The 72,089-nt window shown below is 35.6% G+C and overlaps 1 pseudogene across 1 annotated transcript; it reads left to right on the plus strand.

The window, feature by feature from the left end:
- The first annotated feature begins 25,572 nt into the window (after positions 1-25,572).
- Positions 25,573-48,079, plus strand: LOC149226703 (nucleotide pyrophosphatase/phosphodiesterase-like; annotated as a pseudogene). The gene is made up of 13 exons (XR_016248301.1): positions 25,573-25,796; positions 26,014-26,101; positions 27,846-28,121; positions 28,212-28,320; positions 28,424-28,541; positions 28,669-28,801; positions 39,645-39,859; positions 39,936-40,125; positions 40,229-40,296; positions 40,439-40,547; positions 47,090-47,278; positions 47,819-47,899; positions 47,987-48,079. The product of XR_016248301.1 is annotated as a nucleotide pyrophosphatase/phosphodiesterase-like (transcript).
- Positions 48,080-72,089: the final 24,010 nt, after the last annotated feature.

A 72,089-nucleotide genomic window follows, 5' to 3' on the forward strand; every position in this document is an offset into this window, starting at 1 on the left:
TGGGGATGATGGTCTTCCACTGCAAATACAGATCTAGACTAAAGAAATGCATCAACAAATTGAATTTGGAGTTGTTGCACATTGGAGGTAGAAGGAGGGTGAAGAAACACACTCTTACTTCATTGTTCATATCATTGAGTGGGCATGATAGGTGTTAATGTGGAACAATGATATTATCAACACTAAACTATGGTTATCTCCCCAGGGTGCAGACATGAGACCACCTTGCCCTTTCCCTTCCCATAAATATGGTTGCCCAAATATGGATAAATTTTACAGCCTACCATGTGGCACAAATGATAGTCTCCTTCTAATTATGTTGGAAGATGATAAAGTGAGTATGGTATTCTTAAAAACACCATATTATGATGTAGTTTCTTTGCAGTCTGTTTATTTTGAAATTCATTTTCTAATGTTTTACACATTTTTTTATGTATGTTGTTTGAAATTTCTATCATCATATCAATTTCATTAATTAAGGATTCCTTATTGTTGTTAAATAGACGTATGTGCAAGAACTACATCCAAATTCTATTGTGAAGGATTTGCTAAACAAAATAACTTATCACAATTCACTTTTTACATCTTATGGTTTTCCAATACAAGAGCAGTTGAGGCCAAGATTCAATCACAAAATCGTTAGTGATCCTTGTCAGAAGCTTAAAATGGGTGATTTAGTTTATTTGACTCTGTTAATACCACATATGTTTTTTTATTGAATATAGGACAGAAAGAAGTCCAATTTTTTGGTAAGGTAGATGAATTTCAGGGTGAAACAAGTCATGTGCTAGGAAACAATTCACAAGTGTAGTTATAACATCACTTATGTGGAAAATGGCCAATTGTTTTTGGAGTGAATTAAAAATAATGGTGACCAAAAGACTTACCTTGTTGAATCAAAGTCAACAACAAGGTTCATTGTCATTACACCAATATGCTTCTTATGAGCTCAACACGTCACTTATGGAAATTGAAATTGGGTGGTAAGGATAGCAATCATTTCTCACAACCACCAGAGATAAACCCAATTGACAACTTTCTTTGTGGAGCTTATAATTAATATCATGATGACCGCAATTTTTTTGTAACAAATTCATTCTACTCTTTCAATAATTTCAAGCACATTTTTTTAACAAGGCTAAGAGATAGGTATGGCTAACTAGGAAAGGAAGGTTTGGGATTGTCTAGGCTATTTTGATTCTCATCTTTCTATTTCACTTATTTAGAGAAAATTATATATTCAAATATGAACTCAATTCAAATCAAAATAAAATAGAGAAGCCTAATTATGAAGATGTTTCTCTCTCCACTATCTTGCAATGAATTTTTTTTTAATTATACTTGAATTTAACTGATAATAACCTAGATTTATATATTGCTTTTAACACCAATTTGGAATCAAGATAAACATACAAATATCCCATTAAGTATGAACTAAAGATGGTTCAAATAATCTCATATTTATCCCATGCATGTGGCAGAGTAATTTTTGAGGTGTGAAGTTTTATTAGAGGCACTATTTGTTTGTTTGTTTTGGTTAGAAAAAAGAGTTTGTTCTCAGTTTTATGTGACTTTCAATTTATCATTTGTAACATGTTGAGAAATGGAAAATAATAATGTGTGACATCTCTCTTGCATAAATTGATGTTGAATGAAATGATATAGAGTTTAACCAAGCTACAGTCTACTTTGGTAAATGTAGAAGAACATCTTGAAAAACTGCCTACGATTACACCATATACAGAGTTTGAACACAAGTAACATATGGATTTTTATTTTACAGATATGTTATTTTTTCTACCTAAGATATCACAACAAGAAAAATATTGATATTATAGAAATTCTTTGAGGACCTCATTAAGGTCGATTTTTTTGATGTCCTATTTGATTGATACATTCTCATTACATGAAGGATTTAAATATGAATTGATATGTTATTGAAACAAATCAGATTCAAATTTTATAGATATAAAAGATTAAAAAAAAGTGCCAATGCCTTCGTTTGATTGTTATTTGACTTTGGTGTGGGTAGGTTACAAGAAATGGGATTGGAAAAAGGATGGGGAGAGAATGTAGAGAATGTCTTCAATATGATTCATTTGTTGTTGGAGATCCTTCAGCCACCTGAGCCATTGACTTTGGAAATGTTTCTAGTAGGGATTCCTATGGTTTTTAATGTTGTGATTCTTTCACCTCATGGTTATTTTGGGCAAGAAAATATTTCAGGAACGTTAGACAAGACACTAGTGGACAGGTAAACAAACTTCTTATAATTGCAATGTTCATTCCATGATATCCTCTCTTCATTGTTTGATTGTATTTTGAATGTTTCTTTTGATTTTGTTTTGTCTTTTAACTATAAAATTGAAAATACTTGGTATCATGTCCATTTAAAAAACATCCAAAGCTTGAAGATGACTTTAGTAATACATGACATTAATTGAAATTCTTTTAGTTGTTTTGTGTTAAAATATTTTCATGATTATTAAAAATTTTACTTTCATGTTGTCATTTGAGCATAGGTTATATATATACTTGACCAAGTTCACACATTAGAGAATGAATTGTTGTTGCGAATAAAACAACAAGGGTTAAATGTCACAACTCAGATTATTTGTTTTAACAATTTATCTACAATCTGAGCTTTTTAACATGTAACTTAGTTGGCATGATTGTGCCTAAGCTTTCTCTAAACATTTAATATAACTAAGTTACTAAGGTATTATTTTCTATTGTGATGTTTTATTTACTTTGTTTATACAATTCATATGGCCACATAATTGCCACTATCCCCAACTGAAGAAAACTTGTTCGAGTTTCTTTCTTTTATGGGGGGAAATGACATTGACATTACTGATGTTAAGGTATAATTCGTATAAATATTTTATAGTCTACTTTAGTTTATATTCAAGTATTCGTCGTCTTTCATGTATTATACTCTGAATTGTATCTTTTTTCATTTTCATGAGAGGAATGCAATATTGATGGTAAGAAGTAGGAATTGAAGAAAGAGGAGAACAATAACACTAGAGCGACAAATGCAAAATAAGAGAGAAAAGAACTAGTCTAATGATACCCTTAGAGCCAATATCTTGCATAAGACACACACATAGAAACTCGTGGTCAAGTCTTCAAAGTTGGTGAATTCACTTGCAATGCCTTGGCAACACAGCGATAATTTTTTGAAATGATGAAACAATATTTCATGTGTAAATTGTAGTCCAACCAATATTAAGTTGGAAATTCATATTGTAATACTTGACATTTTATATAATAAAATTTATGTAGTTGAAATTATTTTTATTTGCACTTGATATTATTTAGTCTTGTAATTTACATATGCAACTTTACGTTATCATATTAGATGAACATGCATATTGTATGACATTTTTTTTTATTTAGTCGCAAAATCATACTAATTAATTTATGTTGATTAATAATGAACACATAAAATCAATCTAAAACTACTAAATTAGTAGTTTATATTGATTAATGATGAACACAAATAAAATGAATATATGACTACATTAGTCATTTATAATGATTATGAATGAAATTAAATGAAATGAATAAAAACTATTAAATCATTCATTTATATAATGAATATGAAACTACCAAAAAAATATAAATGACTACTACAAATGATAAATTTGTGATTACAAATGATGACTAAATTTTGCATATATATGACTATTAGTAGCTAATTTACAGTATCTTATAACACGACTAAAATTTAGTCATATTTCTTTAGTCATTAATTGGTTTCAAAGGATGACTAAAATTTGCATATATATGACTATTAGTAGCTAATTTACAATATCTTATAACACAACCAATCTTTTGGTCATATTTCTTTGGTCATTAATTGGTTTTCTCAGGTAATCATATAATAATATATTTTGTTGTATATTTGGTCATTAATTACAACAACTAATGACCAAATTTATGACTAAATATACTACTATATGATAAAATTGAGACAACCAATTAATGACTAAGCTAAAAACGACTAAAAGTTGGTCGTGTTATAAGATACTGTAAATTAGTTACTATTGGTCACCCATTAGAAAATGGTCGTTTATATGCAAATTTTAGTCATTTTTTTAGTAATTAATTAGCCATTTTGTACTAGTGTATAGATCATGAACTATTTTACGACAATCAATCACAGAGATTGCACAAAAGTTCGAAAGGAATTATCTATATTAAACTCAACAAGGATAGAACCTTTCAAGCAAGATTGAAACCAAACGAAATAAAAGAAAAACTCAGTTCAAATGTAACTGTGAATTAAATAACCATATTAATAACAGGAGTCGGCGCTACATCTCTATGGCATTATAAATAATGGATACAACACTAAAAAACTCTTATAAGAACAATAACGATAGTTTATACAGTTGAAATCATTGTCACATCATGCCAGGAGAAGCATACTCTAGGGTGATATTAATTTAAAAAGTAACATAAAGCGAAACTCCTAAATTTCAAACAAGACAATACTTCCATAAATATTCAGAATTTAGTTGCATCAACCAATAGTAATAGTATGATGAAAATTTAAAGCTAGTTCATAGCAATAACTAGTTCGCCATAGCACGACCATTAATAAGTCAATAGAAAACTACAGACGCATTATTTAGAAAATCCCAAGTTGGAGGACCACAACAACAAGTCGATTTAATAAAATTTGATACACAAAGTTTTGAATCAACCCAGTTCTTTACGGGTCATAAGAAAGCAATCTGATACTGAATAATTACAAGCATAATATACCATATTTTAATTAACAATGTCGGCGACCATTTAAGTTGAAAAGGGGTGAAACCCTTAACAAAGACATCTCAAAAGAGAAACATTATGCAGACCCTAGGAAGCCTAAGTCTAGAAGTCAATGACACCTAGAAGAAGAAGGGATGAGTAATGTTAAAATTTTGGAATAGAGAAGTGAAAACTAGAGCATTGTCAATCGAAATGGAGCCAAGGTCCTCACTTATAGAAAAAAAAAAAAAAAAGCCCATGAGGAATTTTGATAAGTATAAACAAAAAATAGATGTATTTGGTGCATAAAAGAAAAAGGAGGTAAGGTTTTACTTGAAACCGTACTCAATCGCCATAGTCGTCCCCAACTTTGTCCTGCACAACTATACAGTTAGAAAATCCACTAAGAACATTATATAAATAAAGAATCTAGAAATAACTAAAGACGGAAGCGGCCTATACCTTTTCACTGAGTCTATCCATGGAAAACCTAAACTTGAAATGCAGCTCGAACCATGCAAATTTCCAAAAGGAGTGCATAAGGGAGGTCGACGCATGGGCTACGTAAATTAACCATATCTCCTCTCTTTCAAACGAAAAATAAAATGGAATTAGAGTTTGATCATTTGAAAACATAACCCTCTATCTACCAAAACTAGTTTTGTAAAGAATAATGGAGTAACAAATTCACTTGGAAAGATTGATGTCAATCGAAGCTGGAAGAAATAGCTTTCAGGCATCGTTATCCACATAAAATCACAATGGTAATTGCAAATCGGAATTCCGACGAAAGGTGAGAGTGCAAGTGAGTGAGAACAACACCAAGAGGGCAGGTGGTTACTCTCTAACCACCTTTTCCCCTCACAATCGTAGATGCAAACCGTAACAAGCCTGCACTGTTGATCCAAAACCACACTTCACATCCCAAGGTGATCAAATCCCTAGGAGGGTTACATCTAGCAACATCGTGAAGGTTCGATGTAACCGGCCAAGGAAAACAAATGATATAACCCATGGTGTAATGTGACATGCGACGATATGAAATAACCATAGGATAAACATATCACCTTACTAATATCTCAGCAGTATGACATGTTGTAAACCACATACAATCACATTACGATGTCTAAGGCGTTACAATGTCAAACCATGCAAAGATTATTAATATAAAGTTACACAATGCAAAGACTAACACTAAAGGAAACCACCTACTATGAGCATAATAGTTATGGCGCTGAACCATAATAACAATAAATAAATTAAAGAATGATGTTAAATATAAAAATAAAAATAAACCGTGATATAGAAATCTGATCATTTTAAATAAAAGTAAGATATAGTAGAAAAAATATATTGAAATATATTACAAGAGGTCTCCATCATTAATTTTATTTTATTTATTTATTTATATATTTTTAATTTAATATATCAAAAATAAAAATTATTATTATTATTATTTAATACTTTTATCATTATTATATATATTTATTATATGCATCTTGGTTTACAAAATTAAGACTTCTGACTTCGTCACAAATGCATTTAATATCTGGATAAAGGAAAGGAAAAGCGACAGATTATTTTTTAAGTGTGAAGAAGGCTCCTCAATTCATTTACCTAATTTGAATTGATCTAATTTTACATTTAAATGTAATGGTAAAATGTGTATATTTTTAATTTTTTAATTATTTATATAAGTGTTTTAAAATTTTTAAATGATAATAAATTTTTTATATATTTAAAAATAGATTTTAAATCATTAAAAATAAAATTCACAATTTCATTTAATAACATTATATAGCTCAATTTGAAATCCAAAAGCAAAAACATCTCATAAATATTATAACAAGGGAAGCTGCGAGGCAGCAAGTCCCTGCATCAAGTTAAAACTAGTTACTTGTGCTGAAGCGAAAGCATCTAAGCTTTAATACAGTCATAGGAAACTTCAGTAGCAGAGCAGAGAATCTGTTGAAAACAAGTGAGTCTCCTGTGCGTAAAGGAAACTAAGTTGTGCGTAAAGGAGAATTGCTTGAAATGCAGTTTTGATTGAACGTTTTAGCAAGAAATCGGCACAATATCTGGTCTTCTACAGCATCTTCATAAGCAAAGCTTTACAGATGAATTCGAGGGCGTCCATTCTTCGAAACAGAGGGGTTTCTTGGTGAATATCTTTACAAGAAACGTGCTTCAGCAAGAAAGCTTTGCCGAAAACAGGCCAGCAAGACATCGAAGGTGCACAAATACACTCTCTCCTTTCGCTTTAGTTATTTGACCTCTGGATGTGCATATTTTAATTTACTTGATAATGAATATTTGTTTTTTTCGCCCATTCCATTTGAGAAAATGCAGACTTTAATTTATTACGCCAGAATACCTGCAATCTTTTTCGAAAAGGAAATTTACGGAACTTTTTATTGAGGCCGAAATATTAAATGTTGGAAATTTCTTTGCTTTTAGCTTTATTGTTTTGCAATAAAGATTAATGGCTATTCATAGTTTCCTTGGCAATTTTTTCGTACTTTTCACTTCGGAAAATAACAGTGAAATGGTTTCAGGAGGATCTTGCTTTACTTTATACTATTTTGCAGATAAGCTCTGACAATGTGGCCTTTATTAGCATTAATTTGTTGCAAGCATCAGAAAAATAATTCAGAAAAAGAAAGTAAATATAGTATGGAAAAATATTTATTTAACTTTTGGAAGGATGGAAAAAGAGTTGGAGTTTGATATTCAGTGGACGCGTCAAATTTGAAAAAACAAATTAATTTGTGAAACGTGTTCCATCTTTCAACGGACATTGAACTAATCAGTTGTGCAATTAGTGGATATTCGAAGCATTGGGTTCAGAAAAATGTTTGAGAAAAAGAAATTCAGATTTTATAAAAAAACTGGAAAAAAAATCAATGAGTGCAGGAGAAATTTATTTTACTTTAACAGACTTGTGTAGTCTATGAGAATTTGGTATTAACCAACAGTATTTTAAAGAAATTAGTAGTCATTTGCGGCATCGGCTTAAGAAAAATGTCTCATAAAAAGAAATTGAGAATTTTATGGAAGAGAAATATAAATTGAGAATTTTATGGAAGAATTGATTAAGATTTGAAATAAAGAAAGACAATATAGCGAAGAATTTTATTTACATTATTTTACTTTCTAGGCCCAAAAATTTATTTAATTGTTTTGTAATAGCGAGCATGGAACACCAAGACGCATGTATTACATGTGGAGATCATGGCGCATGTATTACACGTGTTACAACAACAATATTTGCATATGTACAGAGGCAAGGATCTTCGAGCGGGTTTCGTTGACGACGATCTTCGAGCACCTTCGCACCTTTTCTCAAACCCTCGAATATTGGTGCCACCAGTGTAGAGCAGGTGCTCGACGACACGGTTAGCCGCACGCTGTCCGTTTGGACTCATGCGCTTCAAGGGTAAAACTCGTTTGGCAGTGGAAAATGAGCTGCATGACATTCCATCAATGTTAAACAAAATAAGTAGATCAGTGAGGTCAAGAAATATTTCTGCCATAAATATGATTATTGATTAATGATGGACCAAGTTTTACTAGGATATTGTACTATTTTTTCATGCCTGGCTTGAGTATTGAGTAACCACTTTTTGTCCTTTTGTCAAAAAACTTAATTGCAACAGGATTATCATTATTTTCCATTGAGCTGAGATTAAGACTGGCATTGGGACAGAGCCATCTCCCTCATCTGTCTTGGAATTTGTACAGGATACTCAAAATGTTCATCATCGTATGGTCTCAGAAGGGGATGTGGAAGGTGTTAGGTGATTTTCTTTACTCTCCAAAATTTTTGTTGTTTGCATGAATTTTTGTTCAAATAGATTTCTCAGTTATATGGTTGTAGTTTTATCTTTGACAGGTAATGAATTGCAGAGATTTACTTGTGAGAGCTTCATCTAGATAGACTGGAAACTCAGTTGGTACTCTCCTAGATGGTCACAATGCTGAAGGACAAACTGCGTTACATTTGGCGTGCATGAGGGGTTATGCTGAGCTTGTCAAAACTATTTTGGAGTATCCTGAAGCAGATGTGGAGGTTCTGGACAAGGATGGAGAACCCCCAATTGTATTTGCACTAGCTGCTGGAACACCTGACTATTTAAAAACCCTGATAAAGAAAGGAGAAAATGTGAATGCAAAGCTAAAAGAGGGCTTGGGCCCTTCTCTTGCTCATGTTTTTGCATTTCATGGCCAACCTGACTGCATGCGAGTAAGGCTTTCAAGTTTTGTTCAATAATATAGTTATAGAAGGATATAAGAATTTTTAAGCTGATTGTTTTTGAACATTATGTTTTGCTGGGCTGAATGACGTCAATTCATATGACCAGTAATCTCTTTGCGACGCTGTTAGATTTGGTTATGTATACAAGGTAACATAGGCTAATTAGAACACTTAACTGGTTTATATAAGAATTTAAATTGTAGGACTAGGAGATTCATTTTGGAATAAAGGTGGTTATTTTTATTTAGATTGTAGATTTTCTAATCTTCAAGTCTGGTTATAAACGAAAGTAAACTTAACTTTTATTTGAATTAGATTCTTTTTATCCGATTTTAGAAATATTTTAGAATTTACAAATAAGTATATTTCAAAATCTATAACCATGAGATGCAGATTACAGGCTTGAAAACAAAGAAAAGGCCATTAAGATTTATTTCACAGAATGTTTCATACCGATCATTTGTCTGAATCTCCTAGGGAACTACTCAAGACGGAAAAGAAATAGCTGTGAAGAAGCTGTCTGAAATTACTGGGCAACGAAAGAAACGATTTTGGAATGAAGTTCATAGTTTGGCCCAAAGTCGGCATCGAAATATTGTGACACTACTAGGTTATTGCACAGAGGAATCGGAAGGGTTTCTTGTTTATGAGTACATGCCGAATAAAAGCCTTGATGAATTCCTATCCCGTGAGTCACTTACACTTAACTAAGTTATATGCAGAGAAAAAAGCACTAATGTATCAATCTATTTAGTTCGGTTTTGATTTGGTGTGTTGAATGCATGGATACAGATCCAAACAAATGCAATGCCCTTGATTGGCACAAGCGTTACAACATCATCCTGGGAATAGCTAATGGGCTTCTCTATCTTCACCGGGATTCTCCACAGCTGATTGTTCATGGAGATATTAAACCAAAAAATATTGTATTGGATGAGAAACTGAATCCTAAGATAGCAGATTTCGACATTTCAAAACTTCTCGGTTAAGTTTTTATCTTCTAGGATCTAGCACTACAGTTTCCTCTGCAAATGAGATATTCTGACATTGTTCTGATTGTATTGAGATATCTTCGTTCTAGACCATGTTATTTAGTTCATCTGTAAATCATTTAGCCAAGTAGACGAATAGGGTTTTCTTTTAATATGAATTCCTCATCTGTTGACTTTTGTACTAATTTAACAAGAAACTAAATTACAGTCATCCTTATGGATGCCATACTTTATGAAAATGCAGGTATGGAATTTGTTCGAAAGAGGGGAAAGTGCACAGACTGTTGATCCAACAGTATTTCTATCATGCGATATGGAGGAAGCCACTAGATGCATTCATGTTCACTGCCTTAAAAACCAGGTACTGTGATGGGTTTAAGACCTTACCATGAAGAAGCTATTACCATAAGCAGACGATAGGGTGGTCCAGGAGATCAGCTTGCTCGTCAGCGCTGCGAGATCCGGCAATTACTAATGTCCTCCGATTGCTAATGGGCCGATCCATTACGATGTTGAAGCGGGAGACTCGGTACAGGCCTAGCCAGAGCTGCTATCTCTCTCGGACGGGTCAGACAGTTTTAGGAAGAGGCGCAGATCTTCCATCCACCTGTAACACATGCTCACATACACCTGTAATCTCTCACATACACTTGTAACTACCTGCCAGCGACTCCGAGCAACTACCTGCAAGCAAGCTACTCAAACTAATGTCTCAAACTTTTGATGTCTCAAACTAATGTTAACATTAGTTATGTAGGCTAAAACATTTTGAAAAAATGAACAGTGTAAAACCAAAATAACATATAGTCTAGCCTCTTCCGCCTCGGGAAGAGGCCAAATAAGAAGGTAAAAAAATCTATATCGAAAAACTTTGGAGGGCGCATCGGGGTGAATCGGTCTTCGTCGAGAAACTTTGGTTATAGCGTGATTAGTCGAATTAACAAACCACCGAACTAATGCTAAGAGGGGCATTATCGATTACTATAGTCCCTGGCCATTGCCAAATGGCAGGGATTAATAATGAGAATGCTCCAAAATCTTGTTATCCTAATGTGACTGGATGACATTTGTACATTATGCTACTGTGACTAGATGACATTCGTACAAAATTATTTTAATTCTCATTTTTTTTTCAAAGAGAGTGGTGAGACTCCTCGGAAGAAACGCATATATATCAATATTTTTTTTTTCCAAAGAGCGTGGTGAGACTCTTCGGAAAAAGCTCATATATATCAATATCATTATATCATGGTTAGATGATAATTGCCTCAACAAACAATGTATCGTGTATCAACAGCGATTTGAACCTGAATAAGGAGATTATTAATGAACCCCAACCACCCAAGATAAACTTATGTGCATACGTTAGGTTATTTTTAATGAACATAAACTACCGGCTGAAGCACAACCAATCTGCACATAAATTTCGATCACTACATGACACTCAAAGTTCTATATATAGAATGTTCCTATTTATATAAGTAAATAATTTAATTGAATCGATAAAACAAACAAACAAAAGATATTTATAATTTTTATATTTTTATAAAATAAAATTATTTATAATTTTCATATTTTTATTTTTATATATTAAAAAAGTAATGTAAAAATAAAAAATAAAATATAATGGTGATTTATTTTAATATTTTTATTTTTTATATATATTAAAAAATAATAATAATATAAAAATAAATAATAAAATACAATGGCAGTTTATTTTAGGATTAAAGGAAAGTTTTCGAATCTAAAAAAGCAGTTTATTTTAGGATTAAGGGGAAGCTTTTAAATCAAAAAAGAAGATGTATGTTGTTTGAAGTAAGAATTAGTTTCAAGAATGTGATTTAATGGTTGGTTAGGTTGAGAGATTTAGTCTTAATAAATTTTATGGGTCAATTCTGAACAAAATTATTTTCTCAATTGAAAAAAGAAAACACATATTTGATTTCATTAAAATTAAGGTAATTATTAGAATTAAAAAAATTTAAATTATTTTGAAATTCTAAATCAGCTTTTAATTAAATTTAAATTTAATGGCAGTAATCTAGTTTTGGCTGGTAAGACTCCATCGATAATATACGGCTATACCAACCCGAGGGGAGCAATAATAAGGTATATACATATAGGTCTCTATCCCCAGGGTATATACATGTAGTTCTCTATCCCAATAATAGGGTATATACATGTATCCCAATAGTAGGGTATATACATGTAGGTCTCTAGCCCCGTGTATATATCTCGTGCGGGGTATCCCCACTCTGTATCTCTTAGGTTAGTGAGCAAGCTTTACAAAGGGTGTCTCCCTAAGGGAGGATTGGTTGGCAAGAACTAAAAGCTCCACCTAAATGATAGGACCCCTGCCGTTAAGGCAAGACCAGACTTGGACTCTGGACTCTGGACGTTCAATACCTAGGGCTGTTCAATGGCTCGAAAAAAAATGATAAACATAATGAAAAACTTTTTCCATGAAATAATTCTTAAATATAATAAAATATACAAACTCGAAGAAAAAAAATCATAAAACATGCTTTACCCTTCAAGTATGATTCTTAGTATAATTGTAATGGTTTGAATATAGATCTATTTTAAAATTATATAAATTTGTATTAACATATTTATATTAAATCATGTTATATTGATGTTTATTGTGAGTATTATGTTTTAATTTAAAAATGGAATAATTTTTTAGTGTGATTTTTTGGAATTTCAAGGATTTCTAGTTAGAATCTAACAAAAAAAATTGTGGTCAAATCTTTATTTAACCCTGGGGCACTTCGATTGTGAAGAGTTCACATGTCAATCCGTTATGGGTTATAAAAAAAAAAATATATATATATATATATATATATATTATTTTCAAATGAGTTATGGTTTTTGGGTATGTGTATTGATAAACCATGATATTGGCTCATTGTATTGTAAGAAATGATATTAAGAAGTTAATAATATTCATGGTAAAATGGGGTGAATATTAAGAATCTTGTTATATTGTAAATATTAAATTTCATGTAACCCACGGTGTCACGACGTCGGACATGACGGTAGTCTTTCAACCACTCTTGGCGAGGTGCACCACCACCGAACACTTTCTTTTCACCAATACTTATGTTCATGGACTACGCCTAACCACTTATCCTACTTAGTTTGTGTTTCACAACCAAGTATTATTAATGTTTCCTTTATACCAATGAACACCCATACACATTCATTATCAACAGCAATTATACATGAAGAACACAATTGCACAGTATAAAGGGAGGGGCAACTCCCTGAACAATGAGTCTGCCCGAATAATATATTATATAGTCTTTCAATATTGCAATGCTTTACAAGTATACTTGGAAACACCAAGTTTCATACTTAGCCAAATTTACAACCTTGTCACACCTCTGTGCGACAACCAAGATTTCCTTGCACAAGGCGGGCGAGTGTGCCCTCACACGAGCTGTCTTCTACACTTCACAACCGAACCTTATCTTTGTGCACGACGGGCGGGTGACTCCACCAAGTCACCAAGACACCCTCTTCGCACAACCGACTTCACCAAATGTCTCACCGTGCACACTTGCATGATGGGCGGGCGCTCACCCGAGTCACCCAAGAACCCGTGCCAAGTCGTCGCACAAACCGGGCACCCACGCCTTCGTTCAACCATCGGGCGCTCCTTCGCACAACCCGAGCGCCACACTCGTGCACGCCCTTCTCCAACCGGCGAGCGACCTCTACTCGTGCCCTCACCCAACACCAAGATACGCTACCTCCGTGCGGCCTTACCCAAGAGCGGGCACATCACCTAAGTTCTGCGCCTTCCTACTTGTTGCGTCCACCCACTAGATCTGCACCTTCTTCATGAGCGAGTTTGATGCTTGAGCAATTGTCCAAATGAGCTCCAATGCACACTTGTTTATACGAGTGGCAAGGCAAGGTTGTAGCTACCCAGCCGACCTGCCCACGCCCTCAACTCCATTGCAATCTCTTCTAAACTTCATGTCGGCCTTCTTGTAAACACCCACAACCATCAGTCGACTGTGGGTTGAGCGTTCATGCTCCCCACGCCTTATAAAACCATTGCTCTCCTCTTCTATGTGCTCGCATTACTACATAACGCCTTCGCACGCCAAGTTGAGCTTGTTCCTTTCTTTGTTTGTCATCACACTTCATGACGGAGCGCGTGTCAAGGACTGCGGGCCCTTACACACGGGGCTTTGGATTGACGATGAATGGGTGCACTATTAAGGCACTCCTTGCAATAGGTCACTAGTTCTCACTCGTTCAAATCCCCCGTGGGTGCTTACCTACCAAAAAAAAATCATGTGCTTATTAATTAAATTTAAATGTAGTTATTGAATTATTGTTTTATTTTATATGGTAAAATGAATGTTAATTTATACTATGTATATGCTATATTTTAATGTGATATGTATATTATTATTTTATTTTATCTAAAAATTTGTTAGTAAGTTTATTAATAAAACAAAATTACAATAAAAAAATTTAATTTAAAAATTAGTTACATTTAACTTCTAACATTTAACGCCTAAACATCTACTTTATTCTAAGTTATGAAGCAATTATAATAATTAAATTTCACATAAAAATATGTTTCTAAAATTATTTTAATTAAAATACTTTTATCAAATAATTATATAATATAATAAGGATCCATTAAAATTATAATTGATTTATGATGATGATGATTAACGTCCATTAACACCAATGTGGTTTTTCAGACCTCAAAAAAAGAGAGTTTAATTGTCATTCTTCTTCGAGTTATAGTTGGAATGACTTAATAAGTCAAGAAGATTGAAGGTCTCACTGATAATATGGAATTCAGAGCGAATGTGGCCAAAAATCAAACACTCTAAAAAGAAGTGCTTTTCATCTTTCACCTTCTTAATATCACAAATTTGACAAATTATATTGTCCCAAAAAATCTTAAAATCAATCTATATATAAACAATTCACACATGATTTTCATAAATTTAAATATGAATTTATTTTAAATTGGTCTAAAAGTTTATCATTACATTTTATTTATATTGATAAATGCATTTCTCGGGCTAGCCTTGAAGTCTTCATCCAACACTCACAAGATATTTTGGTTCATCGTAAAAGTTCAATCAAATTTTCACCCATATATTTTTTAAAAATATTTTTCTAATTTTCTTTTCATTTAATATATTTAAAATACATTTTGACTCGACTCATCATAAAAGCTCCATCAAATTTTCGCTAATATTTTCCTTAAAATATTTTTCTAATTTATTTTTCATTGAATATACTTAATTTATAATGACAAAAATATATTTTTAATAGTTATTAATAAAAATTATCATCAAATATTAATAATTCAACTTTTTATAATAATATTATTTTATTTTATTTATATTAAATAAAAAAATAAAATACGGAAAATATTTTGCTAATTTATTTTTCGTTTAATATACTTAATTTATAATGACAAAAATATATTTTTAAGAGTTATTAATAAAAATTATCATTAAATATTAATAATTCAAATTTTTATAATAATATTATTTTATAAGAAAAAATTTCGGCCCAAATCAGATTATGATATATTCGTCAACCCTTTTTGAACTAGCAAGTGTGGTTCATCGATAAGTTGAAGAATCAGACCATGGTTGCATGTTAAATAGGGAGATCAGATCTTCCAACAGCTAAGTTTAACTAGGAAATGGGACTAACGGTTATATTTGACCATGTAACCGTTAACTTTGACCAACCAATCGGACTCGACAGGATTAAGGATATGGACCAATTTTTTTTATTTATTTAATATTATTTTAATTATAATAATTTTATTAAATAAATCCAATCAATTAATTAATATCTATTATAATATACTCTGGGTTCTTGAATGTTAAATTAATAATTTTATTATAATGTTCAACTAAACTTGTAGTATTAATAATTAAGAAAAAGTAACTATATTTATGTTAAAATGTTTCATAGTGAATTGTATTAATAATATCATGTATTTCTTATCTTTAATATCCTTCTAACTATAGTATTAATAGATTTAATTATTAATCTAAAATTATATTATTACATTATTATTATTTAAAACTTAATGATGCTAAGTTATTGATGGCTTGTATATTTTTATAAGAGGAGCCTAGTAACTAAATATGTATAATTAACTTATTTAATAAATTCTAGATTAGATAAATCTAGTAAAAATTTTCAGGGGAAGGAATATGATGGAAAATTCCTAAAAAAGAATTAAAAAGACCAAAAAAAAAAAAAAAAACCAAAAATTAAGGATTTATTACTCTTAATATTGATATAGCTATAAACTTAATGCATACCTAATCATTCCAACTTTTTTATAGAAGATGGGAGACAAGGAGGAAGACACTGATTAGGAGGAGAGGGCAGGGATCCAACACCTACTTATCTTCCAACCGTCATCTCTATTGAGATTGCTTGGCCTTTATTCAATCTTGATGGCTTCTTTAAATTTCCAGTGGTGAAACTGTGGAACCTTAGCAATAACCTGGGCCTCTTCAATACGCACATGATGCTTGGTCTTCTCAACATGCTCTGCAAGGGCAGAATATCGGGTTCTCCCATGTTTTAGGTCTGCTACATGCTTGTTAATTCTCTGATTAATAGAGCGACCAGTCTCTCCAACATAAGGGGTCCCACAAGAACAGGGAATCATATAGACACCTTTCATGTCCTTAGGTTCGATGGGATCCTTCACTGATCAGAGGGAGTTATGAAGGGTGTTAAGAGGTCTAAAGGTTGAAGGAACATTATGTTTCTTAAGAATCCTTGCAATTTTATCAGTGGTCCCTTGGATAAAAGGTAGATGGACCCCTGAGGCTGAATCTTTAGGGTCTTTTTTGACCAACGAATTCTTGTTGGCTTTAAGGAAAGCCCTTTGACCAAGGTGCCTACTATAACCGTTCTTAACAAAGACATTGAGGAGATGGGTTTTTTCTTTATTAAGGCTTTTTTTATCAGAGATTCATATTAAGTGTGTTGAGAATGCCCAACTTTTGAGCAGGGAAATGATGGGAGTTGGCATGAAAATATTGCTCGGTATGAGTTTTCTTCCGAAACACTTGGTGGGATAGGGACCCATCATTATTCTTTGAAATAAGAACATCGAGGAAAGGAAGGCATCCATCGACTTCTTGTTCCATAGTGAACTTAATGGCGGAGGATTGATTGTTAAGATGCTTGAAGAAGAGATCCAACTCATCTTGGCCATGAGACCAGATGACATTAAATAAAAAAATAAAATACTTCTAATACATTTGATGTGTTGAAAAAAATATCTTTTTTATTATTAAAAATATTTAAGAAATCAGCATTCATTATATTTTATCTAATAATTAATTTAAATTATTAAATTCTAAGGCCCAAGCGAGGCTGGTATAAAGACACCAGAGCCAAGTTAAACCATTGGGAGATCAACGAGAATGTTGCATTGCAAAACATTAATAACATAAAAAATATAGTTACTTCTAAGTTCAAAGAAAAAATGTGGTGTGAGAGCAGCTAAAAGAAAATTAAGATATTATAAGGAGGTCATCAACCCCACCCTAGAAGATCAAATGTATCTCTCTGTTTTAACTAGCTCAAAGAAGAAAATTAATATAGCCAAGATTAGAACGAACTCTCATGAGCTCCATAGTGAAATGCTTGGTTGGGCAATTCCTAAAACGCCATGGATGGAAAGGTTCTGCCATCTCTGTGAGAATACGAACATCGAGGATGAAAATCACTTCCTCTTAGAGTGCGCCGCTTACAACCACATTAGATCTCAGTTTGAAAATCTCTATTGCAATACTGACGTTCCTAGCCTTTTATGATGTCAAAATTATAGTGAGCTCAATAATCTGTTTTTTTAGGTCCAATAAACCAAAGTTTAGTCTCAGTGGACTTTAACCATCATCATCATCAATAATATTTTAAATTATTTTAAATATTAAATTTAAAATAATTTAATATTTTAAATTAAATAAATTAAAAATTAAAAATTAAATATATATTTAAATTATTTTTATTATTATAAAAATTATTTTATTTAAAATATAAATAATATATATATATATATATATATATATTAATAAAACTGAGGAGTTGGTTTGGCACTAATTACTAGTAAATCTTGGAAGTCTACAGTTGGTTTTAACACTATTATTTTTGGTCTATAGTTTAGTTTATTTTTTGATTTTTTATATTGCACATTACTTTAATTATCAATCAAAACTATAGTCTATTTTTTGATCTTTTATATTTCACATTACTTTAATTATCAATCAAATTTTTGAGACAAATATTTTATTATTATTATCAAAATTTATTTTATTTATATTTTATTATTATTATTTATAGTTATTATAAACATGTTGATTTCACTACACATGCATTTAATGTCTAGATAAAGGAAAGAAATGGAAAGGTGACCAAGATTATTTTTAAGAGTAAACTCATTAAGTGAATCCGACATTCATATGACATAATTATTGGAAAACTAGGTAATTGTCCTTTAATAAGATTATTTGAAATTTAGTAATATAATTTTAAAAAAATAAATAAATTTATTTATATATTTAGTAAAAATATATTTGAAATTATTAAAATTCAAAAAAAAAATTAATTAATGGAGTTGTTTTTAGTGCGATTTTTTGGTCTTTCTGGGTGCTGGAATCCAGTGGAAAAATTTGAGGTGAAATCTTGATTTGTGTTATTTAAACTTGTTTTTTGATTGTATATATGGCATCCTGGAAAGGCACTAGGGCACTTTGATTGCACAGGATTACCCATCAAGCTTGTGATTTCAATAAATTCCTCCTAGATTTTAGAAAAATTTGACGGAAAAAACCCACAATAAAAGCTTCCAAAAAATTGCATTAAAAACAACTCCTGTCAAATAATATAGGTAATTTATTTTTAATAAAATTATTTGAAATCTAATTATATAATTTAAAAAGTTTTAAAAAAATTAAATTTATTTATGTATTCAACAAAAATATATTTGAAATTATTAAAATTCACAATTTTTTTAAAATTCACCATTTTTTCAAATTTTCTTAGGAATATTATAATAATTCATAATTAGAATGCTCCGAAGTCTCCATATCCGTAGATGACATGCGTACATTATGCCCGTGACTGGGTGACATTCGTACAAAACGATATAAATGCTTGTTTATCCTGCTGGTATTCTGAAAATATGGGCAAATCCAGTGTGATTTTATTTTCAATGGAGGGAGGAGGGACAGTTGGAGACTTCGAGTAATCGAGATACGATGACAGTATTTTTGAAAAAGTGAATGGAGGATGATAGTTGGGAGATTTTGACAGGGCGCATGTAGTTTGAGGAGAGGTAATATCGCATTTATGATCATCTGTAAAGCTCCAACTGAGGTGACCTGTAACAACTAAGCCTCTCCACCTACCTAAATTATATTTAGTGGACATAAACTTCCGGCGAAAGCTGAACACAAGCTTATGTCCATACGTTAACTTATCTTTAATGGACATAAGCTGCCCGTGGAAGCGGAACCAAGCTGCCCATAAATTTCGATCATGACACTCAAAGTTCTTCAAACGTTATCAGATTTAGTTTTATCTACAAACTCAATTTCCATTTAATTTGATTACATAAGGCCCTAAGGCTGCCTAAATATCATGCGCCGCAATTATTAGTCTCATAAATTTTTGCTTTGTAAAAGTCTTAACTTACAGCCCAAAGATCATCAATACCGAATATTTCACAAACAGAACTTTATATGAGATGACATACCTTGATCAACAGCGGAAGATGTAATCGCTGCCATCTACTTTGATCTGACTCTTGACTGTTCCTCTTCTTCAGAATTCGGTTTCTCTCCTCTTGCCCTCACTTTCTTTATGTGCTTCTTGATGGAGAAGAATGCAACTCTTGTGTGTGGGAGAGAGAGGACCCAATCCTTTATATATTATTTAACTCTAATCTGGTACGTCCATCATATACCAATTCAACGCTTAAGATCTAATCCTTTAGATTAGAAACTGCTTTAGGATAAAATCTAAATGCTTTAAGATTAGATCGGGTCACATTAAGATTAGAAACTGCTTTAACGTTAAAAAGCAATGAGCCTTTTGCTGTTTCTAATAGCAGTTTCTAACATTCTCCCACTTGACCCGACTATTCATAATATTAAGTGTTGAACATCATACTATGATAAATTGCTGAGAGTTATGGCGGTTGTGCACTATTAATTCAATGCATTCCCTTCCATATACTACAATACCAGCAATCCATCAATTCATACTCATAATTTATATAAAACAGCATAATGGTCCACATAATGTCTTATATCATAATGATTAAACATAATATCTTTATAAGACTCTTTCTTGTTTAAAATTACATAAAATACGTATTACTACATTAAAACAAGAAACACATGATTGTATATCAGAAACACATAAAAGAGCTCAGAATGTCACACATCAATTATCATTAATACAACCAAGACCCATTCTTTGAACATGTTCCTTAAATTGTCTTGGTTGTAACCCTTTCGTCAAAGGGTCTGTAATCATAAGTTCTGTCCTGATGTGCATGATTGACATTCTTTGTTTCTGAACCTCATCTTTCACAACAAGATACTTCAGTTCCATATGTTTGGCACCTTTAGAGTACTTGTCGTTCTTTGAGAAAAATACTGCTGCAGAGTTATCACAATAAATTTTCAGCGGCTTGCTAATGGTGTCGACAACCGCAAGTCCTGAAATAAAGTTCCGCAACCATAATGCATGAATTGTGGCTTCAAAATATGCCACAAATTATGCCTCCATAGTGGATGAAGCAACGATAGTCTGTTTCGCACTTTTCCATGATATGGCACCTTGAGCAAACATAAACAGGTAACCAAAAGTCGATTTTCTAGTATCGATGCATCCAGCAAAATCTGAATCGCTATATCCAATCACTTCCGATTCATTGGATGAGCATGTAATCTTTCGTTGAGAGAAATTCCTTAGTCTCATGCAATATACTTAAATTATTTGCAGCAAGCAAGACGTCATCAACATAAAGGACCAGATAAATAAACTTGCTCCCACTGATCTTTCGATATATACAGTGATCAACCGTATTTTCCTTAAAACCAAAAGATGTAATAATGGTATTGAACTTAATATACCACTGTCGGGATGCTTGTTTAAGCCCATATATTGACTTCTTAAGTTTACACACCAATTGTTCTTTACTTTCTACAGAAAAACCCTCAGGTTGATCCATATAAACATCCTCATCAAGATCTCCATTCAGAAAAGCTGTTTTCACATCCATTTGATGCAACTCCAAATCATAATGAGCTACTAATGTCATTATTATTCTTAGTGAGTCCTTTTTCGAAACAGGAGAAAATGTCTCCTTGTAATCAACACCATCTTTCTGAGTGTAACCCTTAGCAACAAGTCTAGCTTTATACCGTTTGATATTACCACTAGAGTCGTGTTTGGTTTTAAAAACCCATTTGCATCCGACTCTTTTACAGCCATGTGGTAACTCAATGAGATCCCAAACTTCATTCTGTTGCATGGATTTCAGTTCTTCTTTCATGGCATTAATCCATTCCTTTGACTCTTTACTTTCTACAGCATGTGAAAACGAAACTGGATCCTTATTGATTCCAATATTATAATCTGATTCTTGCATATAAACCACATAATCATTAGAAATAGCTTACCTACGGTTTCTTTGAGGTCTTCTTAATGCTACTTGTTGTGGTTCATGCATATCAGCATTATGTAAGTCATTTCCTTCAGGAAGTACTTCTTCATTTATATGTTGTTCATTATCATCATGCTGTTATACAACAGCTGGAACAACATTTGGAGTAATAGTAGATGGAGGAACTATTCTAGGTAATGTAACATTTACCCTTGTTTCCTTTATTTCTACTATTTCTCTTCTAGTACTCCCACTGACTTCACCATTCTCAATGAATCTTGCATTACCAGTTTCTAATTGCCTCTCAACTTCATTTACAAACGTCTCAAGGACATTCACAAATATCAGTGTGTATTAGTTCAAGAAGCTGGCTGCTTCTAGTGGCTCCTTTCTTATTATGTTATTATGTTTGGTTTGTTTACCTTTAATACAATCCACACATAATTCTAGATCACTAAAGTCCAAATTTGACAAAATTTCATTACTTACTAATCTCATCATTCTTTCTTTGGATATATGACCTAGTCGTTTATGCCACAAGAAAGCAGAATTTTCATTCAACATGCTACGTTTTCATCCAACATTATTTACTACATTCAACAAGGGATTCGCATAAGTGTCATTCAGTTTCAATTTATATAAACCATCAATTAGAATACCAGAACCAACATTATCAGCATTCTTATATAAATCGAAACAACCAGATCCAATCATACATCTAAAACCAGAAATATCCAATTTACTTGCGGAAATAAGGTTTCTAGATAATGAAGGTACATAAAGGGTACTGTATAAGTTTAATACATATCCACTTTCTATAATTAGAGGATAAGTCTCTTTTTACAGATACGACATTGAACACTCTTTAGTTCCTTCTTTTCCTCATCCTGCCCATTCTTAGCAGGTGCCTTTTTCTTCTTGAAATGACTTGATTTTCCTTTCTTTTCTTTACCAGCTTTATTACTCACAAAACTTACTGAGTGATTCACTTGATTTTTCAAACGTCCTTCTTCCTGAACAAGACTACTGGCCAATTCATTAACATTCCACTTATCCTTTATAGTGTTATAGTTAATCTGAAAAGGTCCATATTCAGAAGGTAGCGAGTTCAGGATGAACTGGACAAGAAAAGAATCCTCTACTGTAAGTCCCAGGGAATTTAACCTTGCTGCAATATTAGTCATCTCTATAATGTGCTCTTGCATAGTTCGCGACCCATCAAACTTCATGGTCGTGAGTTCTGCCATAAGAGTACCAGCAAGTGACTTATCAGCTGAACGAAAACGCTCTTCCACAAACTGCATATATTCCTTAGCACTTTCTGTTTGTGGAATTGTTGACTTGATGTTGTTAGCAACAGTCATCTTAATAAACATAAGGCTCAATCTGTTACTGCGTTCCCATGCTTTATGGTGTGATTTTTCTGCCTCAGTACTATCTCTTGTAAGAGCAGCAGGCTTATCCACAAGGAGTGCCAAGTCAAGATCCTAAATACCTAAATGGAAATTGACTTGTTCTTTCCATTCAGAAAAATTAACACCAGTGAACAATGTAACAGATGAAGCATGTGTATTCATGGTAACTCCTGCAAATTAAAAATGAAATCACTATAAGCTCATAACTAACGCGATTCAGATGTAGACATAATAGTATAATATAGCACTCCTTTGGGTAGATACTATCTTATACTTAACATAATTAAATACCAAAACATAAGCAGGTAATAAATATATTCAATCAAATAGAACTGACATCTTTGGATGATCAATATTTATTTAATCAAAATATCTATTAAACCTCATCATGTCAACTAGTTATAGAACAAGACTTTCCTTTGGGCAAGTTCTCAGGTTCTATCATTAGTGACGCCAGCTTTAATTGGTATTTTTATAACTGGCAATTTCTATCAATAATCGTTATGTCAATTATGCACTAAATGATTATTCTGATTTTGACCACTTTGGTGATTAACAAAATCATAAATCTCATGTACATAAATGATTTATAACACATACTTGATGCGAAACAACATTCTGATTTTGACCACTTTGGTGATCATAAATCTCATGTGCATAAATAATTTATAGCACATACCTTATGCAAAACAATCAGTCATAGAGCAATTACTTTTATGCCCAAATTTCAAATTCAATTGAAACAGTAACTTTCCTACAGGAGTTCTACTCAACTCTGTACAAAAATGATTGCTTTGTTAGTCTTCTTACAGTGCACAAATTTGACTATCTACCAGGATTCAATAACTTATATTCACCGCATATTCATTCCAACATACACAACGAACACACAATGATGCGGCAATTTTCTAGGTGACCTGGATCCATCATTATATGGCATCTCGAAAATACAAAGAGCATCGAAACCCAAGGATCACCGCGGAGCATAATTCAGAGTTCTAGTCCAAGCAAGAATTTGTGCAATGTATGGAAGCTAAAGGCTCCGACGTTATGGTTATGTGACATGCAATAGGGTTGTGACAACCGAACAATGATACAGTTCCAAGGATGAGTTTTCCTTCGAGGCGATGATTGTCGAATTAAATTGAGCGTGCTCCGGGCTATCAAACGAATTACAATGGAGAAGCTCAAGGCAATGACCACCTTAGTGACATGATAAGAGACAGTAACACGCGCACTGATCTATTCAACAGAGCACGGTGTATGGCGACCTCTGTAGCGAACAAATGACTGGCGCAACAGCTGTTCTCAAGCTAATCCTTATTGAACTCGGATGGGAGCTCATAAACAAATACTGCAAGGACTATCCTCATCGAATGGTCATACACGCACTCGTATGCAGAAGATAACTATAAAAATTCAAGTCATTTCCTTGATGGGTGAATGTCGAAACATACATTAGCGATACGCTGCTGTTACCAGGCAAGACTCTTTGGAATCGACTTTAGCCGTTACTATGAATGGGAGAATACCGGGTGGACACAAGAAGGCGTGAATTCTCAAAGCCATTTGGAAAACAGAAATGAGGAAGCAACCAGTTGATGAGAAATCCTTTCCTCAAACATGAAAATTCATAGTGTTAAAATCAAACGAAGGAAACCCATTGTTGGGAACAATCAAAAAGCCGTTTAGGGTTTGGCGTGCTTTGGTACATACAGAACAACATTGATACCATTCATGAAACCCCACAATTTCCCAAAGGCTCAATCACATGAGTAAAGCACAAAACAGATCAATTGCAATCATAGGAAATATTCAGTTATTGATTGGCTCTGATACCAAATGTAAAAGTCTTAACTTACAGCCCAAAGATCATCAATACCAAATATTTCACAAACAGAACTTTATATGAGATGACATACCTTGATCAATAGCGGAAGATGTAATGGCTGCCATCTACTTTGATCTGACTCCTGACTGTTCCTCTTCTTCAGAATTCGATTTCTCTCCTCTTGCCCTCACTTTCTTTATGTGCTTCTTGATGGAGAAGAATGCAACTCTTGTGTGTGGGAGAGAGAGGACCCAATCCTTTATATATTATTTAACTCTAATCTGGTACGTCCATCATATACCAATTCAACGCTTAAGATCTAATGCTTTAGATTAGAAACTGCTTTAGGATAAAATCTAAATGCTTTAAGATTAGATCGGGTCACATTAAGATTAGAAACTGCTTTAACGTTAAAAAGCAATGAGCCTTTTGCTGTTTCTAATAGCAGTTTCTAACATCTTCACCTTCTTGCCCAGTCTGAAGGTTCCAGCCATGAGGACTTTCAGAATGCAGAAATTCATGAATCAAATTGATCCTATTTTCTTCGTCACTCTCATTTTTGTTGTGACAGGCCTCCTTTGTTTTGATTCCCACTGCAATGGATCGTCTTCAGATAATTACCCTTCGGGCCCTCGGTTCGATCCGAGACTTCAAGTCCTAGCTACAGATGTATTAATAGGAGGGATCTTCGAGAATGTTCGGATCAGAATCCAGACCTGCAGATGAATCTCAGCACGCAAGGACCCCTTCCGGATGAAGAATTCATTACTGTCACTGTAAATGGACTCTCGAATCCCTCCGATGATATTTGGGTTGCCTTAGTTTCGCCTTCAAGCCGCAAGTACGGTGTTTTAACAGTTCGTTTTTCCTCTATCTCGTTTATTTCATAATGTTTTCATTGGCCTGTGTAATGAATTTGATTCTGGTGCCGAAGTTACTGCGATGCCCAATTTTTCTGATGAGAAATGTGGAATCATAATTATGTTTAGGCTTGCATCAGAACGTAGGGTGTTTATAGAAAAAATTGCCAATCGATAACTAACCATAGTGTGTAACAGCATTTAGGATTGTCCACTGAAACTGTACATGTACTTGGAAACTGGAGATATAAAGCTCCATTCTCTGCTCTGCCATTACACTGTGAAGGTATTCCATATCACTTTTTATTTCATATCTGTGTTATGAAACCTTTTGGAAAAATTTGATATATCAGATTCTTCGTTTTTGGGATAGATAAGGGATTCATTTAGTGTAGCAATTTGATTGTTAAAACTTATAAAGTTGTATATACTTTAATCTTTATGAATTTGAATTTATGACTTTTAAGAAGAAACATATATTTTTAGTTATTACTTGTACAGGATTCAACAATATTCTAACCCCTTTAAATTTGAAAGTATGATATTCTAACCCCTTTAAAATTTGAAAGTATGATATTCTAACCCCTTTAAATTTGAAAGTATGACTTAAAAAAACTATCTTTTTAACTTTTAAGTTTATTCAAATTATATATATAATATATATATAGATATGTTTTAAATTTGTATTTATAGTTTTTAAAAAAATAAATAAAAAAATATATCTACTTTTAATCATTAATTCATCCCAACCATACAAGGAACATCCCACAAATATTTCTTTTGCTTCCTAAGAATGTAATTTATTTTGAGTGATAAAGGAGACATCCCACCAGCACAGTTACCAAAGTCGGCCGAATCTGTCGAAAAAGATTCGAATATTCGTCGATTCTTTCGATCAGGCCGAATTATCTTAAAAATTCGATTCGTTTAAAGATACACAGACGATATATGCCGGAGCCATTAAAGCTCAGAATGGGAAATAAAAAACTGGTTACTCTTTTGTCTTAACATTAAATTATATCAATGGATTGTCTCTGGAGAGTGAGCAGTCAGCAAAGTAAGCCAAAGTAATAAGCACGTTTACTCAGATTACAAGTAGATTAGGCAAATTTTAAAAAATATATTTAATTTCTTTTAAATATATTAGTATGTTTTTCTGCATTGGAAAAATTTGAATTTTCATATGGTAATTCCAATTTGGTAATGGTGCCCACCAATATATGTAAACACAAAATATATATATATATAAATTAAAAAAAAAAAATAAACTTAATGAAATTTTAATGAGGTTTTAATAAATGTTCATTTTTTATAAATTTATTTTGATTTTATATTTAACGAGATGATTGATAGATATTCAACTTGTATGAATTTTATTTTGAGTGATAGAAGAGACATCCTACAAGTGTATGTAAATGCACAAGAATGTATAAAGATGAGAAAAAAAACAACAAAACAAAACTCAACTCAATGAGGTTTTAATAAATTGTTAATTTTTCATATATTTACTTTATTTTATATGCACTGGGATCATTGATAATCATTCCACTGGTATAAATTGGTATAGCTTGATATATTTAGGAAAGAAATAATTTTAATATATAAATTTCAAGGAAAATTAAATTAAAATGAAGTTAAGAAATGGTTATAAAGTCATATAATTTAATATTTCAGAATTGAATGTGCAAAAACAAAGTAAAACAATTCCTCAACCTCATTTCATCATCCTATTATTGAAATTCCTAAATATTCTCAACTCCACAATCTAAATAAATTCAAAATATTTTAAATTTATTTGAAGATAAATAGGCTCTAGATATTCGGCCTCAAGGTTAAATTCGTTCCTTGTGGGAATGAAGAAAAACCAGCTTTAGGCTTCAGTTAGTTCTGGACTAGAGTCGTCCTGGCTTTAGGAAATGACAGAAACTTTCAAATTTGGGCAAATCTGTAAAATTTGATATTGAATGTTTCCAGAAAGATTGAGATTAATGTCTAATGATCCATTCTGTGATTTGAATTACTTACTACAGTCTCAGTTCCTGAAAAACGATCCCTCCTATAGGGAATGCACCAAAAACAGAAGCAGCTGTAAATTACTAGAGGACTGGGACGAACATGAACCCAAGACCTGCAATGGTTCCATAATATTTCAAGTCATCAACATACGAACAGATATCGAGTTTGTATTGCTGTCTGGTGGTTATGAAAACCCCTGCATCCTTCGGAGATCAGAGGCTCTCAGGTTTTCTAACCCAGACATGCCGCTCTATGCCCATCTGTCCAGCGTGGATTCTACTGGTTCATCCGTAAGTATAAGATCAGATTCTAGAACTAAGGGCATTTACATCTGTTATTGATCAACTGTATAAGATTATAATTACTTTTCGAGAAATCAGATGAAGGTAACATGGATCAGCGGGAGCAATACCACGCAATTTGTGCAATACGGTGCTGGAAAATCGGCCATGTCCACTGTGACAAGGTTCACTCGAGCTGATATGTGCAGTATGTTCTGCCAATCTTTGAATTTCTTGTTCCATTCTGTCAATTATGGATACATTATAAAGCAGATGTGAAATTTCAATCATAAATTTAATTGCTTTGCTAGGTCATGATCTGCTTCCAAGCGCAGCAATGGATTTTGGCTGGCACGATCCAGGGTATATTCATACAGCCCTAATGACGGGGCTGCTGCCTTCTCAGAAATATAGTTACAGATATGGAAGGTACTGCAAGCACCCAGAATACTTGCACGTTACTGTTAAATATAAGTCTAAAGGATTTCATTGATTTGGTATTAGGGAAATGTTTATTAATTCATGGCTAGCATTGATATCTATATAACTTTTGCAGTGACAATGTGGGTTGGAGTTCTGTTGCGAGCTTCTCCACCCCTCCTGCGTCAGGGGCCAGCGAGGTTCGATTTCTTGCATTCGGCGACATGGGAAAGACTCCCCGCGATTCATCTGATGAGCATTACATTCAGGTATGACGTTAGGGTTTTGACATAGTTGGATTAAGCTGCATCAAGAGTCAAAATCCAGAATTGCTTAATCACAAAAAAGATCAAACAAAACTCTAGGCATAAACTTATGATTAGTTATTAAATTCAGATTTTGATGAATCAACTATTTTCTTCTATGTTCACAGTGTTCTGATGTTGAACTGTGTTTTGGGTAAAACCCGAATGCCATTTTTAAGTACTCGGTCTCTGGTTTCTTGGTGAGTGATTGAGTACTTGAGAAAAATTGGTCATTTAGACCAGATGCAGAGTAACCATTAGATGAATGACCAAATCAACCAGCAAAAACGCACAGGAAAAAAACAACACAATTTAAATGTTAAATAAATTTATAAAAAAAAGATACAAATTATATATATATATATATATATATATATATATATATATTTTATTTTATTTAAACTTTATACTTGTATTAACTATTATCTTTTAGTATATCATTATTGTTATACTAGGTAATAAAGAAATTTATAAAAAAAAGATACAAATTATATATATATATATATATATATATATATATATATTTTATTTTATTTAAACTTTATACTTGTATTAACTATTATCTTTTAGTATATCATTATTGTTATACTAGGTAATAAAGTTGGAAAAGATAAATATTTATTTATATTCCATTTCTTTAAATTTTTGTTTGTATAATTTTTTTCTATATTATTATCATTTCTTTTTAATTTTAAAGTTTTATTTCTTTTTCTTCTTTTATATTAGAGTTATTATAAATTAATATTTTAGTATTTATTTAAGGTTATAACTATACTCATATTTAAATTGATAAAATAATATTTGTAATAATAAAAAAAATCAATTTTTAAATTTTAGTATATAGAATTTTCAATATTAATTTATTTTATTAAAATAATTTATTTTTAGTAAAAGAAATTTAATTTTTAAATTTTAATATATAAAATTTTCAATATTAATTTATGTTTATATTATTTACGAATACTTTAATTTTTTTTTTGGATATAAATTATATTTACAAATAGAAATATTCAACATTTGAGGTGAACACTCTTTCCTTCTTGCTTTTTTGTCTAGATAATTGATAAAGTATTTACCTAAAACATTACCCATTTCTATTCATACCCAATTTATATCCAAAAATAAACAAACAAAATGAACAATTAAGTAAAGTCTTAATTGATAAAGTATCTACCTAAAATATTGCTCATTTCTATTCATACCCAATTTATATCCAAAAATAAACAAACAAAATGAACAATTAAGCAAAGTCTTTTGATAGAAATCATATAACATAAATGTTTGTCCGACGCATTTCGAACCAAGAAGTGTGGTTCATCTTTAGGACCAGATTTCCCTTATGTGATTTCTACCGAAAAACCTTGCTTAATTCATTATGGATCAGAAAAGCCTGAATACAAAAGAAAAAGAAAAAATAAATGAACAATTGTCAAAACTTACATACTCAAATTTTCATATTACAATTATAAAATCATTGTACTTATTACCAAATAGCAAATAATATTATAACTTGAAATATAGTGTAGATTTAATTTGTGAAGAAAATAAATTAATGGAACCACATAAATTAAATAGTTGATAAATATTGCTAGACATTAAAATAGTTACATCATAATACATCTTACATTGTACATAAAAATTAATTAAATTATACATATTATTATTAAAAGAATTAATATATAAATTGGTTAATAAATATTGATAGACATAATAGTTACATCTTACATTATCAACATATATATATATATATATATATATATATATATATATATATATAGGAGTTTGATACCACTGCATCCCTGCTCTGCAACCTGCGAGATCCGCATTCCGCGCGATCTGAAGACTGCGAGCGCGCCCGCTCTCTGCGAACTCTGATCCCTGCGGGCGTGTCCGCCGAGGGCTTCACTTCAAGCTGTGGCCGATCTGGTTGGACCTGCTGGCCCTTCATGGAGGAGCCGACTCCCCCCCAGGGGTCTTCCTCCCCTCCTCTGCCTTCCGCCGCTGAGGCCTTCAGATCCTTACTGGCCTCTGTTATGAAACCAGCTCAAGAAAAGATAAAAAAGATAGATCAACGCCTTAGAATTCAGCCTCTTCGAGGGGAAACCTTCTTTACATTACATAAATGAACAATTCTTGGATGATACAATTGAAAAGACCTCCTTTCTATATATAGGAGTCTAAGGGGTCATAACATAATCAGAGCCGACATAACAATAATAATGTAAGGGCACAATAATAACAATAGTGGGCTTCTATGGGGCACAATAGTAACAATATCGGCACTACATGGATACATCAATATAATAAGTGGATTATACTAATAACAATAAGGGGTTACACTAGTAGTATAGGGGCCTAACATGCCCCTCTCCTTCAAAAAGTGTTGTCCTCAACGCTTGAGTAGTTCTTGATGCTTTTGTATAAAATTCTTGTCCTCCCATGTGGAATATTCAGCGGGTAAGTTTTTCCACTTGATGAGATACTCTGAAATTGATTGATTTTGTAGCTGTCGGGTTCTTGTTTCTGTGACTGCTCCAGGTTCCAATATGATTTTTCCTTCCTCTTTAATTTCTGGCAATATTGTTTGAATTGGGATCTTTTGCAACTTTTGAATAAGTGGTCATACTTCTTCGTCCTTCTTCCATTCATCCCTTGCTTCATTTATCCAATCTGGTTGGATAATATAAATAGCACAAAACAATGCTTCCACATCCTCATCCTTGAAGAGTCTTCCCATTCGGTAAGGTCGCCATTTTTTAGGTGCCTATTGTTTCATTTCATTTTGCACCGAAGTGGCATTATCCTTTAAAAGTTAGAGAACTTGTTGTTGATGCTCGATGTGATCTTTCACTGCTTGAACCTTTTTCTTCTTGATATGTCCTTCTATCTCTAGAGTTTGAGGAGTGGTAATTTCTTCCAATTCTTTACAAGATATGGTCGGATTTATTTCTTGATGCTCGATGTGATCTTTCACTTCTTGAACATTTTTCTTCTTTATATGTCCTTCTATCTTGATAGTTTGAGGAGTGGTAATTTCGAAAAATGAATTACAAGATATGGTTGGATTCATTTCTTCTTTCTTGATGTGATCTTTCACTTCTTGCACCTTTTTCTTCTTGATATGTCCTTTTATCTTGAGAGTTTGAGGAGTGGTAATTCTTGCCAATGCTTTACAAGATATGGTCTGATTCATTTCTTCTTTCTCTGGGGTGGGGTCCTGGCGTATATCTTCTTCTTTTGTTGTTTCTTGATCCTTTTCTTCCTCCTCTTCATATTCTATGTAAAATAATTTCTTCTCAGCGCACTTATGACCTTTAGTACATTTGCTATCACAATTGTAACAAAGCCCTTTTTCTCTTTTTTCTTCCAATTGTTGTGGTGTAACCCTTGTAGGTTGTGGAAGGCTAGGAGAAACAACACTTCCATCTTTATAGTTGTGAAGGGTACACTTCCTAGTTTCCATAATTTTGCTTTCCACTATGTCACAAAGCTCTTTTACTCTTTCCAATTTTTGTGGTGTTGCTCTAAAGAAGGTGTTGCTCTTTGTATCCTCATAATGTGTTATCATTTCCTTCGTGAAAATTGACCACGTAACAAGTTGTTTACGAGAACAAAGCCCTTTGTACCATAAGAATTGATCTGGTTCTAAATATGAAGATGCAATACATACCTTTTGTAACAGTTGTACACCATGTATATCAAAATATTGCTCCATCTGAAGTATCCAATTTACCGGATCCTTGTCATCAAACTTCCTCATCTTGCTTTTTCTTGATTTTAGGAGCTCTACCTTGAAACGACTGTAACTCTGTACTTTCGGATCTTTAAGTTTTGAAATTGTGACCTGTAGTAGCCCTCTATGTACTCTTTCTAATGCCACAAGTCTAATCCAAATTGGATTCTCCAAGAAAGAGTTATGCACAATCTCCCAAGATGACCTGATTATAGACTAGTTCAGTAGAGTGAACTTGTACGATGTGCCACGAGTCATTATTTCAACCTTTGGATCTGAAAAATGCATACAAGAAACTACAGTCCGTCCTCTTTCTGTACCTTCTTAAGAAATTTCAATCCGATCCCTAGAGAGAAAGTTACGACGATTTTCCCCAGGTCACCTATTTTGAATGTTATTCAGGAGTCTGGAAAAAGACCAACTTCCTCAGATCATATCTCCGCAAATATCGCGCAAAAAGCTTTGAAATTCAGACCCAAGGTTCAGCGCGATTTCTTCTCAAATGGGTTTTTTTGCGACTTGTGAAACGTCACAGAAAAAAAGTTATATCGAAAATGCCATGATGACCTGTTTGGAGCAACGAAACCCTAGAATCCAAAGCTCTGATACCAAATGTTATGAAACCAGCTCAAGAAAAGATAGAAAAGATAGATCAATGCCTTAGAATTCAGCCTCTTCGAGGGGGAAACCTCCTTTACATTACATAAATGAACAATTCTTGGATGATACAATTGAAAAGACCTCCTTTCTATATATAGGAGTCTAAGGGGTCATAACATAATCAGAGCCGACATAACAATAATAATGTAAGGGCACAATAATAACAATAGTGGGCTTCTATGGGGCACAATAGTAACAATATGGGCACTACATGGGTACATCAATATAATAAGTGGGTTATACTAATAACAATAAGGGGTTACACTAGTAGTATAGGAGCCTAACAGCCTCTCTCCCCAGGAAGAAATGCGTGGAAGCTGCTAAGTTCATGATCAAGCTAGAAGATATTCCCGAGATCGCCCTTCCGCCTGAAGGTTCGATTCATGTAGCCTTATCCCTGGCAAATCGTGCTCTAGTCGGTCAGTTTACAGGTCTTTGGCCTTCCCCGAAATCAACGGAAAACTGGGTCGCTAGGAACTGGGCTCCTCTGATAAAAAACAAGGTAACCTCTTACTTCCTCGAAAGAGGATATTTCTTATTTGAATTTTCTGAAAAAGAGGACAAGGATCTCATCTTCAGGAATGGCCCCTACTTCATGGGCCCTCAAGGCCTGTATCTAAATAAATGGACGCCAGACTTTGATCCGGCGGTGGATGTGCCTTCAGCGGTCCCGGTGTGGGTAAGACTCCCCAATCTTCCCGTCCACTGCTGGAACTGGGACTCTTTGAAACATATAGGAAACACTCTTGGGAAATTTATAGACAAGGCCAACAGCAATGATCACTGTGATTGCGCCAGAATTTGTGTGGAGGTAGATCTGGAGGTTGGACTACCAGAAGCCATCAAAATAATTGTAGGCCCTTGGACGCATGTACAGAAACTGGACTATGAACAGCTGCTGTTCAAATGCCGGAAGTGTCACGTCTACGGACACTTCGCCAGAGACTGCCCGTCCAAAGGGGTAGAAGAAAAAGGGAAGGAAGAAGGATGGAATCAGGCAAAGCGACCCAAAACTTCACACAGGAAGAATGCTAATGCAACTGCAAAAGCTCCCCAAGCGGGCCCTGCCCAGAAACCATCCATGGAAAGCCAAGGAAATAAATTTGAGATCCTTGGATCAGAAATCATGAACACGCAGGAGACAGAAGTCCCGAAGGAGATCTCTCCATCTAAATCCAAAAGTGTACCAGAAAGATCCAAAGGGAGGATGTCAGAAGAAGAAGAGGAAACCCAAGAATCCGAGGAATCGGAGGAAGAAGGGGAAATAGGCGAATCACAGTCTACCCCTAGAAGATCTACAAGAGGGCGCATGTCAGCAAAGGAAAAAAGAGACCAAGAAACTTACAAGGACAAGCTCCAGGGCAGCCAGCCAATGCTAGAGAAACTCCTAGCAAAAACCCCGAAGATGAAGAGGATCCAAACCCAGAGCTCCAAAGGAGCTCATCACAGAAAAAGTAAATAATGAAGATAGTCTCCTAGAATTGTAGGGGAATGGGCACTAAAGCTAATGAAGAAGCAATGAATAGTTTAATAAGACTGGAATCCCCAGACATTCTTCTAATCCAGCAGACTAAATTGGAGGATTCAACCTTCCTCCAGGAAAGCAAAAAAATTTGGAAAAAAGACAGAGCGCAAGCAACCTCTGCCCGTGGAGCATCGGGAGGACTTGGGTCGCTCTGGAATCCAAATAAGTTCTCATTAATCTCTGAATCCCTAAACACTCATTGGATTTTGTTAAAAATGCAGCACTTAGAATCTAAGGAAATTATTTGCCTGTTCAATGTATATGCTCCTAACAATGCAGGTGAGAAAAAATTATGCTGGGACTCCATCAAAAACTTGGCAGATCTAGAGAATCTGGAGAATATAATCATAGTCGGAGACCTCAACCTCACCCTCCTCTCGTCAGAAAAAAGAGGAGGCAGTATTGTCAGGGATCCGGCAAGAGAATTAGCAGAAGATCTCATGCAAGATTGGGATCTGATAGACATTAAGCCGACTACTGGCAAGTTCACGTGGTCAAATAAGAGAGTCGGCCCGGGTTACATAGCGGCAAGACTTGACAGATTTTTGGTGCAAAGCTCCTTTCTACTTCTTGGACTAGAAGCCAAAATGCACATTCTTCACAGCAGCATTTCAGATCACAAGCCTATTAGTCTAGAGCTGCTGTCCCCCAAGGATCTGGGGCCTATTCCTTTCATATTCAGCTCTCTCTGGACCAAAGAGTCAGATTTCATGGAAAAGGTCAGAGACTGCTAGAAAGATCCAGTCAAGGGATCAGCTTTTTTTGTTTGGGAGGAAAAAACTCAGAAGGGTTAAAACCATGCTAAAAAATTGGGCTAAGACCCTACCCAACCATGCTACGGAAAGGAAAAAAATACTAATCGCTCTAGAAAGTCAACATCTACATCTTGAAGTAGCTGAAATCACTAAGGACGAGTTGGATAAGGAGGCCAAGCTTCAACAAAGTTTCCATAAGGCCTGTCTGGCAGAAGAAGAGTATTGGAGGCTCAAGTTCAGAAGTCTTTGGCTCAAATCTGGTGATAGAAACTCCTCCTTTTTCCATAAACAAGCCCAAGCCAAGGAAGGCCGCAATTCCATCACTGAAATAAAAGAAGACAATTGCATACTGAAGGACTTTGCAAGCATAAAAAAGGCAGCCACAAAACACTTTGAGAAGCTGTATAGGGAAGATCTAGGAGCTGGGAAAAATGACATTTTGCTGGACGCTGTCCCCAGTCTTATCACCTCCAAGATGAACCAGGTACTTGAAATCAAAATCACGCAAAAGGAAGTCAAGGAGGTCGTTTTCACAATGGATCCCAACAAAGCTCCAGGACTCGACAGTTTTACGCCTAGATTTCTTCATACCAGTTGGTAGATTGTTGAGAAGGAGTTCTTCAAAATGATTCAGAAGTCCCAAGATTGTCAGAAGATAGGAGGCTACACAAATTCAGCCTTTCTCGCCCTCATTCCCAAAGAGAAAGGAGCAAACTCTTTCAGCAGATTTCGCTCAATCTCCTTATGCAATATTGGGTACAAAGTGATAGCTAACAGGTTGAAAAGAATTCTCCCCAAAATCATTCCGGAAAATCAAGGTGGATTTATTCATGGCAGGCAGCTGATGGACAACTTCGTTCTGGTTCAAGAAGCGATTCGTTCTAGCCTACACCGAAAGGAAAAAGGTATGGTTATTAAATTAGATCTAGCAAATGCTTTTGATCGTGTTAGACATAGGTTTTTGTTTGATGTGTTGCAAAAACTGGGGTTCAGTCAAAATTTCATCAAGTGGATCAAAGCATGTATTTCGGAGCCTTGGATTGCTCCCCTGGTGAACGGTAGGGCTGCCGATTTTTTCAAAGCCTTTAGAGGGCTGAGGCAGGGGTGTCCCCTTTCACCCCTCCTTTTCGTCCTTCAGGCCTCTGTCCTCAGCTTTTACCTAGATAAAAAGCAGCAAGATCAAGACATCGTTGGTCTGAGCATTGCAAGAGGGGTAAAAAGCATCAACCATGCCCTCTTCGCTGATGATACATTACTGCTGGGGGCTGCTTCTCTTCATTCAACTATTAAATTCAAAGAAGTTCTGGAAGACTACTGTAAGGTCTCAGGCAGTGTATTAAACAATGGAAAATGCCACATCTACTGTTGGAATATTCATGCTTCAACAGCTAGCTCCATTTCCAGATGCCTCGGATTTGTAACCTCAACCTCTTGGTCCTCATTTAAATATCTTGGTCTACCTATCTTCAACAAGAGGGCCTTGAGCAAAGATTGGTATCCTCAGCTAGACAAATTCAAAACAAAAATGAAAGATTGGGGTTCCTCTTGGCTCAACATTGCCGGAAAATCAATCCTCATTAAAGCAGTGCTCAACAACCTTCCATTGTTCAAATTCTCTGTTCTCCTGGCATTTGAGGAAATCATCAAAAAGATGGAGGAGCAAATCAGACAGTTCTTCTGGAAAGGAGGCAAACAAAACGAGAAGAGAATTTCACTAGTCAATTGGGAAACAATCACCAGACCAATACAGGAGGGAGGACTGAACTTCAAAGATCTTAGTGCTCAAAACCTTGCCATGGGAGCCAAATTGATTTGGAAAATAATAGCTCCCAATCCATGTTGGGTACAAGTTGCACTGTGGAGGAAATACTTCAGAGGAATGAGACTAGGATGCCTGGATCAGCCCAAAAATCGACTCAGAACTCTTTTTAGCATGTTCATCAATAGAATTGGTCTGTTGACAAGAAATCACTCCTTCTAGATACCAGGAAATGGAAAACGTATCCACCTGTGGAATGACAGTATCCTGAATAGACCTCCGCTGGCAAAATCGAGAGACATGACAAAGCTGAAACGTTGGATGTCAGAAGCTAGCATCAACACACTGTGGGACCTCTCGAACTGGAAGGACGATGCTTGGACGGTCTAGAAACAGATTTCAGTGCCTCCCGACTTGCAATCAGAGCTGGTAACGCTCACCACGAAGATGCACGGGCTAGCTCCTATTCATGCGCGCAGGCAGGATGTGAGAGGTTGGGGCACAAATCGGGTTGGCTACATGGTATCTTAGGGATACGTTAAGTGTCTAGAGCGACCCTACATGCCTCCCAACCCTACCCCCTGGATAGGCATATGGAAAATTCCTTCTATTCCTAAAGTTGATCACTTATGTTGGCTTCTCTGCCACCAAAAGATTCTCACTGAAGACAGGCTTTAGAAACGGGGCTTCTATGGGCCTTCTAGATGCACGTTGTGCAAGGAAAACTCAGAATCCGCCTTCCATCTCATGATCGAGTGCAAGTTCACAGCTTCTATATGGCAGGAGCTTCTTGTTTCCTGGAATTACAAGTTCATCTTCCCCTCCTCAGTTTCGGATCTGTTCGCGGGCTGGATGGCCAGATATCCAGGCTCAGTCCCAAAAAATAAAACAATCAGGACAGCGTGGAGTGCTTTGCCAAAATGCATTAGCTGGCAAGTTTGGCTGGAAAGGAACAGAAGGATATTCAGGAATAAGGAACAGGACTACATAATAGTTGCAAACTCAGTGAAAACCCAACTAGTTGAGTGGCTAGAAGACAAAGGAGATGACTCAAATCTAAGCCAGCAGGACATAGATTTGGGTACTACCCTCAATTTCAAGTTTCAAAAATCGAACAGCTCTCTGCCAACCCTCAAAGAATGGCAAATCAGGGAAAAAGAAAAAGAGTTCCATTCCTGGTTGTCCAATCAATCAATTCGCTCTCTCTTCCTTGATGGGGTAGCCAAAGGGAATCCAGGAATTGCTGGAGCTGGAGGGCTCATCATAAACCCAGATGACGCATCTTCGCACAGATTTGCTTGGGGATTAGGCCATTCCTCAAGCATACACACTGAAGCGATGGCCCTCTTTCAAGGAATCAAACTCCTCACAGTGCTAGGCCTGGAAGAGGCAAATGTCTTTGGGGATTGCTAGGTTATCATCAAAGCAGTGGCGACCAATTCTAATCCAGCTGACCTGCAGTTAGCAAGGATAATTACAAGGTTCAAAGGCATGGCAAAGTCCCTAAATCTGAAATATTTTCATGTTTTGAGAACCAATAACAAAGAAGCAGACATTGAGGCAAACAAGGCAGTCCATTTAGCTACCAGTACTATTCTTAGAGATAAGGAAACCCTTTGGGAACCAATCCCCTAAAGAGCCATGTTTTATTGCATTCTTTTGCAACAGGTTGTTTGTATCTTTCAGCTCGGGAAATTAGCAGCAGAAGTGCACTATATTAAATGTAAGAAAAGGAACATGATTAGAGTAGGCGTTATATTCCTCTTATTGGAAAGTTATACAGAAATCTGCTTCTCCTTTTGTAACCAAATTTGTGGCTTTTAGCCAATCAATTAATGAAATCCTATAACCGTTATTGTAAAAAAAAACACATATAAAAAAATAAAAAAATTAATTAGATTATACTTACACTTATTATTATTATTAAAAAAATTAATATATGAATTAAATGTGAAATATCTTGTGGATATTTTTTTTTAAAGTCAGATGTTTTTAATTAATTGTAAAACATACTATGGATATTCTATTTTGAAGTTAGATATTTTCTTTCAAAATACAGGTTTAATCTCTCATGCTCTTAGCCACCCCGTAAAATTTGAACACAAACGACCTTTACTAAAAAAAAAACTCTTTTTAGTAACTGATTGTGCTACTAAGACTATGGATTTAATCTGCATAAAAAAAATTAATTAAAGGAAAAAAGATCGCGTGATAAAGAGCCTGTGTGGTTTTCTTAATTACCACTTTTAGTACCGAACGTTCCTGGGTCCGTTTCAATTTTTGTTCTCGTTTCTGGTAATACAAATTGTTTCCATTGACAATTAAAATTGCAAGAGGAAAATAGAAAGCAGTAAGCTGAGAATAATTATTGGCAGCCAGGGGCCCTCGGAGTTATCGACGCCATGACAGAGGAAGTGTCATCGGGTAAGTTGGACTCGGTGTTCCATATCGGAGATATTAGCTACGCCACAGGGTTTCTCGTTGAGTGGGATTTCTTCCTCCAACTCATCACCCCAATCGCTTCCCGCCTATCCTACATGACCGCCATTGGTAACCATGAAAGATAAGAAATTATGACGCATTTCTACAAGTTCCTTTCTCTCCATTAAATCTTCAACATTGATCATATCTTCTAAGGCCCGTTGATACAAAAACGCAAATTGCAGAGATTATCCCAACAGCGGATCAAAGTACGAGCAAAGTAGAGATTCTGGTGGAGAATGCGGTGTTCCTTATGAGAAATATTTTCCGATGCCAACAACTGCAGAGGACAAGCCATGGTACTCAATCAATCAAGGACCCGTGCACTTCACTGTAATGTCCACCGAGCATGATTGGTCACAAGATAGTGAGCAGGTATTGCAAATCTTTCATTTCAATTTCATCATGGTCTTTTTTTTTTCTCTCGAACATGAGAAGTTCCGAAATTTTATCTGAATATGAGAAGCTCCTTCCGCAGTATGAATGGATCAGAAAGGATTTGACTTCTGTGGACCGTAAACAAACCCCTTGGCTTATTTTTACAGGGTAGGTATTCTTATTTCGCTTATTTAACTTCAATATAGCCAGAATACAATCTCTTCATAAAATATATATTTAAAAAAACTATGTAAGGAATTTTAATTAACTCATTCTAACAATAATGAAATTTTACATTAAATTCCAACAGCCATCGGCCTATGTATTCTTCTGTGGATGATGGTATTTTAGAACTCATCTTACCAAGCATAGACGCTGAATTTGCTCCAGCCATTGAACCACTTCTCCTGGATTACCAGGTAAAATTGCAAAGATATTTCTTTAAACCAAATGACATGCTTTTTGTTGGGTATTTTTCTTTTAAATGGGTAAATACCAAAACCAAACATATAAATACACAGAGGCAATGCTCTGTTTCCTTTGTTCCAGGACCTTTGTGCACAGGGAAGCTTTTAAGACAAATCTACTTATAACAGAGTATTACACAGCCATAAAAATATTTCTATTGATTAAAATACAAAGTCTGATACAAACTTCATCCTCTTTCACTCAGAGGGATTTTCAAAGAAAACTTACATTCAGCATATAAATACACAGAGGCAATGCTCTGTTTCCTTTGTTCCAGGACCTTTGTGCACAGGGAAGCTTTTAAGACAAATCTACTTATAACAGAGTATTACACAGCCATAAAAATATTTCTATTGATTAAAATACAAAGTCTGATACAAACTTCATCCTCTTTCACTCAGAGGGATTTTCAAAGAAAACTTACATTCAGCAAAAACTCTGTTTTCACTTGAGATATTACTGTGCTGGGTTTACTGCAGTGAAACCCCTTTTCACATTACTGCTGTAAAACAAACTTTTACCTATGCAGTAAACTTTACATTACATTCACAATTTCAAAATACCTGAGCGCTCTTTTCTTTTGCATTTCAATGCAAATCCAATACATTAAAAATCAACACTATTCTATGCACTACTGTGCATCTTCCTTGTTCTTTCGCTGCCGCGAGCTTCACCACCAATCAACAAAAGGCATGCTGCTCTCTTGTTCTTCACGGATAGCACTGTTGTGCATTATCCTCTCTCACACTACACCCTTCTCATTACAATGAGCAACTGATTTTATGCACTGCTGTGCAACAAAGTTCATTTACACTGCTGTGTATATTTTCATACGCGCTGCTGCGTTCTTCACTTACCACTCTATTTTTTCTTCAATACACAAAAATATTACATATATATGACAACAACAAAAACATACTTCACATTTTCACTTCCCATGCTTCCGTAAAAGAAATAATAAAAATTAAATGCTTTTACCAGCTTTTACTTGTGCCCATACTCCCGCTTAAATGAAATTAAAAACTTCACCAAAACTTACCAACCACAGTAAATTGCATTTACTGTTTTACTGACATTTACTGGCGGTAAAGGAACTTTTACTTCACGTCAAATTTATTAGCTGCTGACCTGTACTTTAACCATTGACTTTATTTGCATCGCATCGCAACTTTTCTCATGTCAAAGACCCCGACTCTATGACATTGCCGATAGCGATGTGCCGATGCGATATCGGCGATCGCTTATCGCAAACACAAAAGCTCCTTTATAACTCCTTCACTTTGACTTTGCCGATGCGATATCGGCGATTGCTCGTCGGCGATATTTTATATCGCTGCCACTGCCTGCCTCCTATGCTTCAACTTGCCGATATGCCGACTTGCCGATATGCCGATATGGTCTGGGCAGTTTTGTGGTTTCAATGCGGTGGTTTTGGGGTTATATACGGCTGCTGAGTCCGCTGCCATTGCTGACCCTGTCCGCCTGCAGTTGGAATTAACATTCCAACACTCCCCTTTAATTTCAACTGCTGGGCATTCAATCTTACCCAAGCACTTCCTCACATAGAGGGATTCACCAAGTGACTGTGCTTAAGAGCACCTTCCTCATGACAGAGGGATCTACCAAACTATGCTGAAAAGCATCTTCCTCTCAACAGAGGGATTCACCAAGGAACGCTTCAGTTCCACAACCAATTTCTGTTATCTCAGAAAATTACAGTTTCATCCACACAGGCTGTTGCTGAAACACGTGTTTCAGCATCTGGCAGACAGTTGCTGAAACACGCCTGTAGAATGCATTGCTGCTCCAAAACACAGCGAGAGCATCTTCCTCTTGACTGAGGGATTCACTAATGACAATGTGCTTAAAAGCACCTTCCTCTTCAATAGAGGGTTTCACCAAATGACTGCTTCAAATGCAGTTCCAAAACAAACAATCATTGCACTGCTGTGTGTGCAAACTCATTACGATGTTCTTTTATGCTGCTGCATATTCTCTGCTGCACTGTTGTGCCATCTTCTTTGCTGCATCTACCCCACACTGCTGTGTATACACTTGCACTGCTTCTGCACTTTTCAAAGACAAAATACTCTGTCTTTCTTGGAACAATTACGCTGTCCCAATTTACAAATTTACACTGTTGTGTGTAAACATTTCTTACACTCACTGTTGTTGCATATATTGCATTTCAACTTAATGAATAACAAATTCATTACATTTACCTTTACTGCTGTAAGGAAAATTTCTTTTGCATGTGCTGTTGTTCAAAACTTCTTGCTGCTGCATTTTCTTATTTGCATTGTTGTGTGCCTCTCCTTCTTGCCATCATGCTGCTGTCCATAACTTCTTGCTGCTGCATTTTTCACATTTGCATTGTTGTGTGCTTCTCCTTCTTGTCATCATGTTGCTGTCCATAACTTGCTGCTGCATTGCCTCTGCAATTTGCACTGTCGCTGCCCTTTTGTTTCATCATACTGCTGTGTCCATACTCTTGGCACTTCATTCTCCACAAAAAAAACATAGGCTGCTGCCTTTTCTCATGCACCCTTGCTTAACACAATCTTAGTCTTCATTTTTTTTACACAATACACTGTTGTGCAATTCCTTTGGCTTTCTGCTGCCACACACATTCTTATACATCGAGTGTGCATTAAAAATCTGCTGTCCTTGTTTTTCTTTACGCATTTCTTTGCATGCTGCATTGCATATGAAGAAAAACATTACATTTGTTTTACTGCTGTGTGAGAAATTTCATTGCATTCTCAGCCACTGGGCATTTACGCTCTGCTGTGTTTTGCCTTCTCATTTTCTTCTCACTGCTCTGCATTTTCATCCCCAATACAAAACATTTCATCTACTGTGCATTACACTCACTCTGCTATGAGTATGTTCTCTCACATTACATAGAAGGAAACTACCTTCCATTGCTATGCATTTCAATGCATGTGCACCACAAAAACATTTCAAACTGCTGTTCATTCTAATCCATGTGCTCAAAAAAAATTTCCAAACTGCTGATTTATGTTCTATCTTCCCACTGCTGTGAGGGTTTCCTTGCTTTGCATACTTTTCTTATTGCACTGCTGCTCTTTACATTTCAGCGCTGCCATCTTTTCTTGTTTATGCATTTCTGTGCATATTGTACAAACACAAAGCAAAAACATTGCTGATTTCATCACTGCTGCATATTACCTTTCAGAGGGATTAATAAGGATTTCATTTGCAACTGCTGCGCTGCAATACATCCTCCATCAACAAATGACTGTTAATACAGTTCAGCAAACAACAAAAATTCAAGCTCCCCTTTAATGTATGCTTGTCTTCTTTTGGCAAGTTTTCTCAGAATAAATTTAGATCCACTGGGGAGTTCAAGGGGTTTTCAGATTGCCTTTCCTTCCTTCTCCATACTTGTGTAACTTTCTTCTTTTGCATGGGTCTAGCTTGTGTAAGATCCCATGTTAAGTTACAGTCTCGTGTCATATGCCCAATGTTATGACACTTGAAACATTCAACATTCTTCATGAATAAAGATTCATGATTTCTTCTTGTGAAATTATTTCTTGGAGATTGTCGGAGACCACAACATCTATCTCCATGAAATGCTCTACAGTCTTTTGCCATATGACCAAAGTTTGAGCAAGCATAACAATAACCATAAAATGAACTTTGGTACCTGGGAGATGGAGATTTCCTTGATGCACTTCTGAAGCCTTGCTGCCTTGAGATCCCTTGATGATGACCATTGCATCTTGCCTCTTTGACATCAGCTACATTTCTTCTTGGAGCTGGTTCTCTTCTTGGAGCAGGATTTCTTCTATTGCAGCCTTCATTTTTCTCCTTGCCTTTGCTGGAACTAGGAGCATCACCATCTCTTTCTGGCTTCTTCACATCTTCTTTGCTTAAAGCATCCTCATCCTTGTTTGAGGGTTCACCTACATACCCAAGTCCTGATTTATCAAATGGAGATCTATGATAGCTGAGCATGTCATCCAGAGCTTGAGAGCTCTTCATGATTTTGTTCATCCCTTCAACCTTTTTCCTGAGGAGGACAATCTCTTCTTCTAACTTTTCACATACATCATTTCTCTTTGCTAGTTGTCCCTCTGTTTCTTCCTTGCTACGAGTAGCTTCAGCTGCTACTATTTTGAAGGAGATAATATCTGTCTTCATCTTGGAGATTTCTTCATCTTTTGCTTGGCTGCTCTCCATTTTCTTTTCAGCTCCTTGTGCCTGCTTCCTGGCTTCTTGTAGTTCGGACTTAAGGGAGGAGACCTCTACCTTGTACTGTCCAATCTCTTCTACAAGCTTACTCACTCTCATGTGCCTTTGTTCAAGTTGACTTGTCAAGGCATCTGCCTGCTTTTTTGCACTATTCAGCTGATTTGTCATAGACATGACTTCTTCATGATGTTTCCTCTTGCATTGATCAAGCTCCTTCTTGAGCTTGGCAAGCTCTTCATCCCTTTCTCTTACTTGAAGCTTGATGAGGTCAACCTTCTCACTTTCAGCTTCTATAATGGGTTCATGACTTTCTTCTTGACTCATTTTCATGGTCAGTGCTCCCTTTGCATGAAGGTCATGCAGTCTGTCCCATATATCCTTTGCTGATGAATATTTTCCTAGATTCTTCTTCACAGAATCAGGGAGTCCATCCAAGATTAGTTTTACTGCTTGTGCATCATACTCCATGGATTCTTTATCCATCTTGCTGTCATCAATCACTGACTCCCAGACTTCAATCCCCTCAGACATTAGGAAAGCCCTCATCATTATTTCCCATACATCAAAGTTTCCATCAAGCTTTGGGGTTTCAAATAAAATGTATTCTAATGGATTGCCTTCTAGTTTAGTAGAGGGGGGAGACACATTTTTAACAGGCCTGGAGGCTTTCTTCTTTGACCTTGCCATTCTTATCTGGGCTTCAAATACTTGACTGTGTTTTTTAAATCACTGACTGTTCCTTCAATAATAACTCAAAAACTTGAGAAATACCTGAATCCCTTTGGCTGAAACTTCACACTGCTGGAGAAGCTTTCTGTGCTGCAACCACACCTTCCTTCAGCTTCTTTGACACTTTTAAAGAGCCTGAACCAGCTCTGTCACCATCAAAGAGCCTGGACTAGCTCTGATACCACTGTTGGGTATTTTTCTTTTAAATGGGTAAATACCAAAACCAAACATATAAACACACAGAGGCAATGCTCTGTTTCCTTTGTTCCAGGACCTTTGTGCACAGGGAAGCTTTTAAGACAAATCTACTTATAACAGAGTATTACACAGCCATAAAAATATTTCTATTGATTAAAATACAAAGCCTGATACAAACTTCATCCTCTTTCACTCAGAGGGATTTTCAAAGAAAACTTACATTCAGCAAAAACTCTGTTTTCACTTGAGATATTACTGTGCTGGGTTTACTGCAGTGAAACCCCTTTTCACATTACTGCTGTAAAACAAACTTTTACATATGCAGTAAACTTTACATTACATTCACAATTTCAAAATACCTGAGCGCTCTTTTCTTTTGCATTTCAATGCAAATCCAATACATTAAAAATCAACACTATTCTATGCACTGCTGTGCATCTTCCTTGTTCTTTCGCTGCCGCGAGCTTCACCACCAATCAACAAAAGGCATGCTGCTCTCTTGTTCTTCACGGATAGCACTGTTGTGCATTATCCTCTCTCACACTACACCCTTCTCATTACAATGAGCAACTGATTTTATGCACTGCTGTGCAACAAAGTTCATTTACACTGCTGTGTATATTTTCATACGCGCTGCTGCGTTCTTCACTTACCACTCTATATATTCTTCAATACACAAAAATATTACATATATATGACAACAACAAAAACATACTTCACATTTTCACTTCCCATGCTTCCGTAAAAGAAATAATAAAAATTAAATGCTTTTACCAGCTTTTACTTGTGCCCATACTCCCGCTTAAATGAAATTAAAAACTTCACCAAAACTTACCAACCACAGTAAATTGCATTTACTGTTTTACTGACATTTACTGGCGGTAAAGGAACTTTTACTTCACGTCAAATTTATTAGCTGCTGACCTGTACTTTAACCATTGACTTTATTTGCATCGCATCGCAACTTTTCTCATGTCAAAGACCCTGACTCTATGACATTGCCGATAGCGATGTGCCGATGCGATATCGGCGATCGCTTATCGCAAACACAAAAGCTCCTTTATAACTCCTTCACTTTGACTTTGCCGATGCGATATCGGCGATCGCTCGTCGGCGATATTTTATATCGCTGCCACTGCCTGCCTCCTATGCTTCAACTTGCCGATATGCCGACTTGCCGATATGCCGATATGGTCTGGGCAGTTTTGTGGTTTCAATGCGGTGGTTTTGGGGTTATATACGGCTGCTGAGTCCGCTGCCATTGCTGACCCTGTCCGCCTGCAGTTGGAATTAACATTCCAACACTTTTAAGAAAAATTAAATGCGTGACTTTGAATTCTGGCAGGTCGACTTGGTTTTCTGGGGCCATGTTCACAACTATGAACGTACCTGCGCTGTGTTTCAGAAGATCTGCAGATCGCTTCCTACAAAAGACGTTAATGGCGTAGATAGTTACAACAGTGCAAATTACAGCGCACCAGTGCACGCAGTCATAGGGATGGGAGGATTTAGTCTTGATAAATTTGTGAAGAACGTGAGTAATCGTAATGAAACTCAATCACACAAATGCAAATAACAATATTAATTATTGAATTGAGACTTCTGTGATCCATATCAAATTTTTGAAGAATTTTTTGGCGAAAATCACATGGAAAATTTTTTGTCAACGCGTTTCGAACCAACCAGTGTGGTTCATCGTCAAGTTGAATGAGCAGATCTGGCTATGCACTTTAAATAGCTAGGGCAGATTATCCACTGACTCAGATTACTGGATAAGGTAACAGTTAAAAAGACAACAGCTAAATTTGACCTCATAACGGCTAGCTGTGATGAGGTCAAATTTATCTGTTGTCTTTTTAGCTGTTACCTTATCGAGTAATCTGAGTCAGTGGATATTCTGCCCTATCTATTTAAATTTCATAGCCAGATCTGCTCATTCAACTTGTCTTGACTTGGTTCGAAACGCGTAGACAAAAAATTTTCCATGTAATTTTCGCCGAAAAATTCTTCAAAAACAATACTAATGTGATATATCTAATTAATGTATCCTACTGATTAATGTATCCTACTGCAGCCTAGTAGCTGGAGTTTGGTCCGTATTTCTGAGTATGGATATTCTCGGGTTCATGCAACGACCCACCTACTGTTGTTTGAGGTAAATCATGATATGTGTGCTCCGCAAACTTTGAATTCTTGATTTTAAGATTCACCAGTTGTTCTAAACCTCCTACACTGTTTGCAGTTCGTCAGTTCCCCTACTCGGGAGGTGAAAGACAGCTTCCAGATGACTAAATAATCTTCCAGTGGACAGAAGTCGTTAAATTGTACTCCTTGAAGGTTATTTTTAAAGAGTTCAGCCAATCCCAACTGTAGATAATCATCCAAGGAGAGAATTCATTGAATTGTGCTGCTGGGAGTGAAAAGAGTTCCCTTAACCTCATTTCAGTAGCAGAGGATTTTCTCAATCTGCCTCTCTAAATCTCAAAGTTAAAGAATTGGGGTACATGTTAGAGTATTTATTTAATTTTTATATTGTATAATATGTTTAATTACTTGTATGGAGAGAGGAATATTTAATATTTTATTAGGTGGGTTTATATTGGAAGATATATATGGAGTAAAAAATGATATAATATATTGAGCATATAATAGGGGCAAGGGTTTTTATATTGACAAATATAAAAAATGGAGTTTAAAATTAGTGAAAAAATATAAAGGGTTGTAAAAAATGTTAATGAAAAAATGGATACATATAATATTAGTGAAAATAGAAATTTTTTTAATTGGAAAAATAATTTAGATTTATATTGACAAAACTTTAAATAATGTGATTTTAGAAATATTTTCCAATATATAATCAAATTAAAAATATTGTTTAATATACATAAATAAACATAAATTCATTGAATAAAACCTCGTACATTTAATACACTTTTTATGATCCATTATTTAAATTTATAAAACTCTTTAATTTTATCCTCAACCAACAACATCAAGGCATAATCAATCATATCCATGGCTTCTCATTGAAAGATTATTGACTATCAACAGCATCATGACATATTTAAATATACTAACATATTTTGAATTTAAAATTTACTAATATACTGATATTTTTTCATAATAAAATATTTTTAAGATTAGCTCAAACGATTCGTTAATTTTTTTAATAAAATTGTTTTAAAAACATACAAAACGAATCCCAATGTTAAAGAATCCTAATAAGAGGTGTACATACCACATAGATAAAACGAAGACGTCTAAGGAGAGCTCCCACTCCTAAGTTGTCTTCATTCGTGGCCTCCTTTGTACTAGCTAGTTTATAGGAATGCTTCTCATGCTCTTTAATTTCAGAGTGTTTTACATGTTCTAAATTCCCCTTTGTGAAATCAGAGGAGATGAGGAGGAATGGGAACTCTCCCCAGTGTTTTATATGTTAATTCTAAATTCTTTATGAATTTGGTGGAGATGACAAGTAATGGGAATCTTTTTATCTTATTGGTTATTTGATTTATTAATTATTAGTTTTGTTGTAGCGGTTAAAACCACTTTCTAAAATTTTGGTTTATAAGTAAATTTAGAAGCCTAACTCGGATATTGCGATTGATTATCCTTGGTCGCTTATTGGTAAATTGATGATTTCAAGCCCCCTCCTTGATCTTAAGAGTTGTCCATATTCTCATCTTCATACAGCGTGTGTCATATTTGGACATTGGAGTTGTTGTTTGTCATACAAAGGGAATGTTGTCTTGTTTCAAGGGAATTGTATGCTATGAGAGGTCATCACATAGACATGTTTCACACTCACCTCATGCACTCACATTACAAAGGTTGTTGCACCAAGCAAAGGATGTCTTATGTATTCTGGATGGTGTATGTTGTGTCACAAAGTGTCCATGTGCGATCATAGTCGAGTCCTACCAATGTTTGCATATGTTTCACTCATCTCACACTTAGCCATTTTCCCAAGCAACCTAGCCTCACTGAGCTTCCCAGAACTGTGCGCTTTGCTTCTGCGACCATCAAGATTCCTACCTTGCCTGCTAAAACCTTGTAGTACGCAGAGACACCAACCTCCCTTGCTTGCTGAGGCCCTGTAGCCCACAGAGGCGCTAGCCAGCACTGCTCTCCTGAAATGCGCAAAGCAGTCCAGCTACACTGCACTCAGAAATTGCGTAGAGGTGTCTTCCCAGGATCCTCGTCTCGCAACAGTGCTTTGAGCCTCAAGATTGCGCAGTGGTGTCCAAGTTGTCTTTTCACTCTTGCATGTAGAAACTACGCAAACGGGCGTCCTGAGGCTTCATTCTAACAATAGTCACTATCCGTTGAAATTGTGCAGATCTACCTCTCACTGACTACAGGAAAAGGTGACATGCTGAAATCGTTTCCAAGGAGTTGAGGAGGAGGACTGAGGAACCAAGTAATGGAAAATATTAGGACCGCATGCAAACTCTATCGGATGCATGATCATCTTGAGGGTAAGTATGGTAAGTAAAGAACATCTTTCAAAGTACAACTCTTAGTTGAGTTTGCAGGACTGCTTGTCATTGTCATATCATCCAGTCCTTAGTAACATGCAAGTGTGAAAACACTAAAAGTCATCTCATGTGTTTCTTCTACATGTCTTGCTTATTTTTCACTTGTTCGACCAACTGTCATCTTCTGCATGTTCATTGCTATGTCATGCTTGCGACCTCATTTGGTGATGTTGAAAGTTGTGTTTTCCATGTACACATCTATCACACTCACACACAATGTTGTATGCACTATCGCGCAAGCGTGGTCGTGGTCGTTCTACAATCTATCACAAGCGTCGTGCTTGTCGCTCGCACCATCGGTCAGTGATGTTGAGTATATGTTGTCTTGATGGTCTAAGGTGTCTTGTCGTCAAGTTATGTTGATTGTGTGTTTTCAAGGTCGTGTATGCACAAATTCACTCACTCACACACTTAGTCATTTTGTTGAAATTTTGACAACTTGATCACCATCTAACACCCATACCTTCACCCTGTAATCGACTCCATTGACTGTCACCCAGAACAATGTAGAAGTGTCCAATAAGCCATTTCAATATGCGTTGCTTGCAAGCTGATCAACCAACCCTCATGCTAGTCAATCAGAGATTTTGACCTAGTAGTGACCCTGGGACTCACTCCCCTCCAAAATTATATAGAAGTTGCAAACCTTGCTCGCTTTTCTAACTGAGGAAACTGCGCAGATAGGCCAGACAGACACCAAGTGCCCATCCCTATCTCCCTCTAAGAATTGTGCATTTTTTCCAGCCAACCATGCAATCAGTAGGTTGGCTGCTCACCTAGAAAATTGTGCAGATTTTTGAGCAAACTCCTGAGCAGCCCAACATCCCCTCAACTCAGAAATTGCGCAGAGGTGTTCAATAGGTCAGCCTCCCAGCAATTGTGTAATTTTTGTCTCCAGCAACCCCACAGCCTGCTACCATCTCCCTTTAGGAATTGCGTAGTTTTTGTTTCCAAGCCATCCCACTGCCAGCTCCCTCCAGGAATCACGTAGTTTGTGCTACCAAGCCTCCTGAACCCTGCAGCCAACTCCCTCCAGGAATTGCACAGTTTTTGCTGCCAAGGCCCTCAGCTGCCCACACTGCTTCCCTCCAAAAATTACACTGACCTCTATGCAATTTTTCATCAGCAGTGCCCAAGCTCGCATCACAGCTTAAAAATTTCCCTGTGTAGTTTCGCAGCCTTGTCCTCTCTCCCAGACACCTGGATCTGAAAAATGAACGGTCATGCATCATGGTAGACTAGGAGGTTAATGGATTTGATGTCATATCGTCATGAGTGATCGTAGATATAAGTACATGAGTAGACATGACACGACGACGGATGGGATGAACAAGGAGAGTACATGCAAAAATATGTGTTCACGAATGGACGAACAAACAATGCATGAGAGGAGATGTGTTCACGAATGGATAACCATGTGAAGATGTGTTTGCAAATGGACGAACGGACGAACATGCGAGGATATATTTTCGCGAATGGACTGACATGTCAAGCATGCCAAAGTACAAGCAAGGAGAAACGTGCACATACGACATCAAGCAAACCCCAATGAGCATCGAAGACTCTGCACACCTCGCCATGCAGAGGTGAAGCTATGATACATCAAGACGACATCCATCACTCAATAGCACTGTAGTTTGACATGCAGACCAGCAGCAACATGAACATACCAGCACTATCATGTCGAGTAGTCTCATGAGTGATGTCGGCCACATCACTACTATGGGCCATATTGTGTAACTCAATGTAATGTAACGTGGAAGAACAAATACCCACATGTCATAAGAAGAGCCAGGTAAAGCTGAAGATTTAAATAAGTCAAATAGTCATAAGGGAAGTCAAACAGTCACAAGGTCCAGTTTTACCATTGGCTATAAATACCCCCTCATTTGTACATGCAAAGGAATTCTTCACCTTGGCTCCTCCCACATAGCCTTGAGAGTCTGTAAAATTTTCTTTGAGGAGTGAGTAGTGGCTCCAACGCCCTGCCTACGGGTTTTGTGATGTATGGTGTATCAATGAGTCTTAGAACTTTCACTTAATTCAGAAGCCTTCTAACAGGACAACATGTTTTCACACATATGTTGTAACTATTTGTAATATTAACCTTGAACACTTGTAATACATGTTGCTTTAACATGTGTTAATCAATTGAACTCATTTAGTTGTTCTAATACATATATTTATGAAAATTTATTGTATAAGTTGTTAACGTCGTATTGCCCGTGTTGGATACCTTCCCGGACATCAGACAAAACCTTTCACGTAAAATTTTTATAATGATCGTCGCACTCGCGTTGATTGTCCCGCTTGGTGTTGTACGTGCTATCGTCCCTTGTGTTGTGATTGCAACATCCATATGGACTACTCCTCCAGAAGTTGTGCATGTCCTATTGTGTTGTGTGTCTCTAACAAAGTTGGGACTTCCTCCCTTTCGACTGGAGACTCGCTTCCACCCTCTCTCTCTATGGTGAAAGAAACTTGACACAAGTAGTGAATGCTAGAACTTATCAGGCATACAAACCTCGATGTTATTAAACAAAGCAAACCACTCTCATGTGCTGATAAGCAAGAGCTAAGGCATATCTTTAAGAGAATATCAATTTGGCCATCATACCGGATGGGACTCTACACCAAACGGTGTGAGATCTAATTGGGACTTCATACCAGGGATATCCCTTATTGTTGGTGGGTCCATCACCATCAACATTTTGGCGCTAGAAGGAGGGCCAGATGACAATCTGAGTCCTCAAAATCTGTGTTGAATCTTCGCACATCTATCATGGAGTTTGTTACAGTTCACCCTTTGAAATGTTTGTCCAATGGACATATATTTCACGTCGAGAGGGAGTTCTGGGATGACTTGTCACAAATCATGTATGATGGTGAAGGTGAAGTGGCTTGGCCTGAGCACTTAGATGACTTCCATGCGCTCATGGAGAACATGGAAGGTTTTAATGAAATAAAGGTCTGTTCGCTGCTCGCACACACACTTCACGACCACGCGTTGCGATGGTGTAGCATACTACCTCATAACTTTGTGCACTCATTCAAGCAGTTTAGTGATCTAATTGAATATGTTTTTCACCATTTTGATCCTAAAGCACTTGATAAAAAATTGTTAAAACAACGGAAGGCCATGCATGAATCGCCTATGGATTTTTCACAGCACTTCCGTCTATTCATGTTTGAAGCTCTGAAAAATCAAATGAAATTCCAATATCTCATGGACAGATTTGACTTTTTCCTTACCAAATTACTTTGTCCCAAGATGAAGTTGAAGTTCTAACCCCGCTCGGCATACTTCGTTGATGGAGTTGCGCAATCACAAGCGGACACAGTTGCTGTCACAAGTGACTGTCTGCCTTCCCCTCATCAAACAACTCCACTACCATAGAGTGATGTGGGAGAACATGCACACACGTCTTTTAAACTGTCATATCTTGCCACCCTCACTACTCTCAATATATGCGCAAATTTGGTTGGGAAGCCCATGGGTTGTCATACACACTTGTTACGTCAACCTCCGTCTCCGCGTTGTATTGATCCTCCAGATTGCACTGTCTTGTGTTCTTTCATTCCAGACTCTACACCTGTTGTGAACAAGGATCAAGCCATCGACAGAGTTGATGTTGCACAACCAACCTACGTTGTCATTCATGAAGAGTATGACCGAGCATCTGAGCATGATCCGCAATGAAGGATGACCTCCTTCTGTCCATGCCTCCTCCACTTTTTCCTGACATCGTTGGTGATTATGTTATATCTGATTGTCCCTGTGTTAATCTATCCATGGATGCATCTACTTCCAATCATTCATAGAATGCACCGAATGTCAACACATCATTTAACAATGGAGAGGACAAATTCTTCATTAAAAATCCACTTGATATTTCATCTACTATTTTTGGAAACGCAGAGGGTGAACATTCTTGCTTCTCATCTACCCCTCTATATGATTCATCAAATCATGAGGATCTCGAAAACATCCTGGATTTTCTGATTATGGTCGTCGTGATATCTAGACTTCTTCATCTAATCACGATGTTGATTCACTCGTTGTTAATCTATCTAAGACACTAGTCTCTGATGATTTATCTATTGACAAAGTGGAAACCCCCAAGGCTGTCGAGGCACTTCAGCCTGAGCTGATGGTTATGTCAGGCCATCATTGTCCTGAGGTTAGTTCCACTTCTGATCAGAAAATTTTCAAAACACCTGAGGCTCCTCATCACTCATTTGTATGCACTGAAGATCAATCCAACACACAAATTTTGCTTCCTCCACTGGAATCACATGATCCCATTGCTTGCGCACTAGAGGAATCATTCACAACAAGCACACTTGAAAGGCATAAGTTGTCTATTTTTCTCATGTTTGCTTGTCTTCCACAATCAAGAGAGTGCATATGTTTATCATCTATATGCAGTGTGTCACAGTACCATGTTAAGTTCGTAGAATGTTTGTCTTATGAATTCACTCTTTTCTTTTCTGTGGATGTTTTAGAACTCGGAGCATGTTGGTGTTCATTGTTATATTTTTTCTGTTTGTTGGTTCGCTTGACTGTGCTTCTCACGAACCATGCCTTCACCAACATGGGCCAGCCAATGTGTCAGTGGTTGCGTTGGAAATATGACTTCACGTGAATAGGCCCATGCACTATTTAGCATAGGAGTAGGAGTAGTCCTTGCTTCTTTCTTTTCTTTTCTTTCTGGTTCGCATGTTTGTTTGCTTGCTTTCTTGGTTTGGTTTTCTTTCTTATTTGTTTTGATTTCACTTTACTTCTACTTTTTTATTTTTTTTGTTTCTTTGATTGCTTGTACCCATAGGTCAACCTCTTGTGAAACCGTGTTTGGCTCTCAAGACACGCTAAGCGAATCTAAGAGGATTTGTATAACTATCAACATCTGGTTATTTGTTGTCCTCTCCCTTTATGACGAACTTGTTGTCTTCAGTCGATGATGCCTTGATGGAAAATACATTTTGTTCAGAGTGATTCTTGGTGAAAACATAATGCTTGCACTCTAACTAACACCACCTACTCTAGTCGGTTGTTTTGGGTTAACCATTTTCAGCTTAGTCAAGTAGAGTAAGGTGAGGGGGAAACCTTAACAATTATATCAAAGGTATACATAACATACTTCTCTGAACGAACAACCTCTTCTTCTCTCAATAAGTTGGGATCCATCTTCCGCCTCTAAAATAAATTTGTGCCTACGCATAGTTCTATTAAAAAAATGATTAAGGAAAAAGAAGAGAAAGGCCTCCTATGTAGAGAGGTGATGCAAGTAACTTCGCTAGGGTATTGACCAGGGTCCCTCGCAGCGAAGAGATGCTTGTGTTCCTGCGTGCCTCCGTCAGGGTACTGTCTAGGCCTGCTCACAACGGAGCAACTCCAAAGATGAAACTTAAACTTTGACTGTCATATTACTTGGGCACCAATATACCCCTCATCTACAATTGAAACAACTAATTTGACTTGGCTTGGAATGTGTGCTGACCGATTGAGAGAATGATAGGGACTACATCTTTCAATCAAGCTAGTGTGGAAACAATGATGATCAAAGAATCGAACAATACTTCTGGAAGGGTTAGACTCACTTTTCACGAAACAAGGTCCATACAGAGAGCTGGAGTTCTACCAGTGTGTTGCCAAGTGTTGTAGCGGCTACAACCACCCTCCAAAATTTTAGCTTGCATGCAAATTTCGGAGCCTACCTTGGATCCTGCGATCAATTATCCTTGGCCTCTTACTGGTAAGTTGATGATTTCAAGCCCCCTCCTTGATCTTAAGAGTGTTTCGTGTTCTCATCTTCATGCAGCATGTGTCATATTTTTGCATAGGGGTTTTTGTTTGTCATACAAAGGGATTGTTGTCTTACCTTTAAGGGAATTGTATGTGTATGAGAGGTTGTCATCACATAGAAATGTTTCACACTCACCTCGCGCACTCACATCATGAAGGTTGTTGCATCAAGTAAAGGATATCTTATGTATTATGTATGGTCTATGTCGTGTCACAAAGTGTTCGTATGTGATCACAGTCGAGTCCTACCAGTGTTTTCATATGTTTCATTGATCTCATGCTTATCCATTTTCCCAAGAAACCTAGCCTCCTCCAACTTCTTGAAAGTGTGTGCTTTGCTTCTACAACCATCAATATTCCTCCCTTGCCTACTGAAACCTCGCAGTGCACAGAAACACTAACCTCCCTTGCCTGCTGAAACCCCGCAACCTGTAGAGGCCCTAGCCAGCACTGCTCTCCAGAAATGTGTAGAGCAGTCCAGCTGCACTGCACTCATAGATTACGTAGAGGTGTCCTCCCACGACCCCCTTCCTGCAGCAGTGCTTTGAGCCTCAAAATTACGCAATGATTTCCAAGTTGTCTTGTTGGTCTTGCATGAAAAAACTACACAGACGGGCCTCCCGAGGCCTCATTCTGGCAGTGGTCACTGTCCATTGAAATTGCGCGGATCTACCTCTCAATGACTACAGGAAAAGGTGACATGTTGAAATTGTTTCCAAGGAGTTGAGGAGAAGGACCAAGGAACCGAGTAATGGAAAATATCAGGACTGCATTCAAACTCCATCAAATGCATGATCATCTTGAGCGTAAGTATGGTAAGTAAAGAACATCTTACAAAGTACACCTCGTAGTTGAGTTTGTAGGACTGCTTTTCATTGTCATATCATCTATCCCTCAGTGACATGCATGTGTGCAAACACTAAAATTCTTCTCATGTGTTTCTTCTACATGTCTTGCTTCTTTTTCACTTGTTCTACCAACTGTCGTCTTTGGCATGTTGATTGTTATGTCATGCTTATGACCTTGTTTTGGTGATGTTGAAGGTTATGCTTGAGATGTGTTCGCCAAGTACACATCTATCGCACTCACACATAATTTTGTATGCACTGTCACGCAAGCGTCATCGCAGTCATTCAACAATATATCACAAGCATCGCGCTTGTCGCTCGCACCACCGATTTGTCATGTTGAGTATATGTTTTCTTGATGGTTTGAGACGCCTTGTCATCAAGTTATGTTGAGTGTGTGTTCACAAAGACGTGTATGCACAAATTCACTCGCTCACACACTTAGTCATTTTGTTTAAGTTCTGACGACTGGATCTACCTCTAACAGTCGAACCTTCACCCTACAATCGACTCGACCGGATGTCACCCAGAATAGCGCAGAAATATCCAACAAGTCATTTCAATCTGCGTTGCCCACAAACTGATCAACCAACCCTCCTGTTGGTCAACCGGAGAGTTTAACCCAGTAGTGACCCCGAGATTCACACCCCTCAAAAATTGCACAAAAGCTGTAGACCTTTCCCGCTCCACTAACTGAGGAAACTGTGCAGACACATCAGACAAAAATCAAGTGCCCGTCCCTGTCTCCCTCAAGGAATTACACATTTTTTCTAGCCAAACACCCAGTCAGCCAGTCGGATGCTCACCCAGAAAATTGCACAGATTTCTAAGAAAGACTCTTAGGAGCCTAGCATCCCGCTCAGCTCAAAAACTACGCAGAGGTGTTCAGTATATCATCCTTCCAATAATTGTACAATTTTTTTCTCCAGCAACCCCACAACCCGTTGCCAGATCCATCCAGGAATTGCGCAGTTTTTGTTTCCAAACCATCTCGCAGCCCATTGCAAGCTCCCTCTAGGAATTGCATAGTTTTTGCTGCCAAGCCTCCTCAATCCCACAGCCAGCTCTCTCCATGAATTGTGGATTTTTTCGTCCAAGCCCCTCAGCTGCCCGCATTGCTTCCTCTAGAAATTGTGCAGATCTACCCTCTAGCTGAGCCAAATCCCTTGGACAGTCACTTCTGATCCAGATTGTCCATCTCAGTCTCCCAGTGATTTATGCATAACTTTCACCAGTAGTGCCCGGAGCTCGCATCCCATCTTGAAACTTTCCCCGTGAATTTTCACAACTTTGTCCTCTCTCCCAGTCACCCGCATTCGAAAAATGAATGATCATGCATCATGGTTGACTAGGAGGTTTATGGATTTGATGTTGTCTCGTCATGAATGATTACAGATATAGGTACATGAATAGACATGACGCGACGTCGGATGGGATGAACAAGGAGAGTACATGCAAAAAGATGTGTTCACGAATGGACAAACAAACGATGCATGCAAGGAGATGTGTTCGCAAATGGACGAACAAACGATGCATGTGAGGAGATGTATTCACTAATGGACGACCATGTGAAGATGTGTTCGCAAACAGATGAGCGAATGAACATGCAAGGAGATAGTGTTTTGCAAACAGATAGACATGTCAAGAATGCCAAAGTAAAAGCATGGAACAACGTGCACATATGACATCAAGCGAACCCCAATGAGCATCGAAGGCTCTGCACACCTCACCATGCGGAGGTGAAACTGTGATATACCAGGAGGACATCCATCATTCAGAAGCACTAAAGCTCAACATGCACACTAGCAACAACATGAACATACCAAAACTATCATGTCAAGTCATGTCATGAGCCATGTCGGCCAAATCACTATTGTGGGCCATACTGTGTAAATAAATGTAATGTAAAGTGGAAGTCTAAGAGACCTACATGTCATACAAAGAGTCATGTAAAGATGAACAGTAAAATAAGTCAAATAGTCATGAGGGAAGTCAAACAGTCACAAGGGCCAGTTTTACCCTTGGCTATAAATACCCCCTCATTTATACATGCAAAGGACTTTTTCACCTTGTCTCCTCCCACATAGCCTTGAGAGTCTGTAATCTTTTCTTTGAGGAGCGAACAGTGTCTCTAATGCCCCTACTACAGGGTTAGTGATGTATGGTGTATCGATGTGTCTTTGAACTTTCGCTTAATTCAGAAGCCTGCTAACATGCCAACACATTTTCACACGTGTTGTAACTATTTGTAAGATTAATCTTAAACACTTGTAATACATGTTTCTTTAACTTGTCTTAAACAAGTGAACTCATTCAGTTTTTCTAATACATATATTTATGAAAATGTGTTGTATAAGTTGTTAATGTTGTCATGCATGTGTTGGTTACCTTCTCGGGCATCAAACAAAACCTTTCACGTAAACTTGTTATAATGACTGTTGTAATCGCGCAGACTGTCCCGCTGGGTGTTGTATGTTCTATCTTCCCTTGTGTGTTATGACTGCCGCATCCCTGTGGACTGCTCCTCTGGAAGCTATGCATGTCCTGTTTTTTTTTTATGTCTCCGACAGATTTGGGACTTCCTCCCTTTTGACTGGAGATGCACTTCCACCCTCTCTGTGTGTAGTGAAAGAACCTTGACACAAGTAACATTGGCACTCACCAAGCACGTGAACCTCGATGTTCTTAGACAAATCAGATCACTCTCATGTGCTAACAAGCAAGAGCTAATGCATATCTTTAATATAATGGAAACCAGGCCACCGTATCGGATTGGATTCCTACACCTAACAGTGTGAGGTCTAGTTGGGACTTCATACCAGGGAGATACCCTAATGTTGGAGGGTCCAGCACCATCAACAAGTTCCAAAACATCTAGTTGCCTCTTATGTTGCAGCAACATTCCTATGATTATTTGTCTTAATATCAAAGTTATTATCCAGCTGAATCATGTTATCCAGAAGATATAGAAAAGAGAACGCCAATTCATTGATGGAAACTCCATATTTTTGTAGGGATTGACTCATTTCAAGGAGCACACTACTCCATCTGACTAAGAATTGAGATTCTTAAACCAAAATAGACCAACCTTGCCTCCATAAGTACCATCACCCAATCTATTCTCACAATAAATTTCTTGAACTAAATGTAAATGTTCCTCTATATAGGGGAGAGATGTCTAATGTTGTGCAGGACCAGTAGTTGATATAGTACTAGTCCCACCAAGCCACCAAAAATTGAGAGATGCAACCAATATTTAAACAAAAATAAATAACATTAAGTGAAAATGTGCTTTAATTTATGTCCAAATTTTCCCAAAGCATTGACTGGGCCCACAACTGTCCATAAATAGTATCTTAATACTTAAGAGTACAAATCATATTGACCCAACTAGAAAATATATAAAACCATGAATCCTTCCAAAATGGTCTATTCCAGAAGTACAAAGTAGTAGTCACTTCAACCCCCATTCATCAGAACTGAAGCTATGTATCCAAAATAAATATCCATACCTGCACATAATAAAAGTGAATGTATTTCATCCATCACTGTTGTGTTTTTCAACATTTAAACCCATTGTGTTCAATAAATGACATCCAACCCATTTGATTTCCCATTAAAACATATCAAAGCACATGGATCAACAAAAAACAAATTCTCAGCCCTTGGATCACATCCAAATCAATCCATATCACACATTCAAAAGGAAGATATTGCAATCCATGTCCATCGTTGCCATCAATTAAATTCAAGTGCAAAAAATTATAAAAGAAGTTCAACCACTGTTGAAGTTGCATGTTTAACATTCAAACTATTCACCAGCCCTCGAGACAAACCATCACAAAACATTTGATAGTGTATTTAGATTAGTTATTTCAATTACAACACATTTTTCTTACAGTTTTATTTTCGTTTCTCACATATTTTATTTCAATTCATACAGTTTCATTTTCATTAAAATATATATTTTTTCTATTTTTTCTATATTCTAAATCATTTTAAAGTTGATTGGAAAATATGACAACCATAATGAAGAGTATTGGCTAATATGGCTAGCTATAGATGAAAAAGAACAAAAATCATGGAGATAAACATTAAATTGAACTGACAACTACATATTCTAATTCTCAAACCATAGACATTCATTTCTTGTTTTATTGCAAATAAATATTTCATTAAACTTTTTTCTTGAGGAAAAAATGTCCAAAAATCAAAGCATGATAGACAATCCAAATCAACATCTTAACGAGAAAAGGAACCAGGTGACACTTTTTATAGCTGAAATTCCTCCTATAGCTTCCTTCACATCTGAAGAGTGTTAGTTATAGGAATAACAATAGTATTGACATTAGGTCTCTAAGTTGCCAAAGAACCCAAATGAGAATTCAAGGATAGCCTGAAAGAAAACAATCAATGCATAAGTTTATGAAGCATTACGATCAACAAGAAGTAGAGGAGTCTGCTCATAGTACCGGAAGAAAGTGGAAACCCATGGAAAAAAAGAAATGCATAAGTTTATGAAGCATTACAGTAAACAATAAATAGATGGGTCTGCTCAGATGACAAGAATGTAGAAACCCAAAATATCTTTTGGGAAAATTCAATACTAAAAGCATGCAAATATGTGAGTAGAGGCAGATATGATAATGATATCAAAAGGAATGAAAACGGTGCAGCATTGAATCAGCTGTCATGCAACCTAACAATAAACTAACTTGTCTCAAAGAAAATATAAATATTGTTCAGATCTTGGTACTTAGAAACCTAATGAAACTAAACAATATTGAAAAACATGAGGCTAAACAATATAATTCGAATAACATTTTATAAAAAAGAACTAAAGCAGATCAACATCTTAAGCAGAAAGATCACTTTGTTTAGTTGAAATTCCTAGGATGTCTGTGAGTGTATCCAAAAGTGTCATACTTTACAGTTTTCAACATTTAAGGATTAAATTTAATTGAAAAAATAGTAAGCCAATGCACTTTATAACTAGGTCCAAAAACACAGCTAAGGCTACCCTCAGCAGCCAAACAACTTGCAAAATTACCATGTCTTCCCAATCCAAACCTAGGATGTTTGTGGTCACTATGAATAACAATAATGATAAACATGATGCTAAAAAAATTAATTCAAACAACAGTAACTACCAGATCAACATCTTAACCAGAAAAGGAACCAGGATAGCGCCAAAGAAAACAAGCAATGTAGAAGTTTATGAAGCATTATAGTCAGCAATAAGTAGAGGGGTCTTCTCATAGTACCAGAAGAAGGTGGAAATTGGCAGTAGTTTCCAAGTATAAATATAGTCATGGTATTTCAAGTGTAAAAACAAGTTATCAAAACAACAATCACTGATAATTTTGAAGACATACAACAAATTCATTCTGTAGATTTGATTTTTCAAGGATACTAACATACATGTTGATAATTGCCTGTAATAAAGCAGAAATATTTTTGGCTTGTATGAAAGCATAATTTTCAAATATTCTTAACTAAATGCATGCAATAATTCTTCAGGTTGTTGCATCTATGGCAAGAGTTTGTTATGTTGCTTGTACAAGGAGAAGTGGCAGGAAAATGACAAGGGGTGCCCAACTAGGATGCCCTTTTTCAGATGAGGACAGGACAGGTGATGTGAATGTCAAAAATGCCCAAGAAACGTTGTTAAGGATGACCATGAAACTAAATCTGATGTTGTCACACCATCACCCACAAAGCCACCATCAACAACACGTCAACAACAGTCCAAGGATCAAGTTCAAATAAAACGATTAGCGCTATAAGAGGTTGAGAAAAAGAAGAAATGTTAGTTTCAATTGACGACATAGAGTTTAATGGATATTCAGTTCAGGCATCTCTAAAGAAACATATTATTCCTCCCTCATCAATACATTATTGGATAAATTAATTGACTCACACAAAACGTAGAGCGCCTCTTACAGTTATGACTGAAGAGGAGGAGGTCGAGGTGGTTCAATCGTGTAAAGTGATGGCCCAATTAGGACATGGGATAGAGTTGATACAACTCAAATCCATAGTTGCTCAAATCTATCAAGGGAGGCCGAACCCATTCAAAGAGGGGTTTCCTGGTAAATAATGGTGGTTTGGGTTTTAAAAAAGGCATCCAGGCCTTTATCGCGTATAGCTAAGGGACTTGACAGAGATAGTGCATTAAATTTGCGCCCTGCAGTTGTATGTAAGTTCTATCACACTCTTTCTAGTGCTTACGATAAACATTCTTATGCTACATGCCATATATGGAACTGTGATGAAACAGGTTTACAGGAAGGAAGGAATTTTGGCATGCAGGTAATTTCCAAAAGAGGGAGCCGAAATGTTCCAAATATTTTGCCTAAGAGCAGGGATTTGTTAACTATTTTATGTTGTGTCAATGTAATTGGTACTTCAATCCCAGGATTTTATCTATTCAAAGGTAAAAATCAACTGAAAAACTATATACAAAACTGTGAAGTAGGTGCAAGCATTGCTGCACATCCCCATGCATGGATGACTAAAGATTTTTTTTTAAATTGGCTTTGTCACTTTGCTGTATCTGTACCAAGTGGTGTCTCACCTAATAATAAACACCTATTGATATTAGATGGCCATGGAATCCACATGGTTTTACAAACAATTGAGGAAGAAGAAAATTTAGGTATCGACATGTTGACATTTCTCGTTCATACCACTCACAGATTACAACCCCTTAATGTTAGTGTGTTTGGCCCTTTTAAGAGCTATTTTAGGTTAGAGCATGATGCATGGATGGCAAAGAATGTAGGGGTTGAGGTGAAAAGGTTCGATCTAGTAGAACTTGCAAGTAAAGTGTTTAAAAGGGATCTGACACCATCAAATATCAAGGTTGTCTTTAGGAGGACAGGAATCTGGCCACTGAATTATGATGCTCTTCTGCATGATACTGGTTGTAGCCAAGTGTTTCATGTGGATGGTCAGGAAGAAGGGCATGTCCAAATAGGTGTTGAAGTGAAAAAAGTAGATGAACAAGATGATGTGGTTGCAGTTGGTAATATGATTTCCCTCTCTCAAGGACACTTATATGGTGAAGATGATGAAATTGCATGTGAAACACAGTATAATGATGAACAAATTCACAGTAACATGGAGGTCGTTCTACCAACTCAAGAACATGAAACTTTTGCTGTTGATAGTGTTAATGGTGTTATTGAACATGCAGTTGACAATGACCAATTGACATTTCCAAGCCCAGTAACGACATTGTCATGGCTGGCAGAAGCCATGATTAATTTGAATGAACATAGTGTCTTAACAACCAATGAACATGCCTTCACAACTAGCAGAAATGAACAATGAAATTGTTCATTTTTTTATGGAAATAGATAAATGGAAGAAGATGAAGCACATAATGAGGCATCAAATGAAGATAACAATATAGTTCAATCAGTTGTCATAGATACTGAAAGGGAAGTCCCAAGCAATGACATGCAGGTGGGAGGGGTGGAGAAGATACTTGGTCGATTCCTAAAGCTACCAATAGAGAGAGTATCAATGAAAAAAATCAAGGTACATCGGGTAGTCTTCATTTGGGCCAAAGTTCATATTTACTCACCTCAGAAGACTATATAAACCTATTAGTTGTGTCTAAAAAAACAAAATTTTAAAAAGTAGGAATTAAAATAGAAAAAGAAGGATCTAGCCAAGGAGAAGAAGGCAACAAGGATTGTTGCAGCACAACGTTGAGAAGATGAAAGGCTTGAAAGAGATAAAGCAAGGAAAGAGAAGGACCAAAAAAAAAATGGAAAGACAGGAAAAGGAATCAAGAAAGACACAACAAATTCTTGAAAAAGAACAAGGAATGATCAATATGGTTGACAATGATGCAATCATAGCTAATGAAACCAGGATTATGTCAAACACATTGGACAATATTGCAGATTATACACCATTATTCCAAGACCTCATAAACATTCAAGTGCCTCACTATCAAAATGAGGTTTTATCCACTTGCCTTATTCCTACCAGAGGAGGTGTCAATTCTATGTATGCTCATCACACACCTCCACTTAATGCAGGGGTTAGTAGTGAAAATGTGAGGTATGGGTACTCAATTCCTCCATGGTTGGAAGGTGAAAATTGGACTTAATCATATGGCAACAATCAATCATTTCCTAATCAACCCTTTTTAGGTAGGACAACCTACCTAGCTAAAGCATGTAACTCAGGGAGTATTGGCACTCAATATTCTCAAGGCCATAAACAATAGGGGCATCATATTTTTTGGTTTTAACCACATTATGATGTGGATTTTGGATGGATTGTCTCTATTTCTTGTCACAGAAATATTTTGGCTTACTATTTAGGTTGTTTTATTTCATATTGTTTGCGGCATTGTAACCAAAATCTAGTTTAGAAGGAACTTCTATAGTCTATTATAATGTAGAAATCTTGCCTAAGAATGAAAATGGGATTTTATGTTATGCTTCTACACACCAAATTATTTACAACACATTTATAACTAAGTTGTAAATATGATGAAAAATGAGTGAATAATGAAATCTTGAACAAGTCACTTAGTTTAATATGAAAATTCCATAAAATAGTGAACAGTAAAAGTACCTAACCTCACACCACATATGAAACTTCATCCATTGTAAGTTAACTTAGAAGAAAAACAAAATTCTCCAAGCATGACTAAACTACAAACCATGGAAAATAGCTAAAGCCGAAAAAATTAGTCACTACAACAAAATAAACAAGAATTGATGAGTTGGAATAGTGGATAACTAATCTAGGTGCTAACCCTAAATATGTGAAGTCACTACAAGATTTGGTCAAAACCAAAGACATTCAAATCCTAAAATTAAACGAAAATATAAAAATACCAAATATTGACCATGTTCAAGCTCCTAAGTTGCAAGCAATATAAAAAAAAAATGTTCAACTCCTATAGTAGATTCTTGAAATGATTAATCATATTGAATTATATGAGCAATAGATTAAGGTTCTAAGGAAGGAGAAAGTTGAACATATATGCAAAAGATATTCATCTTCTCAACCTTCAGTACTAATAGACACATTTGAAGAGTTAGCTAAGATATTGTTAGATTTGAGCCCCAAGAGATTGAGGTTGAGAATTTGAAGAGAATAATCACTATTAAAAATGATAAGTTAGATATTTTTAAAGAGAAAATAATGGAAAAAGATGGAATTATAATTGAATATCATAAGACTAAAATTAAATTTCTAGGACAATTAGAAAATATATAGGAAAAATATAATTATAAAAATTTCAACTCTAAATTTTGGGACAAATTAAAATCCATTAGAGCTAATGACTACAATGATCATGGAGAAAGACAAAAAATTGACAAAGAGGAATCTACTCCAACAAGCTTAAAAAACTTGTAATGTAATTAAAAGAAGCATTGAAAATTTTAGGAATAAATTCAATAATATGGGAGAAATTGTTATACTAACTTGTGAATTTTTCTTTTTTCTTATAAATTGTAGCACTTGAAATTCATTAATATAGAAAAGTTACATATCTATTAGTTTCATATTCACAATGAACCTAGCATTCCATACATCAAAAAATATGGAGACAGAGCAATAAAGAATCTCCTCAAGATGGAAAGTTACAAAAGGACAACTTAGATCCATTTGATATAAACTCAAGAAGACAACAGACTAAATCTGACCAAAACCAAAACCATTTCCAAAATGACATAAAATCCAGATTTCTCCACAAACTAGATGCCACAAAGGAATGAAACAACAATACACAAGTACATTCATTCCAACACAAACATCTTTTAATTATACATTCGTTCCAACCCAAACATAAAGTGCAATTACATATTTTAACTCTAAGTGTTATTGAGGAAGGAATCAGAAAATGAATTTCACAGATTAATGCAGTCACTGCATTTAAAGTATCTGCCTAAGCAGTTCGAATGTGAAATCTTTGCATATTATCATAGACTCTATTCCAAAAAATATATAAATTACAGTCCTTTTATTGGCCACTGCATATGTTACAAAATTTTGGGACAAATTACGATCCCTTAGAGTTAATGACTACCATGATCATGGAGAAAAAAAATTGACAAAGAGGAATCCGCTCCAACAAGCTAAAAAAACTTGTAATGTAAGTAAAAGAAGCATTGAACATTTTAGGAATAAGTTCAATAATATGGGAGAAATGGTTATACCAACTTGTGGATTTTTCTCTTTTTATAAACTATAGCACTTGAAATTCATTAATATAGAAAAGTTACATAGCTATTAGTTTCATATTCACAAAGAACCTAGCATTCCATACATCAACAAATATGGAGACAGAGCAATAAAGAAACTCCTCAAGATGGCAAGTTACAAAAGGACAACTTAGATCCATCTGATATTAACTCAAGAAGACAACAAACTAAATTTGACCAAAACCAAAACCATTTCCAAAATGACATAAGATCCAGATTTCTCTACAAACCAGATGCCACAAAGGAATGAAACAACAATACACAAGTACATGTGTTCCAACCCAAACATATTTTAACTGTACATTCATTCCAACCCAAACATTAAGTGAAATTACATCTTTTAGTTGTAAGTGTTATAGAAGAAGGAACCAAAAAATGAATTTCACATATTAATGCAGTCACTGCATTTAAAGTATCTGTCTAAGAAGATCGAATGTGAAATATTTGCATGTTATTGCAGACTCTATTCCAAAAAATACATAAATTTTACTCCTTCTACTGGCCACTGCATATGTTACGAAATTTTGGGACAAATTAAAATCCATTAGAGTTAATGACTACAATGATCATGGAGAAAAAAATAATTGACAAAGAGGAATCTGCTCCAACAAGCTCAAAAAAATTGTAATGTAATTAAAATAAGCATTGAACATTTTAGGAATAAGTTCAATAATATGGGAGAAATGGTTATACAAACTTGTGTATTTTTCTCTTTTTATAAACAGTAGCACTTGAAATTCATTAATATAAAAGGTTACATAGATATTAGTTTCATATTCACAAAGAACCTATCATTCCATACATCAATAAATATGGAGACAGAGCAATAAAGAAGCTCCTCAAGATGGCAAGTTACAAAAGGAAAACTTAAATCCATCTGATATAAACTCAAGAAGACAATAAACTAAATCTGACTAGAACCAAAACCATTTCCAAAATGACATAAAATCCATATTTCTCCACAAACCAAATGCCACAAAGGAATGAAACAACAATACACAAGTACATTCGTTCCAACCGAAACATTAAGTTCAATTACATCTTTTAATTGTAAGTGTTATAGAAAAAGGAACCAAAAAATGAATTTCATAGATTAATGCAGTCACTACATTTAAAGTATGTGTCTAAGAAGTTTGAATGTGAAACCTATGCATATTATCGTAGACTCTATTCCAAACAATACATAAATGAATTAAAACACAATGCAAATGGGTTGGTATGCCCACTATGAGCATCAAATTACCTTTATAAATCAATGTACTTCCTATTAAAACACAATACAAATGGGCAATGCACTCTCAGCATTGAATTTCCTTTATAACCCAATTTACTTTGAATTCAAACACAAAGCAAAGTTGCTCTTATAAATCAATTTACCTCCAATTCTGCCAACTATGGACATTGAATTACTCTTATAAATGAATACACAATGAAAATGGGCTAGTAAACCAACCCACTATGAACATCATATTACCTTTATAAATCAATGTACTTCGAATTAAAACAAAATACAGATGAGCAATGCACTATGGGCATTGAATTTCCCTTATAAACCAATTTACTTGAATCCAAATACAATGCAAAGTTACTCTTATGTGAAACCTCTGCATATTATCGCAGACTCTATTCCAAAAAATGCATAAATGAATTAAAACACAATGCAAATGGGTTGGTATACCCACTATCAGCATCAAATTACCTTTATAAATCAATGTACTTCCAATTAAAACACAATACAAATGGGCAATGCACTCTCAGCATTGAATTTCCTTTATAACCCAATTTACTTTGATTCCAAACACAAATCAAAGTTGCTCTTATAAATCAATTTACCTCCAATTCTGCCAACTATGGACATTGAATTACTCTTATAAATGAATATACAATGAAAATGGGCTAGTAAACCAACCCACTATGAACATCATATTACCTTTATAAATCAATGTACTTCCAATTAAAAAAAAATACAAATGAGCAATGCACTATGGGCATTGAATTTCCCTTATAAACCAATTTACTTGAATCCAAATACAATGCAAAGTTACTCTTATAAATCAATTTACCTCAAATTGAAACACAATCAATTGGGTTGTCAACTATGGACATTGAATTACTCTTATAAATGAATACACTACACATCAAATGCAATGCAAACACTTGACTTGATAGCAAAAAAAATCATGCATAACTTTATTTTAGGCAAATGTAGAGCAAAAATATTTGTCCAAGTTGACAATGTTTTTTCCATATTCATTGCTTTAACATAATGCAACAATATATAAATTGTAGTCCTTCTACTGGCCACTGCATATGTTACCAAATTTTGGGACAAATTAAAATCCCTTAGAGTTAATGACTACATTGATCGTGGAGAAAAAAAAAATAGACAAAGAGGAATCTGCTCCAACAAGCTTTAGAAACTTGTAATGTAATTAAAAGAATCATTGAACATTTTAAGAATAAGTTCAATAATATGAGAGAAATGGTTATACTAACTTGTGGATTTTTCTCTTTTTAGAAACTGTAGCACTTGAAATTCATTAATATAGAAAAGTTACATAACTATTAGTTTCATATTCACAAAGAACCTAACATTCCATACATCAAGAAATATGTCAAAGAACCCAACATTCCATACATCCACAAATATGGAGATAGAGCAATAAATAAACTCCTCAAGATGGAAAATTATAAAAGGACAACTTAGAGCCATCCGATATAATCTCAAGAATACAACAGACTAAATCTAACTAGAACCAAAACCATTTCCAAAATGACATAAATCCAGATTTCTCCACAAACCCGATGTCACAAAGGAATGAAACAACAATGCACAAGTGCATTTGTTCCAACCCAAACATCTTTTAACTATGCATTCATTCCAACCCAAACATTAACTGCAATTACATCTTTTAACAAAGAAGGAATTATTTACCCTTGCCTTACATTTACTGAACTACTATACAACTTCTCACCTTCAGAGATAGACATGTCGGCCCTAGAACACTTATTGTATTTAGCTATTAGTTTCATATTCACTTAGAAGCATCAAATTGGGTGGGGGTTTCTCAGAAATCATAACAGAGCAAGTAGAAATCATAACAACGAAAGTAGAACTGTAACAGAGCAAGAAGAAATCACAAGTAGAGCAGGCATAATCGTAACAAAGAAAGAAGAGCAAGAAGAAATTGTAACAGATCAGCAAGCAGGAATCAGAAGAAAATGCAGAAACCATGCAACAATAGCTAATTTCCCAGCAAATTCAAGTGTTGAAAAATACAATAGTGCAACAAGAGAAAAATTAAAAAATCCCAACAACAACTTTAAGTGTTGAAAAACATAGTGGCTGATAGGATTTAGAATCCTATCAGAGAGCTGCAGAAGCCACCACTGTGTCCAAACATCCCCCAGACCTCGCCATACCTTTTCTGCAACGGCCACACAAATTACCTACAACCAAAACTTCCAAACAAATCAAAAAATTAGCATTTGGGGAAAAACCTACAAACAAGTTACAACAAATTTGAAAAAAAAAACCCTGAATTTACATATTTACCTTCATGGACCTCGAACTGGTTAGAATTTCGCACTGTCTCCTTCCTAAACAACAAGACGCGAGGATATAAATCTATTTGGGAAATTAAAATTATTGATTTGATAATACTGATTCACCCCCCCTCTCAGTATTATTTCCAACAATTGGTATCAGAGCAGGTTCTTCATAAGAATCTTGATCGCTTGAAGGGAGATCCATAATCATGAGTAATCAAGAAAGCGTGGGATCCATCATACTGCCAATCTTTGATGGGAGCAACTTTTTTTATTGGAAAACAAGAACCACAGCCTATGTACAATCACTTGGAATGGATGTCTAGGAAATTGTGGAAGGAGGATATACATTTCTAATAGCAATTCCTACAGATACGGTAGGTAAAAAGCAATATGAAACCAATGCTAGGATTGTCAATAATTTATTGGGAAGTCTATCACAATCAAAGTTTGTCAAAATCATGCAACTCAAATCAACCAAAGAAATATGGTACAAAATCGTTCTAAGCTAAGAAAGAGACTCTCAGGTAAAACATGCTAAACTTCAAACTCTCAAAATTCAGTATGAAACTCTTAAGATGCACAATGATGAAAGTATAGCTAGTTACTTCTTACGTATAGATGAGGTTGTTAATTGTATGAAGAATCTGGGTGAAGATATAAAGGAAGTTACCTTAGTTGAGAAATTTTTGAGATCCTTGTCTGCTAAATTTGAATCAAAAGTGTCTACCATAGAAGAAAAATAGGATCTACAGACTATCACTATGACACAGCTCCACGAAATCTTAACTGCCTTTGAGATGAGAAAAGGAGGTCCATTAGATATGAGAGAAGTTGCATTTAAAGCTTCAGCAAAAGGAAAGGAATAACATAATGAATCAGGACATATTTCAGAAGAAGAAGATGAGGTAAACTTTGTCAAGAAGCTTCAACGAGGTTCTAGAATATTTAGAGGTAAGCTACCCTTCAAATGCTTTGCCTGTGGCAGAGTCGGTCATTATGCTGCCAAATGTCCTCATAAAGATAAATATGAAAAAGGGAAGGAATATGCAAAATGGAATAGAAAACAAGTTGTAAATAAAAAGAGTTACTATACTCATGAAGACAGTGATGATTTATAAAATAGTGATGAAGATGAAAATAGTAATGACTATAGACCTTTAATGGCTTATGATGATGATAATTTTTGGGATGCTTTAGAAGAGGATGACCTTCATGAAAAAATATATAAACTCAAAATCTGTTTAGAAAAAAAGAATATGATTATAGATACCTTGACATACCAACTTGCTAAAAAAGAAAAACACAATGGAAAACTAGAATGTGAAATTGTGGGTCTAAGAAAGGATCTTGAGAAAATGAAATC

This window comes from Pinus tabuliformis, chromosome J (assembly GCF_031772625.1).
Source record: "Pinus tabuliformis cultivar Carrire ecotype Pingquan chromosome J, CPIR1, whole genome shotgun sequence".
Taxonomy (NCBI): Eukaryota; Viridiplantae; Streptophyta; class Pinopsida; order Pinales; family Pinaceae; genus Pinus; species Pinus tabuliformis.